General features: G+C 44.2%; 1 long non-coding RNA gene across 1 annotated transcript; it reads left to right on the forward strand.

Moving 5' to 3' along the window:
- Window positions 1-26,500: 26,500 nt before the first annotated feature.
- Window positions 26,501-34,281, forward strand: LOC142564546 (uncharacterized). The gene is made up of 4 exons (XR_012824599.1): window positions 26,501-26,617; window positions 28,888-29,066; window positions 33,669-33,751; window positions 34,200-34,281. It is a non-coding gene; the product is annotated as an uncharacterized LOC142564546 (long non-coding RNA).
- The last annotated feature ends 37,808 nt before the right edge of the window (window positions 34,282-72,089 follow it).

The following is a 72,089-nucleotide window of genomic DNA, read 5'->3' on the forward strand; positions in this document are numbered from 1 at the left end:
GAGTTCAGGGTGAGGCGCTCCCCCGTATTTCCTCTCACAGGGTGCGGGAGATGGGTCTGTTCCGAAGCACTTGTTATATAATTCTTCTTTGAGTTCTTGTTCTGTCCCTGGGTACGTATGGATTAGCCGTTCCACCGCTTTACAGCCCTCGTTCTTGGTTTTGGTTGGTTCCATAATTGCTCTTAGTATGCGCCAAGTTTTTGCGGTACTCAGTGTGCCATTAAGGGAGTCACAGAAGCGTTCCCAATTGGACGTAGCTAGTTGCGTTGCGTACTCCTTCGCTTTGCGGGTGATTTCTGCAATGCGTACTTTTAGCTTCCGGTTCTGTGACTGTCGCTTCATTCTTTTTGTTAGTCCTCTGCGTGCCTCCCAGAGATGCAGTAAGTGAGGGTCTATCTCAGGTATATCACATGTGCGGGCTAGTTTTTTTGTGACTTTATCCTTTTGTGTTCTTAAATTTTCACACCACTTACTTAAATCATCGATTGTGGTGCTTTGTTGGCTTTGCATCCGGCGGTATTTCACCCAGTCGGTAATTTTGGCTATTCCTATCTGTCGTTTGATTTTCCCAGTCCGAATTGTGGTGCTGATGATGTAATGGTCGCTGCCTAAATCGTTTAGGGTGTTTATCCATTGCGCATCTTCACAATTCTGCACTATCGTGAGGTCAGGGCTGGTGTCCATGCTCACACTGTTGCCCTGTCTAGTGGGCACTGCAGGATCCGTTATAATTGTCATGTCGAGTTGTTCCGTTTGTTCTAGAATGTTTCTGCCCTGAGCGTCCTGTTTTGGGTATCCCCTACTAGGATCTTTGGCATTGAAATCACCTACTATTACGAGTGGTCTTCCCTTTACCAGGCGGGCAGTTTCCTGGAGGAGGCTGTCAAACTTTATATTTCTCTGGCTTGGTGGACTATAAATGTTTAGTATAAAGGCACTCTTTTTGTTCAGGCCTCTATATATGATTTCTATTAATAAATGCTTAATATCCGTGTCAGTAAAAGGATCATGTTTGATTGCGGTGATCGATTTCGCTACCAAAGTAGCTATTGCTTTCTCCGAATCCGGGTGTGTGTACACCTCGTATCCCTGAAGGTTTGGAGGGGATCCGACTTCCTGAAGGGCTATGACAGCTGGTGGCTCACTCTGTCAGCTTACCAGCTGTGTCAAAAGTCCCCTTTTCCGTCGGTATCCACGACAGTTCCACTGCCAGATTTCGCAATTTTCCGTAACAGTTGGTTGATGTTTAGGCATGGTTGCTTTCCTGTGCAATGGCTACTAGCCCTGGTCTGGCGTATGGCTTCTCGGCTCTCTCTCTAATGTTAGCTCCGGTAATTTGCTTACGCACCGTTTTCATGATTTCAATTTGCAGAGCCTGGAGTTTTTTGTCGGACTTCACTTCAAACTCAGACATTTGTTGCGTTAGTTGTTGTGTTATTTGGACTGCCACCTGTTCGGTTATCTGTTCTGCTAATGATGGTAACAGTTGCTGGAAAGTCTCTTGGATTCGTGTCTGGAGTGTTTCGACCGACCGTAATCTAGGGCGCTTTTGGGGTGCTGGTACAGCTTGCCCCGAAGCTTGCTCTGACTGGTCCGGTTTAGCCTGTGTGTTCTGTTGCTGCGACTGCATTTGCTTTAGTATCGCATTCTCACGCTCTAGGTCGCCTAAGCGAACTCTCATGAGTTCTAGCTCTCGTTCTAGGCGCGTTATCTCTGCAGTTGTTTGAGGTGTGGGTTGGGAGGCTATTGCTGACCAGCTCACCTTGTTTTTGTCGCCTTCATTCTTCGGACATTGTTTCTTGTTCTTCTGATGGTTGGTGCTTTGCTTCTCCTCTTGTTTTTCACCCTGAGAGTTGGATCGGCCTCGGGAGGTCGACCTGGTACGCGAGCGGGATCTCTCCCGCGAGTCAGAGTTCTCTCGATCCGAACTGAGCCACCTCTTCTTGGGGGTCCCTGTCCCGTGGTTACGTTGTCTCATGCGCTGTCTTCCCCTTTGCGGGACGCGCTTCAGTTTTTTGGTGCACTCTTGTGCCGCTGTAGGATGAGCTCCCCCGCACAGGGCACACTTGGGCTCACACTCATGGTCCGCTGGTGGGTCGCGGAGGCCACATTTCGCACAAGCCTTGACAGTTGGTGTTGGACAGACATCCGTCCTATGTCCTTGATTTTGGCATATCTTGCAGTATTGTCGAGTGGGTTGGTAGGGTATACATGGCGTCTCGCCACCGTAGTACTATACGTAGCGTGGCACGATGGGGCCATCGACCGTCAGCACTGCCGTCCTCGATTTGCCAAGCATACGGGCGTAGAGTATTCGTACCCCTTGCGTCCGCACTCTTAGGTTGTGTATGAGTTCGTCTTCTGTAGTGCCAGGCTCCAGTCCATGTATGACTCCCTTAAGGAGGTAGTCGGGAGTGCAGATGTATGTGTTCACAGAATGTCGGTTGCCTCGCAGCTCCAGCTCCTTGATCCTCAGGATCCGTTCCGCTGTTCGTTCTTCGGGTGCGCTTGCTATGACGATGTTAGAGCCCGGCCGTATCCGCAGCAAGAAATCGTCTCCTGTGATGTTTGCAAGTCCGCCACACGCCTGGACTATGGCTCTGGCTACCTCATGCGTCCGCAATTCCCGAATCGCCAATCCTGGCTTCGGTCTAATAATGATTTTCATGTCATTCTTGGGTAGAGGGGGTGCTTTTCGGCGTGGGTGGCCCCTTTCCGCCATGCGTCGCCTCATAGCTTGCTCTCCTGCAGGTGGTATTGCGTCACGGGCCCCGTCGCTTGCTCCTCCGGAGCTAGGGCGCCCCCGTTGTGCTTGTGCAAGCGCGACGCGCCGAGCGTCTCCGGCGCGTTGCTCCGCCCCTGCGGGTACGATAGCCGCATCACTACTTTAACCCTTTCACTTATGTCTCGTATATGTGCGCAGTTAATAACGCTGTAAGTAATCGCCGTCCCGGCGAAGATAAGCCCACTGTCCAAACACTGGCTCCTAGTTCTACCGCTGTAGATTATCGAAAAGAAAGAAGCTACTCACAGCCGTAATGTCCTTCTTCTTTACCCTGTGGAAAGACGGGCCGGACCAACCAACATCACTGCAGACGCTTTCTGCGCTCCCGCCGTCTTTGCAAGAGCAGCAGCAGCAAAAGCTTCTTTCTCGTGTGCTACATTGTGGGCAGCGAACGCTGAAGCCGGCGAAGCAAACGGCTCAGCAAAAGCTCGACTGCAGTGTCGTGCGAGGTCGCGCGCAGTTGTCAACTGCAGTCGTGGGCAAGCAGACGCTATCGCACATGATGTTGATCATTGATGTAGCTTTGCTTGCCATAAGGATGCGTAGATACATTACATATTTTATATATACATTATATAGTTTTTTGGAATATGTAGTACAGAATGTGCCCCATACCAGGTCAGATAGCGGAAACAAAATAAGCGCCAAGTTGTGCCTGTGGATGTCGATTTCGGCATGTTAAACTCTAATTCATGTCGCAAAGATATGGACCACTCTCCTACGCTGCTTCGACCACAGGAAGGAAGCAGCACTACCGTAAAGGCGGAGGGCGAGGGCCTTTGGACTGACATTGGTAAAGATTTCTTAATATCTTCTTTCTTTTTTTTTGAAATTTCGAGCCCAAGATGCAGCCCGCCTAATATTCAGAGTCGTTACTCTTAAAACATAATGTATTTCTTATCTTTTGGAGTCAGTAAATGTCCCTCTTCGATATATTTACGCGCTCGTATCCTAATAAAACCTAGCACGCCCCATACTATGCTCACTACAGGGAAATTTTCACAGTTTATTTTGAGACCAGGCATCTGCTGTTCTCACACAGTATAACTATACGCTGTTTTCGAACACTGTCTTTGTTTAATAATAGTAAATTAGGGCGCAGAATAAAATAATCTTGACAAGCTTTGGTCCATCATTTTTTCGAAGCGATTGGTCATAACACGCAACCGCAACGTGTATTACAAGGACCAGCGGCAGCTTTATTGGACATCCACAATTACTAGTCCATGCATGAGCCACGTTTTATTAGGAACAGTTCATACGAAGGGTCAAGCTGTCACAGGAATTGCAAGCACACGAGCCTTGTAGTGCTACCAAGTCTAAGCAGAATCATGGCGGACACCATGATGGGACGACAGGTCCCAATGTGGCGAGGGTGTTACGTTAAAGATCCGATGTCATCGCACGCTCGCCCAGACACATGTTCTAACTTGAGCCGCCATGGCGTCATCGAGCGGTGATAATATGAATTCAATTACAATTGTACAAGCTAGTAGTATAACGGTGCAAGATTGGGCGAAAGAATGCAGGAAATGTCACATTCCTTCTTTTTTAGGACCATTCCACTGTTAGTGATCAGGTGGACTGTTTGGGAAACTTCCTTGCTGACTTCTGATTTCCGCTGTACCAGTCAGTGGGTATGCACTGCTCATTTAAATGATTTTCGAGTATGCTGATGAGCAACTGTCGGCCGGTTTTCTTGCGGCCATCAAGAAGGCTCACGAGAAACATTGATAGCTCATAAACAAATAATTACGAACTTTTCCCCCACCGGGAAATGGGTGGTAAACGAAGCTTATCTCGTCTGCAAATTGCCATCGTCATGGATAAGTAACCCACAGGTAACGGTAACGGACTGCTTCGGCCTACCGCTCCCTCAGCTCGGGAACTTCTCGTTCCTGTCCGATTGACTGGGCTCGGTAAGCTCAAAATACACGCCTAGAGTCCGACGTGTTCAGCACGCGGGCGAGCGTCGTTAGACGCGGGGTGCGTTGGAGCGCGTTGGCCGCGTCCCTTTATGTTGGCCGCGCCAGTGCGCCGAACCATCGGTAAAACTATAGCTTGTTCTCGCCAACGTGACGTGATGTTTGTGCGCGTTCATGGTACGTGGGTGTGTATTTAGGCCTCAAGGGCTGGATGAGCGCGCCGACGGTGAGCCTTATGACGAACTCGTCGAACGCTGTCCTTTCCTTGCGGGAACGCAAAAGGCGTGGACGTACCATCTGTTTTCAGACCGTGAGTTGAGCGGAAACGAAGCCGGCACAGCGCGCGAGATACCCTTTACTGCCCTTTCCCTTCACGATGGAAGCGAAACAGCAGCTCTGATTGGTTGTGGAATCCTCGCTAACGACTCATGCTCCGGCGCAGCGGTCATCTCATCAAAGCAAGCTTTCGCGCACCTGCTCTACTCGGGAAGCAACTCAGCTTTTGGGTGACCACTACAACGCGACTTGTAAGGCAATACAAGCTTCGCGTGAAAACAAATATCAAAAACGCCCGAAGTTAGAAATCAGGTAATTGCGCAAGCACCCACAAACCATGCATGATTCTGAACACAACAGCTTCGACATGGAATGAAGGCAAGGCTTATACGCTGCTATTTTGTGCCATACAACGTCTTCTGACGAATCTGATTATTCCTACTGCATAGACGTTGTCGGCGCAGCAACAACATTCTAAGAACGCAGCACAGTCCTTCACGTCTGCCATGTTGTCGTTTCCAAGCAATCGTTCGTACTTCAGGGAACTCTACAGCAGTAGTGATGGAAAGAGACTCTGCTGAACTTCTCGAACAACCCTTTATTTTATTAGGTTTTGTTTTCTTGTGTGCTCGCATGATTCTAACATCTGTTGACACTTTTGTTTACAGCTTTCGGAAAGCCTCGATGCGTTGCTCTTGCGGCGTTATTTTCTTATGACGTTTCTCCTGGCAGGCAAGGATGCGCCTAAATGATGACAATTTAATAGCGTGGAACATGATTTTTATATAGCGTGTAACATAATTTTTGAATGTCATCGTTTTTTCGGTATAGCCGCTGTCATTTTAGTTTGTCGCCTTTTTCAAAGTCGTCTGTTCTATATTTTGTTGTTTACTTTCGCACCCCAGGACCACCTGGAAGATTCGATGAAGCCAGTTACAAGCAGCTAGATGCGAGTGGCTGTCGTTGGAGTTTACGATTGCCAGCAGCCGAGCTTCAGTTTACATAGAAGAATGCTATATTTTATGTGGAAATATATATATATGTATAAGAATTCTACATATATATATTTAGCCCTCTATTGCATGAGTTTTGAAAAGTCATTCTAAAAATTTTTTTCAGCTTTTCTTATTGATTGAATGAACAAACACATATACAAAAATTTCAGAGTTATAACGACTGTATTAATAAAGATACAGCTTTGCGGCAAATATGGCGCACCATGAAGATGGCCGAGTGGTCTTGCTGCCATGGGAGGAAAACAAAGCTTCACGGACGGCGGTCTTTCTAGCGCGATGTGTGCAATAACATGAAACAGTTGTTTGCTGTGTTCAGCCACAGATGAATGCTGCCCTTCCTCTATTTTACCGACGACTTGTTTGTGCAAGATGGCCATTTACGTCTTTGTTTCTTCTCATCAAATTCTGGGCAAAGGCCGACTTTGGTCAGATTGGACGTCTTTGGGTGGCATGGCGGCCGCGGGTCCCTGTGCATATTTTTACTTGAACCTGGAATTCGATGTTTTGACTAGAAGGCCTTCCTGGTCACTTGTTGGGTAGGCACTTCTTATGCGAGGTAAGGCATTCTGCAATTTCTGCTTTTAGTTGAGCCAGCGGTAGTACTTGTTTCTTCCCAAGTTGCTCCTGCACCCTCCTGTACAATAGCTATGCTGCTACAACTGATAAGTCTAGCATATGCATAAAAATTCAAAAGTGCCATTTCATCGACCTGATATGTATGCGGTAAAGTCCAAGCAGTGAGTCCAGCAGGTCTACCCTGCCCAGGTTCCTGTTGTGGACCTTTACTTCGCTGGGGCAATAAATTTCGCGAAACTCTTTGGCGGAGGTAAACCAGCGCTTAGTCTTTTGGACTAGAGCTCTCCCAACAAAGCTCGAGAGAAATGTCACAGCGCGGTTATCGTACTACTGCCCACACGATAGCTCCACGTCATCTATCGCGCTTGTGAGTTCCTCTCAAACAACACGTCCATTACATTTCAGTTCCTTTTCGCTTTTCAGGCGACAGTTTGGTAGACGATTCGCCCTCACCGTAACGACTTAATAAATTCCATCTTGTGATAAAGTTGCCTGCAGCTTCGCGCTGTTGAACGGATGGCAGCACGTCACCATATTTTGTCTTTCAAGTGCATACTGTGCCAAATTTCGTATTCTCCGCTGTAGTTGCAGACAAAAGTGAGAAAACTAATAACTGGCTTGAATTGGTGCGACCATAAAATAAGCCAAAATTATATATATATATATATATATATATATATATATATATATATATATATATATATATATATACCGGTTCATGCGGTTTCATGCTTCATGGTGGTGCCATAATGTACTATGAACATAGTCACAAAGAAAAGAAATATTATTTACATTTCTGTGAACCTTTAGACTACCGACTGCTGATATTAGAAACATGACACAAGTGCATCGAAAACAACCACATTTTGTTTGGCAGTTCTAAAATGTTTACGTTCCGAGATATTTCGAATAGCATTAGTGCACCAAAAAAACAAGTTTTTCAGATTCTACAGTGTTAAACAACTCTCCCGCGTGCCCCCAGCCCTATATGAGGTAGCTGGTTTCCTGTAGTACGCCAACGTAGAAGACAGGCCAAGCTTTCAAAAGTGGCACCCCTGCAGTTGGCTACACGAAAGAGACTGGCATCCTCCATTCCTCAGCAATCAGGATGAAGAAAAAGTAGTCTCGCCCTTACATCAAAACTAGCGTCCTTGAATGCGAAAGCAGTACGATTAGCGTAAAATTTGACCATGATTACCTCGAAATACAAATGTTTCGGAAGTACCACGCAAAATGTGGCCGATTTCGAGTGCCCTTGGCACGAGGACTCTGATATCAGCATATACCGTCGTCCATGTGCCAAAACATATCACATCGCAACGTTATAACCAAGAGGAAGATAATTAATTCATTTTTTTAATTGTGCGTTCGTGGATTTTACATGGTGGGAAGAATTGTGTCCAATAGAGCGCAATAACCTCCTCGAAAAAAATTGCTTTCCTAGAAACACCTCATTCTATTATTACCTAATCTAAGCACGTGGTTTCGTCGGAGCTGTTTAATTTCCTTGTGCGTTTGATCAAGGCGTGTTTGTTCAAGTAAAATTTCAACTGCACGTGATTGGTTGGCTAAACGTCTTAGGGCGAAATGTTCGTCATCGTGGATTTTCACGCTGCTGCATCGGTCACGCCATGTTCGGCCGTGACGATGAATAACCATCGCAACTCGAGGAAACGCCGCCGCCGTTGTCTTCCTTCTCTCCCAGAGGCGCTCAGTGCTACTGGGATTCACAGGCCGCAAAACAAGCAGCTTCCAATGATATGATGCAACGCAGTCTTCTCTGATAACTAATAATTATGTGGGAAGGTTTCACATATATCCTTATTGTTTGACTGTGTGTTGCCTATGCAACTTTGCTTCAATCAAAATTTTTGTTTGTTTGTCGATGGCCACTGGGCACAAATGTGAAGCGCCTTTTCAAACCACTCAGGCACTGTCATGCATTTCCTTCAAATTCTCTTATGTTCTTCAAGGAAAAAAGATAGTCAAGTGCCATCGAAAACAGTCTAATTATGCTCACATTAAGACACAGGCCACTCGCATAGCTTAATGACACGTTGGCGAGGGCATCAGCTGAGATGATTTGCGAGCTACGAAATAAAAAAAGAAATTGCGGGCATTGCTATCGAAACACTGGTGCTTGGTCGGCCCATCAAAAAATTCAATTCACACATTCGCACCAAAACAGCGCTAGATATCGACATCCCTTTCACTTTCAGGTGTGGCGTCATCTTTTCTTCCTTATTTTATTTGAGAAGTTGTCACCAGGACGCGCTGATGGTGACGGTCACAACACGGCACGACATAAAAAGCATGTGTAATTCCACTTCACGTACACCTTGCTAGCGATACGAGCGTGTTATAACCGCGCTCCCAGTAAAAATATTGTAAACTTACGCAAACAAACGCAAACTTCACGCGCCCTTTTCGCATCCAAGCACCAAAGATGCCCTTATCTCAACAACTGTCAACTGGCATAATACTCGTAAATTTCTATCGCTTGTCCATTTCTTTGTGCCAGCAACCAATTAATTCATCGGCGGCAGCCGAAATTCCGGTGTTTGCGCGTCGAGCTAGCGTTGTCAAACTGCCATCATCGTGAGGTGCCAACGCAACATGTCGGGTTTCCACCAACGCGAACGCCGCATCTTTTCGCTGCCCCGGAGATGTGCGGGCGCCTCGAAAGTAACTTACGTTTCAGCGGCTTTGGTCGTGGCGAGCGCTTAATATAAAAATGTTTTCTTTACCTAAAAGAACATGTTCTCAGACTGTAGTATCAGAAAGGGATCTCTTTGTATAAACCATGACTTCAAGAATGACGTCGAACATGAATAGCGTCAGCAGAAATCTTTCCTTGAAGTGCATCACCAATATATAGGTAATTCTACCCGACACAGCTGGAAAGTTCTTTTTCTGTTAACCCATATTCCGATTCAAAACTACTCTTTCGCCTTCTTCAATGCTATTTGACTTATTGATCGCCAACAATCCAAGTCAAACGATGCAGTTGTGATGGCTAAGATTCATATTTGTCTTAAAGTAAAGTCAATTTTTCCACATTCTTCACGGTGTGTTACACCAACATACATCGCGAGGCCAACTAGCTGCCGCCAACTACAATGAATAATCACCCCATACGCCTAATTATTTTTGTAGCAATTAGAACATGTTTAAGGCACGCGTGTGATATTGTGTTCTTCCATAGTTTTTTCAGCAATATAGTTTACAACAGCACTACATTTTTGAAACACTAAGATTCAAAATGATGCTACTTGAAGAATCCTTTACGAGTACTGATAATGTAGCAAAGTATCTGCCCGAAATGTTTTAGAATGTTTTAGAATGTAATCGATTGAGCGCTGTGTCAGGGAAATGATGCGTGTAATCGCCTGTTTGACATGTGACCTTTGTTAGAGAGCACAAAAAATTTAATTTGACGCGTCTGAAGGGTATGATTTAAGTATCGCTATATATAAATCTGATCAAGTCACCATATCACTCTATTTGCAGGCTTCATTCCTCGGTGTTCAATGTCCCGCCATGCCTTCGTTTCTCGGCTACATAACTGATGCAGCGGTTATATGTAATTTACGATATGGCTGTTAACACGCTCAGCCCGCTATTCTCTAACGTAGCCACTTTTCGGTAAACATCCAGTAGCTGTGTATCACTCTAGCGTCTTTCGTACTTGCCCAAGTTCACAACTCACACATCAAAGTGAACCTTTATGAGAAACATTCCGGCATGAATTTGACACATACAGTCGCACGAGGGACGTCCAAATAAATCCTGCTGCGGTGAGAACATCTATTTGAGCTCATTTTTTACTTAACTCTCACATAGGTAACAGGAATTCATTATCGCCAGTCTCCCTCTGGATTCTATGCATGAGTGCGTTCATCTAGATCAATTATAGCGGACCCTCATCGTGAGAACGAAAATAGCAGATGAAAAAAAAGGGATGGAACACGTTGGGCAGGCGTCACCAAATGCTGACTAGGAGTTGACTAATGTCGTTGAATAAAAAAGAGTTCGTAAAAGTCATTCTACTTGTTCTAACACGTGGAACTGAAACTTGGAGCTTAACTAATAAGCTCGAGAACACGCATCGCGCGAAGAGCGACATAGCGAAAGATATTTGACATCTCGTTAGGATACGAAGCGAATGGCGTGCGTCAGAGTGCGACCGGGGATAGTCCATATTCTGGGTGACATTAAGGAAAGGATTTCGTTGGTCAGGCCCTCTAATGCATACCACATTAAACGGTGGTCCTTTAGAAATTCAGAGAAGCTGCTAGGGCAAAGAAGGTGCTCTGGAAGACGGTAGAAAATTAGGTGGGTAGGTAAAATAGGAAACTTGGCGGCGCAACCTGGAATCCGCTAGGCCCCGACAGGGCTGATAGGAGACCTCTGAAATAGGCCTTTATCGTGCCAGTGCACCTAAAAAAAGGCCGATGATGATTAGAATAATGATGATCATGTATAGGGAGCTTTTATTTAGCGGCACCACTTTTTCATTAATCACCTGTGGCGAATAGCAAATTTCCAACCCTTGAGTAAAATTACTCAATGAGGCCGCCATTACATCTACGAGAAAGAGAAAGGCTTAATTGAAAAAGTCGCCCTTTCGCTCGAAAGACAACCATTGGATTGCAACAGGAAATTTGTATGCAGCTGTAAGAAGTGGAATATTACATTTATCAGGTGCAAACTTGTTCACTTTCACTTACTAACTAGGAAAACAAGCACAGTGTCACTCGAGCCCCGCTAAACGCGAAAGCATTTCACTCGATGACCATGTAAAGTCGCTTTCAAAATGCTGTAGCAGGGAAGCAGCAGCGAGGGAATTGACTTTCGTGCTCGGTCACGCTTTAGCGCGAAGTAAGCGCGAAAGCACAGCCCATACAAGGCCACCAGCACTCTACGCACTTCGTACACGTCGAAGGTCGCTTTGAATATATTGGTGTCCGCGCGCCGCACGTAGCCGTCGCCGGGGTATAAAAAATACGTTATACTCCCCCGCCGTACGCCCTTGCCCGGTTTCTCGGGCGCAGTGGAAGACCGTGCGCTTCACTTTCTTCTTTCGCGCGTGCGAAGTTCAGCCGCGACTATCGACTGATTCTCGCAAACTTTCACTCCCACATGCAGCATAAGGCGCGCGGCGATCGTGTTAACGGCCCTGGTCTTTATGTGGAACATCACGGCTAGGCGGACGCCAACGGCAAAAATCGATTGGTGTATCCACGTAATTTATAACGCAAAAAATAATTACTATAAGTAGACCACTTGGCGGCACAGACTAAGTCTAATACATTTAGTGGGAATACCACACTGTGATGGTACGCAATAAAGTGATCTCTCACAATATAAAAGGCGTTGCCTTAATGTTACCACAAAAGTTGTCATTATTCAATCGGAGCCCTGTGAAATTTAGCATGCCGGAGTACCACTTGGTTAAACAATAGCGATGCAATGTGTATGTGTAGAAGTATTACCCACGCATTTCTGCAATTGTCCAAAAGAAATAAATTTTTCCCTCTTTGTCTGCCTCATACAAGGGTATACCTGAAGCACCGATTTCATATAATCACCATAACAGCCACACCTCATTTAAACTTCACGGCAAATAGACCTTAGTTTATGCCAGCTTCCTACAATGTGTAACCTTGCTTCTTGCTTTACTGAGAAATTGTAATGGTATCCCATAATTCTAAAGCTATTCAGGACTGCAGCATTGTAGAACACATATAAAAATGTCCGATTTCATGTGTAACAGCTTCATTGATTTGCTTGTACAACTTGACAAGCGCAAATAATATTAGTTCTCCTTATTTAACATTTCTGACTGCTCGACCACAATCGAATGACATCAATATATTAACGTGTTGACTCAGAGAACCTAACTTGGCTTATATATTAACCCCTTCGCATACTTCCACAGCTCCACTCTGCCATATGTGTTGCAGTAATGAAAGGGGGGTGCTAATCCAGCAGCACGCCAATGTCTCTAACAGTGATTGCCTACACAGCTAAGTAGATGGTCATGATTCAGGTCACAAAATGCTGAGGCAAAAAATCCACTCACTTTGAGAGCAACAATGCTGCAATTCCTTGAGAAAGATGGACCCATTGCAGGCAGCAGACCTCTTCTTAGATCCAGCAGGAGAACAGCAAGTAGTCTTTAAGTAAAAAAAATCATTCATTAGTTATGATAAGTCACCTTTTTCCGGCTGAGCATCAATGCAATCTGATTCTCATGCATATTTGCTGTCCCATTTAGTAATACAACGGAATTATGCGCAAACTATGATGATTGCATCCGCTTCTCTTGTTTGCCGATTTTTTGGCAACTGATAAAACATTTACAGCTTGCTTACAGTAACAAATGCCTTGATTGCCCAGACATCTTTCGAAACAAAACATCTTGCTGCCCTGGAAGCAGATGCACCAAAGAAACGCACAGCAGAGCAGCCAGATCAAAAAACTTTTTGGTCGCTACAATAAAAAAAGCGCCTGAAAGCAGGAAAGTCATGGTCCCATGAAGTGAGCCGCTGCTATTATCACGAACGTTTAGTTGCTTATCCTAACAGAAGTTCTTTGCGTATCGAATAAAGTACGATCTCAAGCCGGTAAGGGCGCCAGTAAATTGGAGGGAACTGAATGCAGTTTTATTATACGCTTTTAACTCAAGTGACGAAAAAGTTAGAGGTGTAACGAAAATTGCGATATCGCTACCATTGAAATCGATCTGAAAAGATAGGTGTTCGGTTTTGTTCTATTGATGTGTTAGTTTTGCCGTAAGGCGGTGCTTAGTGGCCTTCTGAAAGAATATTCTGTGCGTGACGACGGCTTACCACACATTATTTTAACACCCAGGTTATGCAAACCAAATAAAATTACACTGGGCTTACTTTATGAGCAGGTTACGAGCGCGCGTAGATTGTTGAACCTCATTTCAGAGCAGGCTATCGCATGCCCAAGCGGATGCGTGGTACCCGAACACAAGACAACTTCTTTGATGCGCGCAGTTCTCTAGATGGCGTCAAACATATTAAGCGCAAATATCCCCGCGCTATGACGGCACATTACGAGCACACAAGCGGGAACCACACAGCGACAAATCGGGAACTTTGCCAATTCGGACATGTCCAGACTCAAGCAGCGTAACCATCAAACGCTTCTGTCATTCGCTCCCGATGCGCCATTATCTCTTCCTTGAGGCCTTGCTCCACTGTTCAGTACAAATCAAGACATAGCTACAGTAAACTAACAATCTTTACAACACGAAACAATAAAAGCCGGCTCACTACACATGGGCAGCTTTGTCTACCGCTCCATAGAACGGAAGCGCTTGCAAGCTGGCCCCTGGTGCCGCATCTGAGCCCACAAAAACAAAACAGAATTGGTTTGATTTTCCCATTTGTGCGCGAGTTGCTGGAACAGCAATATAATTGCTTGACGAAGAATAGAATTCCTAAAGAGGCGAGCGCTTTGTCTCCCACAAGGTAGTGCATTTTATACAGAGAGATAAAGAATGCAAGAAGAAGAAGGGTAGGGAGGTCAATCAGACAGTTTGCTACTGGGGATAGCAAACCCCACTGTTGCAATGCAGTGCAAAGCAGTGCACTGCGATGCGTCAATAACATCTATTATAGTATAATTTTGGCTGGTTTCTGCATGTAATTAACGGGTAAATAATGAGTTGTGTCATAATATTTACTTAAGGATAAAGCACATGAAACTAATGGTGCATCATGCTGGGTCAAAATGAAATAAAGCTCGAATCATTACGGAAACTCGGAACTGGGGGTTTCCTTTCTCTTTTTTTCTTTTTGACAGTAGACACAGTACTAGAATGGTACCAAGTCCCTTATCTTCAATCACCTTCTCCTAGTTTGAACGCACGTCGGTGCACTTTCCCGATCTTTATTCTGCCGTACAAAAACGTGCGCGCTCACCAGTTTTGTTTCAAGATAAAGCGCGAAGGCACCGTGTTCACGAAAGAAGAAGACTGGGTGGACGCCCTGCAAAGCGACGGCCAGCAGACCCAGCTCCGGGCCGTCCAGAGGGTTAACGAAAGGGCGGAGGCTCACGGGCTTCCCGTCCCAATGTGGGTGCGGCCCGCGACCCCTGCCGGCCACTAAACCAAGAGTGGGTGGGGAGGGGTTGCTCAGGACACAATAAAGTTATTTCCTCCTCCTTTCGATTACATCATACCGCAAAAAGTGACAGCACAAGAAGAGTAAAGATTATGAGTGATCGTTGCTTGTCAATACATTGACAGTTATTGACAGAGACCAGATATTCTGGAATTGTTCTGGGAAGGATATAATGGACCTGCATTACAGTTCAGCAAAGCCCTTTCCCTGTTTGGTCAATTGGTTCCCGCATTCGAACATTTTATCCAGCCGTAGTACTTGGATGTGTAGGCCGCCTGTTCCATTCGAGACAATTTTTTGTTTAATGTAAATGCAGTTGCGCAAAGGACGCAAAAGGCGGGAAGGGTTTCTAGTTGTTCATTGCGCGCAATGCGGCTGAATCGCCGTTTTTGATGAAACCACTATCTTAGCCAGGCATTATAATCAATGCACCAGACTTATCATTGAAGCAGCAGTGATTGCTGTAGGTGGCTCAGTTAGTAAGCCGTCGATTGCATTAACAGATAAAGAAGTGGTTTTCCTGAGGCCACACATGCGCACTCGTTCATCTTAGGCGGCGGTCGTGGTTCCTTTGAATTTTAATGCATGCTCATGTTGGGTTAACAAGTTGTAGGGGGCGCTTTTGTCTTGGTGTCTCTATATATATGTGTTTCACACAAAATAAAAAACAGTTGGAAGTCAGCGCTTATCTTCGTCCTTCTTTTGGGTCCTTGCCCCTGTATGCGCTGTAAATGATGTTTGAAACAAGAGTTACAAGGTCCGTATGCGTGGAAAACTGCGGCTGGTATAGAGAAGGCGTATGTCTATTTATACGACCTGTTATTGACCTCTTCCTAGAAGGCTATAGCTGTCAGATTTTGTACATATCTTCGTAATGCGTACAGTTTGCGTTTTCAATAGAATATTGTTATGTGAAACTTTGCGAGTACAACCGCTCATTCAGACAGCGTGTATAGTTTTCCTCTCAAAAAACAGATGTTCGCATAACAAAAATACGGAATTCTGCCTGTTTCGCGCAAGACAGAGTACCCATTGTATTATTACACTGAAATGTCCGTAAAACTTAAAACATGGCGCATTTTCGTATGATAACGGCAGCGGTTGACGTATTTTTGAAATAAGACCTACGTTCTGTATTTTTACCTGTAATTACACTGTATAATGATGGAAATCCTCCATATAGTGACGCAGGTTTTTCACAGCGTATGACATTTAGCAATTGTCATCGACAGCAACAGGGATAAACCTAAGTGGATTCGCCATCAATGCTCCACTCATTCCTCTTGATTGTGGAGTCGGGCCTGCATTCTGCCTTCTCCTGCTTGCATGAGCCCTGAATTGAGCGCAGTTGTATGAGCGCTGCATTAATGGTAAAGGGATATCAATTACATTAAGGAGTTCTACGTGCACACCACGATTTCGTTATGAAGGCCAATGCAATGAGGCACTCCGCATTTATTCTTACTGCCAGTGGATCTTTCATTTTCCCCCGATGCACGGAAGACGGGCGGTTTTTGTATTTCACCATGGAAACGCGACAGCCTCAGCTGGAATTTTTTTCCCGCGAACTCGTCCTTTGTAGCGCAACTTTGCAACAAAGTGAAATAACTAAAGGAAACGTAAGCAATTTTCTTGCCTACTGTAGTGGCTTCCACCATGCAAGCAGCAGTGTTTGCCTGAACATGCGATTATTAATGCTTCGGGATTGGATGTTTTTTTTTTTATTTTTCAATAGAAGGTCGCACACCTTATTGACAATACAACACTGGCACGTAAGGTTTGTGCAATGTTTTGCACTGAGCGATCATCGAATCAATAAAACAGATCGCGAAATATATTCTCAGTGGTGGCAGTGCTTCACTTCGGCCAGAAGAGAGAACATTTAACAAAAGTCCTGAAAAGGTTTTTCTGTGGTCCTCGGCATCACCTACGAGTTACGTTTGTCACCTATGCATCACCTACGAGTCAGACCGTTGTCCAAGTCTCTTATACTCCAGAAGAGCTGTGGAGTCCTGCTACTTTAATATGAGCTTCAAACGCAGTAACTAATCATTTTTAAAGCTTTTGTCGTGCAAACCAGAAAACGAAGGTTGTCATGAAAATTTCTCAATTGATCATTTGTAAGGTATAATGCACGCGTTTTCAAAACTGGTGGTTTCTTTTTTGAGGCAAATATACTTCTGCTACCACATGTCGTGACCAGAGCATCACGTATATCCCCAAATATGTAAGCTGCAGGTTGTCTAACATAGACGAGTGGATCAAAGCAGGACTCAATGGAGAGGGTAACTATATTCTTAGTGGTGGCAGTACTTTACTAGGGCCAGAAAAGAAGCTGTCTAACAAATGTTCTGAAAACGTTTTCTGTGGTCCTCGAATTTATTCATGCGTCACCTACGATTCGGACCATTGTCCAAGTCTCTTATACTCCAGAAGGGCTCTAGAGTCCGGTTACTTCATTATGAGCTTCAAACGGAGTCACTAGTCATTTTTAAACCTTTGTCGTGAAAACAAGAAAACGAAGGTTGTCGTGAAAGTTTCTCAATTGATCATTCGTAAGGTATTACGCACGCATTTTCAAAACTGGCGGTTTTACTTTGAGGTAAAGATACTTCTGCTACCTGAGGTCGAGACCAGGGCACAACGTATATTCCCAAGCATGTTAGCTGACGTAGACTAACATACAGACGATTGGATTAAAGCAGGACTCACTGGAGGCGTTCATTCTCAAAGCATTCATTATCGTAAATGACATTTTTTAACGTCTCTTTGCTATGTCACCAGACAAAATTAAACGTGCAATAGATGGTTTTAACTTTTTTTGAGAGAAGCTAATTATTTCGCATGGAGTTTCGCCAAATCATTACATACCTAGCGTGTGTTCAGGGGTTCGACATGACAAGACCACGATTTCCTTATGAGGCTCAGCGCATTGAGGCGCTCCGCATTTATTTTTACTACCTGTGCACCCGTGTACGGTGCAACATTGCCCTGTTGCACCGGACACAGGTGTTCCGTGCAACCTACACACTATGACGCTACCGATTATGCGCATCCTTACATGGCAGCCGACACATCATAAGAACGTCACGCAGTAACAGCAACGCATCGAGTCTTTCCGAAATTTTTAAACAAAATGGTTCAACAGATGTTGTTTTCGGATGGCTCTTATTATTCTGGTACACAGGAACACAATGGTTTTCATCACAGATGGCTCTCAAAAACAGTGGCAACAACTACCTTTGAAACCACTGTATTTAATTTTGATTGTACATTCGCGGTATGTAATTATAGGGTACCCAAACCTCAACTCAGGTATTTTTAGATTTTATTTTAAATTGCCGCTAACATACGGTTTCCACTACGCAAATAAGGCGTGTTCTGTACACCTAAAAGGTCTCTATCATAATCCAAGAGGCGCTTTTCAAAGTGTGAAATTGCGTTTCCACGGCATGTATAAAGATAGTTGAAAAACGTAGAATAAGCAATACACTCCAAGCACATCTAGATTAATTTGGGAAACTTAAGTGAAATCAAGAATTAGACGGAAACTCTTCTGGTCCGGAATATACATAACAATAGTTAAAAGCGGATGCTGATCGCGAAAGTTTATAAAATGAAGGACAAGGCTCCAATGCGATACCGGGAAGGTCTACCATTTTATGAAATAGCGCCACGCTGAAAAAATATTCGTGCGTCACTGGTCAACATTTCTTTTCAAAAGAATGTAGCTCTGCTTACGAGAACACTTTATCCTTTAAACTAGCTGAGTCAGAATGTGTTGACATAAACGCTATCAAAATGCAGGCTCGTGATCCTTTCCTAATGGCGAAGAGAGGACATTGTTCGGGGAAATATAAGTGCGAGATGCGAAGGGAATTGAACTTCTTTTTCGCTTCTATGCCATTTGCACTATCAAATGCCGTCACTAAAGGGCAAGAATGAGGCTGACGTATGTACGTGGAAATACAGGAATAGCTGGTGATGCAGTTTATACCTGCAAATGACAGGTAAACTCCCTGCATTCACACAATATACGCGGCGGCATCAGTAAAACAAAGAAACAATTGCTAGTCTTTCTGGCTAAATATCAGTCCTTGGTTCTCGCAACAGTTTTTATCTTAGTTCCGAGGATTAACACGCTCTGTATGTCAGTAAATTCGAACGACTTCGCGAAGTTCTTTTTTCACACGTCACCGGGCTCAAAGCAGCACGTTGTTTGATTATTTAAGATTTTTTATTGTTTTATCATTTTAGGTGAGAAACTTCGACGGCCCCACATAGAGAACATTTTTGTAGAAGCTCCACAGAATTCTAGTACAGAACAATGGAGATGAAATACCTTTTTTGAGCATATTAGTTAAAAAATCGAATAGTAAACTCGAATATATATACGTGTTTTCAAGCAATTTACTTCCAGGTAGACCTGGGATGCGAAAATGACCAACCATAGCACAGACATCTGTGAGCGCACCTACAAACTAAGACGGCCCCGACTATGCAGTAAAGCGATGTTGTTTAAAAAACGTCTGCCCCACTATACCGCAAGCGCATCCTTACATGCCAGCAGAAACGCCATAAGAACGTCACGCAGCGACAGCAACGCATCGAGGCTTTCCGTAAGTTCTAAACCAAAAGTGTCAACCGAGTACTAGAATTATGCGAGCACGCAATTGATTGGAGCACACAAGAAGACAAAGCCTGATAAAATAAAAGCGTTGTTCGAGAAGTTCATCAGAGTTCCTTTCCGTCACTACTGCTTTACTCTACAAATCATGCATGACTTGGGAAGGAAGGAAGGAAAAGTGAAGAGGGAAAGGCAGGGAGGTTAACCAGTGTAGCCTAAGAAACAAACTGCGAAGCCACTGGCAATGATTGTGGGACACTGAAGCGAATATTAGGCTTCACTTAATTAAGCCGAAGTTAGGTTTCTGGCACCCAACTACGAGAACACGAAGAACAGATGTCCTATTTACTAGGCTAAGAATAAGACACACATTTGGTACTCATAAATTTCTCTTGGGCGGTAATGAGCCTCCACCCTGTGGTAGATGTGGCGACCGGCTGACCATCCTCCACATCTTCATGGAGTGCCGGGAAGCCGAAACAGACAGGAGAAAACATTTTCCTTTTGCAATACCGCCATTGCGTCCCTCAGCACCCGGCTATGTTTTTTGGTGAACAACCCCTCTTTAAGACCAAAGCAGTCGTCGCTTTCTTGAAAGATCTTGTGCTAAATGTTACAAGCCGTTACATTTCGTAGCGCGTCTTCATTCCAGAGGATGCCGCAACGGTAGTTTTTTTATATAGCACATCCCTCTAGGTCCTTGGGTTTAGAGGGCCCCGGTGAGGCAGTAGTGCTCTAGATAATTTTATATCTCTCGACTATCACATATTTTATACATTGCATCATTCTTTGTCAATGTATTTTAATCTTCATCGTACATGTCAACAGTGCTTCCCATAATTTTATTACACATAGATTTCATTTTTTTACGTGAACCTTTTTAGGCCCCTTTGCAGCCACGTCACATTACCTTTGCGGAACCCATCAGGCCGCTGCGAACTCATTAACACTAGCATGGTGCTCTTTGGTCGTACTAATCCTTGCGCCATTAAACATCAGACATTCGATTCATAACCAGTTAAGCTTAACCGGTTTTCTACCCTACACATAGGAGCGCGATTGGGGGATAATTTGTGGGAGCTTTACGTAATTACATGATTTCTGACTTCGGGCGTTTGGGATTCCTTTTGAAGAAAAGCTTGTATTGCCTCACCAATGGCGTGAGAAGTGCCTCACAAGTGCCTCACAATTGCCTCACAAGTGCCTCAGAAGTATTGCCTCACATTTGCCTCCAATTGCCTCACTTTGGCACAATTGTAACAGCCCCCCTATGGGGAGGGAGCCAGTTACAATTGTGCCAAAGCGCCCTAATGGGTATTTAGGGTATATGGATAAATAAAATAAAAAATAAATAAATAAGAACCCGGCCACGGAGGCCGCATTTCGAAGGTGGCGCCATGGTCACAATCACAGTTATCGAGGGGACAGAGCATATGGAGTAATATGCGCTCATTTCGCACCGCTTAGTGCGCGTTGAAGAGAGATGCAGCACGAAGGTCAATTCACTCTCTCCTGCAATCAGTATCTTAAAACCTCTTGCGTGACGGACGCACGGATTTCCCTGTTGGGTAGGCATATGAATGCTTACGTATTTAAAAAGAAAACAACACTATTGGTATAAAAGGTGCGATCATCGAGATTTCAAAGCGTAAGTCAATTATTTGCAACGAACTCAACCTGAGGCAGAAACAAGCGAGGTCTGACACTAAATATTTAACCACGTGGCAACTGTACCAGTATAGTGTGGAATCGACTTCACCCTGACTCTTCTGCATTAGACAACTACACTTTAACCCTATATAGAGGGTTCTAGCACCTATTCACATAGTCTTACTTCTTAAATAAACAATACGTTTGTACGTGTTTTTTTGCTTCAGCAATACTCTTTCGGATTTTTCCGAAGCAAGGAATCATCTATGAACTGTTGAAATATTCTTTAGTGACGCCAACGCGATTTCCAAGCGTTTCTAACAAGCGTGAGAACTGCAGCAGGTTGTTTACTTTCAGTTTATAGTGGCGTAAATGCTGACTATAAGGTCGCTGTCTGAACAGTAGGATGACGGCGTTGGCTTCACGGGAAGCAAAGACGTTTTGAAGGCTTTAAATAGTACATCTATAGAAATGACTGACGAACGCAGCCCGAACCTGAAAAGTAATTTTTGTTTCCTGTTCAACAGATTAGTCTGCGACGTTTACCTTGAACGCGAAAAGTGTGTTGACGTCTCCTCGGTCAATAAAGACTCGAAATAGCGTAAATTGCGTCATGTCTTGACCCAGCCTATATCAGGGTAATGTGACACTATGAACGTTGATAAATAAGTTCTTCGCAGCGCGTTGGCGGACATTTTAAACGTGCACGAGAGGAATGGCTAGACATTTCACGTGGCTATTTTTGATAAAATTACGTCGCCTTGTGGTGGCTTGTAATCCCCGAACCTAGGCGATTTACTCCGAAAGGTACCGAACGGAATGCTATTAGCAGCAGTGTACGTGACAATGGAAAATACATTATCTCGTCTACCCTTGTTTCTTCGAATACTCTTTTTCTCTAAAGGCGTAGATGGCGTCTATGTGAAATATAATATGCGTAGAGAGCTCTTAATTAAGGTGAAGAAACGACTCGGGGGAGAAAATAAACCGTTTAGGTAAGAATTTGCAAAAAAACAAGATACGTATTAAGACATTAAAATATTTTCTATTTGTGTAAAATAGGCAAACAGTGGTTCAGATAATTAAGTCCTGGCTTTACTTCCTTTATTATTTCCACTGACTTCTGTAAGACACGCCAATTCATTTTACTGAATAATAATGAAGCGGACCAAATTTAACACGCTCACTTCTCACGTCGGAGTAGGTTAGAATTATTGAAAGCAAATGTATATCTTTATGTGACCATGTATTCCCAGGAATTCGGTCGAATGAATACACTATCTTCCACTTTTATTAGACATGGTTCTAATTCATTATTTCAAGATATTCTACTCACATTCTCTTTATAATCTTGTTATTTGTTTTCCGTTTCTAATTATGGTTCGATAACCTTGGAGGAGGAAAGAACTTTATTGGGTCCTGAGGAACCCCTTCCCACCCACTCTTGGTTTAGTGGTCGGCAGGGGTCGCGGGCCGCACCCACGTTGGGACGGGAAGCCCGTGAGCCTCCGCCCTTTCGTGAGCCCTCTGGACGGCCCGGAGCTGGGTCTGCTGGTCGTCGCTTCGCAGGGCGTCCATCCAGTCTTCTTCTTTGCTGAACACGGTGCCGCTTAACGCGGAGCATTGCCAAAGCATGTGCGATAGCGAGCAGTACGATTCGCCTCAATCCGGACATTGCGGCTCTACGTCCGATGAATAAAGGCTCATTCTGCCTCTCGAGGGGAACGACCTTGTTTGCAACATTCTGAATATAGATGACTGTGGTCTAGTAAGTTTAGCGTGGGGAAGCGGGAAGGTCCTCCTCGACAGCTGATAATGCGTGGTTATTTCGTTGAAGGTGAGCAGCGGGTCTCGGTGCTCCCCTCCCTCCCCGCCACTTCGCTCGCCACGATCGCCGCGGTGCGTGAGTCCTCGCGCGCAACCTTGGGGTCGCAGGATAATCTTCAGGGTGAGAAATTTCTTTGTCACAATATTTAGGTTTACTATTGAACAAATTGATCAAGTGTCATGCCCTTAATGAATAAAACTGTATCAATTTTATATAACCAAATATTAGCAAAGGTGAGCTCATATACGTAATTGCTGTGTGCAAGGGGAAACTTAAGAGCAAAGGAATATACTTTTACCCACCTTGGTAGTTCCGTCGATACGGCCTTTGACTGTGAAAGAATAGCGTGTATTCCACCAATCGTGTGTGCCCCAACTACGAGATACGACGTTGAGACTAAGCGGGTTTTATTATCAGCCACCTTGCGCACACTGGTGAGTTTTTTGTGTTATCAGTGATCAAGTAATTATTCTTAAATATTTGCCGAAATAATAATGATTTCATTATTGTGTAAGCTAGAATGTCGAATTGTGTGACACATTTGAAACATCATATTCAGCTGCTTCCAGGTCGCAAATTTTTGCAGTTATTTTTTCCACGTCTTATTATTGCGGTGCAAAACGCAAAAATAAATGTGAGGGGAATACAAGCCAGCACGTGTCGCACATGCCATTGCGGTGGTCACCTTAAAAGGCCTCAAAAGGTTATCACCAATGCTCGACATGATGAGCGCGAAAATGCCTTAAGGCCATGGCGCAGCTGCTCGCTGCCGTTCGCAGAACAAGCGGCCACGTCATGCTGTTTGCTAGGACATATCTCAAAGCCTTTGGATGTTGACGATGAATAGGACTGCAGTTAACTGAAAAAAGAAAATCACAGATTCTCCCGAAAGCCAAAGCATCTGATTGCGATAGCAAATTAGTGGACAGCGAGCAAACGAAGTGTACCAGATTTATGGGCCAAAAATTTGTGAACATACGCATGTTTACCAAATTAACAAGTATGGTGTCAGGCGCCCACAAGCAAATATGAACATAGCTCACTGTGTGACCGCGGAACTTCGCTGTATATATGTTGGAGTGCGGAAACGCGGCAGCAGCAGCGAGCGAATTGACCTGGGAGCTGCGTCTCGCGTCAACGTAAAGTGGAAGGCGGCGAGCTTCCTTCCCACTTCGCTCTTTTGCGTAAGCGAGATGCAGCCGTCATCGCCTGCTCAACCTCGCACGGTTTCACTCGAACATACAGCATACGCAGCGTGGTGACGATTTTATCGCCGTTGGAATTAATACGAAACCTCCATGTGCTGTCAACGCGACGGCAAAAATGCGCGTGAAGTATCCATACAAATACGATCGCAATAGAAAGAAACAAATACCGCTGTGACGCAGCTGTTTCCCAGTAGGAATAGCAAAAGGGTAGGTACTCTTTGATGGTGCCCACATAAGCAATTGAGTATCTTCATTTTTATTGTGATAGAAAGTACATGGACAATCCAGGCTCATTTCTACAGTCGCCATTGGCGTCGCCGCAAGGTTCCGTATAATGTCCAGGGTCGATGAAATCGTCACCGAGGGCCCTATGCTGTATGTGTGAGGGAAAGTGTGCTAGGGTGAGCTGGCTAACGTGGCTCAATCTTGCGTGTGCTAGGAGGAAAGGCGGGGAGGAACGCACCTTCTACTTTCGCGAACGATACACGGGGTGACAATAGGTAGTGGGGGCGGGGGAGGGGGGCGTTGTTCTCAGGCGGCTACTGGTTACGGCGAGGCCGCAAAAGCACCGTATCTTGAAACTGATCTGCGACGTGGCCAAAGTGCCCGCCCGCGAGGGCCTTATCTTCAAAGCGATCTGCGGTGTTTGCAGAGTGCACATAGTGACGGTACTTTGGCATGCACTTTGTTGCAGACGTTATGTTCGCTTCGAAGGGAGAAATGTACGAACTTGAGTTCGGTGGCTGCTGCTGCCACGGTTCCTCACTCAGAGTTTTGACATCGAGTTTCCGTGGTCATCAAGTGAGATGTGCTTATGTTTACTTGTGCGTGCGTGACAGTGTGTTTGTTAATTTATATAGTAGGTTAATGTTTACAAGTACGTACGGCTAATAAAACTACTACCCCTTCCTTCGCATAGCTATCTGCTAATTTGCTATAGCAATCGGTGCTTAACCTTTCGGGCAAAAATAAGACCTTTTGAAACACGTTTTAAGCTCTACACTCGCTTCCTCGAAACTGGTGGTTACGTGTTCAGTTGGCCTTTATGCTTTAAACATTTTCCCCATAGCGTTCACATGTTGAACAAATAAGTGAGGAAAATGTAGTGAGCTGGAAATTCTTAAGTATATTGTTGTGAAATGCGATGAAAACTTTTATAGTGAAGCTCAAAAATTTATGCAAATAATTACAAATGGATGAAATTAGTTTTGAACTGCTAGCTAATCAATTACTATTGAAAGAAAAATTGACCAGTAAGCACAAAGCTCCTCCTAAAGGCTCACTGACATAGGCCGCCCCTACACTAATTTCGGTCTACCGACTATCGGCGAGAGCGTTTTTTACCTTTGTGTCGGCGTCTCTGTGACACTGCACCGAAGCTGAGTTCTCCACCGACCATCGGCAGAATATCGGCGTTGGCATAATGTCACAGACGCGTCGACGCGAAGGAAAAAAAATGCTGTTGTCGACAGTCAGCAGACCGAAATTGGTGTCGGGTCTGCTAGTGTGAGTGAGAATTATCAAAACACCGTTGGTTTAATCATTGTTTCCCGTAGCCCTTCTTTAAGCAGCTCGACCCGCGTTAGCAACACAAGCTTTTATATGGAAATCATGCGTTTATTTAGATGGCTCGGACAAACAACAAATATTTCTTCTGTTTTAAATAAGAAAGGCAAACGACTTTGAACTTAAAACACACTCCGATTATTTAATCATGGTCCCGTCTAGACAAGCCAGTTTCTTCACATTTTCGAAAAAGATTAATATCTTTAATTCTTTGGCAAGTCTGACCAAATCATGTTTCTCGGATTCTAGTTACAATGCCACACACGCCGTATGGTTGCAGCGGTTGCAGCGTAGGCTCTCAGATATTTTAGGCCACTTCAGTCTGTGACCCTGCATCTCGGCCGACATGCATGCCCACTCTCGCGTATTTGTCTTTCTCTTTTGCCAACATCGCAATGCGCTCCCTGCACTGGGAGCAGGCACCAGGATTTCGTTCTCAACATGTAGGCGCCCCAGCCAGTGAATCACTAGGGTTGGCAAAAAGCTTGCACGTTGAAAAACACGGTAAGGTATAAAAACTAAGATAGCTTTTGTTGTAAACGTGATGGAATGTGCCAAGGGAAAAATGCACCGACTAATGCGCTGTGCCCTATGTCACTTGTTTTCCCAGTAATGGGCGTCGAAAGAAATGAGAGCTGCATGTGCGTAATTCAGAACGATTTCTAAATAGCAACTCCTGTGCTTGAAACTTCCTAGATCTCTGAACTTTTATTCTAAGGCTACAGCTGGTATGAATTATAAGTAAATCTTTGTTGACACATGCAGTGACGCCGTTAATGGCTGCTGAAGCTCTTTGTCGTTCAAGCACCTCACATATAAATTGGAGGCAGGATTGCCTGGTTCACTACATCTGCCTTCGCAGCCACTTCATGATGCAGGTAGCACTCTTGCTTTCTCTCTTTTGCGCAGCTGTCGCTTCAAGTGACATCGGCAAATCAACGGAGAGCAAGCCTCTTTGGTTGAATGAAACATTGCTTGGAAGCTATCAAGATGCCTGGAAAGTAAGTGGTTTCAATTTATTCGAGAAAACATAAAAAAATTGTCTAATTGGAGATTTGTTATGCTAAAGGCGACTACATTTTTGGTATCAGCATGCGGATAAGAACAATGCATTCCAGATAATATACCCTAGTTCTTCCTATTACAATATTTGAACACCTTTCTTCAGCGTCCTTCTGGGTTTTCAGTGCCCGTTTGTTATGTCACTAGCAAATCGATAAATGATGCTTTCAAATTGTTTGTTGAAAACGTTACGTAAACGTTGTCACAGTGCTATCAGTTTAAATATTGGGGCCCTCCAACGTACAACTATTCCAGGATGTTTTTCTTCCAACATCCTGACATCAAATTTGGGTAACCGCCGACGCAAGCATCGGGCGGTCGCCCGCAGGGTTATCTGAACAGACCAATCAAATGCTCTCCTCGTTTATAGGCGGTCACTTTTGCTTGCTTTAAAACGAATACCATTGTCTAAACTGAGCGGACTGTCTTAACCAATTGGCTGAAAGGAGGCGAGGAGCAGGCTGAAGTTGAGGGGGATTCAATGGGGCCGAGCCAATGCATTGAAAATTGACAATCGGATGAAGAGGGTGGTGCTGGCGCCTGCGATTGGTCCACTTTCCCTTACTTAGCTTGAGGTGGCTGGTCGAAAATTGCGGCGGCATGCAACGGAATGTTAAGAATGCCGCTAAAACGGATCCTTAGCAATGAAGAATTGGCAGAGCGAGGTCGTCAACGTGTCGAAAGTTCTAGAAAACGTCACACGGCCACGCAAAAAAGTTTATTGTACGTAAATATACTCAATACCTCCTGCAGATTCGAGTAGCGAGTACCTCAGTGATCGGCGGCAGACATGTTGTTTTCCTTTCGGTACGGGGTCCCCTGCGGGTACTCAGGAGAATATTCTGTTTTTTCGGAATATTATTATTATAGCACAAGACACTTTGAACAGACACTTTGCACAAGACACATTATAGCACAAGACACTTTGAAGACTGGACAGTACCGACACCATGGTCAAACTATGGGAAACAGTGTCTGAGGTATACATTACCCACACTCCTAAACTATTACAATTCGGTTGGTTTCAATCTCTTCTCTTCGTCTCTCAATGAGCTCCGGCTGATGTATGTGATTAATTTGTAATACTTCTATGACCATTATATGTGTATTTTTCCTTGATGATCTTCGTGACTTCTTGAGTTATGTATATGATGTGCAATAATATGTATGTACGGTATACATGCGTATATTCGAATGAAAGAATCTGATGCTGCTTCTGTCCAAATGAGGGATGGGGGACTTGTCAAGCTGTTCAATGGACAGCTTTTTTTCCTCCACCTCTCCATCTGTATCTTACAAGATCTGTACCTTAAAAGATGGAAATAAACTTTCATTTCATATTGCACCTTTAACGCGTACACGTCACGTTGATGCGGTGATTTTTCGCGGTTTTGTAACGTCGCAGGACAGGGACGTGAAGTGGGTGCAGCCCGAGAGCATTTCACCAATTGCCCTTGACTAATGGCTGAATCGCGTCGAATCAAGAATAACTATTTTTCTTTTGTTATGTCCAGTCATGCGTAATCAGTGTGTACACGTCATATCACATGCGAGCGATAGCTGTTTTCGTGACGTCATTTGACAGACAGGCGAAGGGGGGGGGGGCAAAAGCGTTTTTAACCAATCGCGCAAGGCTGAATCTAGAATTGGAATAGAAAAGTTCGGAATGGGTTTACGTTATGGCGCTCCTCATGTTGTAACTCTATTGTTAACACTTCTCAGGAAAAATACGTGCATTTTAGTTGAGAGTCGTTCAACACGTTTTAACGCTCAAATTTTTCGCTTAGCTAGAGCATACTGATAAATGAAATGTTATCAAAGCTTATTTACCAAGGCAGTTAACATAATAGCAATTTGAGCATCAAGGAATATTTGTTATATTTTGAAATTGGCCATGTTTCAGCTCTCTATGCGAGAATGCCGAGAAGTGCTTATTTTTTATGAAGCCTCTATTTCCACGCTGAGTAATCGCTACTTGATATGCAGAAAGTGAAATAAATGTTGTAGACCAGCAATAAAGTATAGGTGCCTGATAATTAGTCAAAATCTCCCAGAAGAAAATATAGATATGCGGAGACATACCAGAGCATGAACTAGTTTCTAAGTAATGCAAAATGTTTCAGTAGTCGGCAGTAAATGTTTTTGAGAAATCTTAAGATAGAAGCCTATCGTTTCAACGGCCCTTTTGTGCTGTTACTACATTTTTCAGAGCATTGCACAAGGAGACAACGTGACGTACGTACTCGCAAAAGCAACATACGAAAATGACACAGGATCCTGGGGTCAACAATTCAAGTGCCTGAGAGTGACAGAAACAAGCAAGAATGAGACAGCTCACACAGTTACATCTGTTTTCACGTTCAAAAATGCCTCTGGGGAGAGTGAATAGTGAGTATCTAATCGTTTTACTCGAGTAGCCGAAATCCCTGAAGAGTAACTTTTTAGTTTTAGTCTAATTTAAACAGTTTTTGCCGTCATCTTCCATGCTAACTACATACCTGGATACAGATGTTTACAATTATATTTTCTCTCCAATGCTTATTGCTCAATGTCACTTAGCAAGGTGCTTGTGCACAAATTGTTCTGTGTGGAGTAAATTTCCTAAAGTATGTCTTCAAAGTCAAAATTTCCCACCTTAAAACACTTCATTTTCCATGCTGCTCAGAAGTTATCAAAACAGCAGATATGTTCCCTTTTAGTAGACTTCTTTTGGGAATGTTCAGCATATTACTTATCTGGCACTGCAGCAATGAAAGCTTATCTCAACGATTTATTTTTCTTTTACTAATACGACGCTCATAGACTTTAAGATCAAAAAACACGGCTCCATTGCAGTCTGTCAACTATAGATACCACTCAATGTCGTTCAAAGATCACTGGACTTTCCGTATTGCTGCTATGGCTACGTTTTAACGTAGTGCAAACTTAACAGTTGTGAAGTTCCGGAGATGACCAAGGCTCTTAACAGGTGCTACGTTTAATGACGATGGAAGACGAGAAATGCTCTGGGAAACTCTGGCACGCCTTAAGCCCTGTATATCTTATGTCTTAATGTGAACCAAATATTCTAGTAATTCATATATACCAATTATTGTATCAGAGCAGTACCGTAATGACAGATAACCTTTCTCCCTTTCAAGAGAGAGTTTTATTGCATTCTCACCGAAACACTCTTACAGCTGCAAATTATGAGCTGCGTTCTGTGCGGAATTGAGGTGCTTGTGTTCCTGATAGTAACAGTTAGGCAACAAAACCAGCAATGAAAATAAATACACTACAATAAATATTGCTGTGTTTATATATCAAATATCGAGGAATCAGCTAAAACTAAAAGAAACCAATAACATTTAGGCAACCGCGGCGCCATGATTCCCTCCAATACATTATATACTCTTGCATTATAAATGCGCGAACAGTTTTGACTACCTAAAAAGTTTAGCCCCTCAGATCCTCTTAATATACCTACACATATCATATCAGGGACTTGACTATAGTCTTTAAACCATAAAGGTGCATAAAAGATTGTCCGTTCCAAAGCTATCGTACAGCGTCATAACTGTAGCTGAAGTCTTGTTTCTCATCGTAGGCCTTCTCCGTGAGTGGCGCTATTTCAAATGTCAGAGATAATTTTCTGCACATAGCAATACAGGAGAAAGTCCACAGTAGTATGACGCCACAGTAGCTTCAATGGTGAAGTACCGCATTTGTCCTGCTGAGAAAGTTGATTCTGCATCAACCTGGCAGCAACTTCTCCACAATCACTTCCCTTTACCATTATTGTTTTGCATTTCAAAACATGTTACCTACTCCCTCTACACTTTGTAAGGCGTTATTGGGTATGTCGTGGTATGACCTCAGCTATAATGTGGTTTTTGAAACTGAAAGAGAAATATTTTTAATGTGTGATACGTTAAAAAGGGCTACAATATCGGATAGCGACACGCAATTGAACCATTGTGCAGTATAGGAAGCGCCCACAATAAGCAGTAAGAAGTAAACACACACAAAAAAGGTGCTGCTAAAGCTAGAAAAATATTATATCAGCGAAATATTCCGCACAAGCCTTGAATGAACGAAACCATATGTTTATTGCATCTCGTATGAACTTTGAAGTAACATGTTCTCAAAAGCCAGCGCTTGATAAGGCTGGACGTATTAAATATCAAGCGCGAACCCTAATATACATTTCATTCGTCTTACTCATTTGCTGTAAACAGCAGTTATCAGCACCCCCTCGCTGCAAACACCTCAAGCAACCCATAAGAGCACGCAATATTATGCATGGAAATATAAATTCCCCACTCCCCCTCCCCTTATTTATTGTGCGAGCTGAAGTAGTTTGGCAGAGTTCTATATCCCGAAGTGTTCCTCCCAAATCTAAAGAACGCTGCTTATGGTCTGTCGGCTAGATGGATGAATGGATGTTATGAGCCTCGCCTTTGGAACGGGGTGGTAGGTTGCGCCACCAAGCTATTGCTATTTTATTGCCTAATGTCCTAGTTATGTTAAAAAAATAAAAAATAAAAGAAAGAAGAAATCGATGAGGAATTCCCAAAACCAAGGTTTCTGAACCCCTATTGCGAACTTTGTTGATCTACGGCTCTATTTTTTGTCGTTTCCGTACTTTTCTCCCTCCAATCTTACGATCACCTCGTACTAGTCTCTACTGCGGACAATTTTACTTTCCCCCTGCTCTACCTGAAACCAGGGGCTTCAAAGACGCCAGTGATTCCTAAAACGACGATTGTCCGCAGAGCCCTCTCTTGAAAGCAATACATACGAAACACCCTATGGCGGGCATAGTCTGCAGCAGGAGGCCCTAATTACTGCCATTCTAATCCCTACCAGTTTCCCGCAGAAGCTAGGTGGTGCCGGAACATGTAGAAATAAAGATGAAATCCCTTTGTCTTGCTTCGACAAAAAACAGAGCTTTTTCGTATAGTGCGCGTGCTGAGCAATACATAGGGATTACATTCAATGCGGAATTCCATTATCAGTTTCACTGCGGGATACCGTTTGTAAATAGGAATAAGGTGCCTCAGAAAGGTTGGCCAGCCTTACTCAGGCACCTTATCCCTCTTTGCAAACTTTATACCACAGTGTGCTATTTCATCCATCAGCCTCTTTCCTGATTTTGATCCTCAGTTTCGCCATTTTTCAGCAAAACATCAATTTCAACTAGGAAATACTATTCGATTTTCACTTGCGGGATTAGTTTATCCCTAACGATGCCACTCACGTAAGCCTAACACTATCATAAGGAAACGATTGGCCAATTTCTTACACATTACCTTGTACTTGTTCCAAACGTAAACATAAAGACCGCTATAATGAAAAAAAAAACGATAAGAATATACTTTGAGACAAACTATTTGAACTATTTCATTTATGCAGCAGGCTTTGTTGTCAAAGATGGTAGGACCGACAAATAAAATATAGAAACGCAACTTGCAGTAGACATGCGCATTACCCTTGGAAGCAGAGTAGAAATCGAGAGGTTCATTCACAGGGCAATCAATTATTTTTTGTTGGAGACACGCCACACAACCACTCCACCGCATTAAGCAAGTAGACCTGCGGACAAGGCAAAGCTCTCATGTGAGAGCACGTGCAACTCAGGAGTTTAATGGGAGCGCTGTGATGTAACGTGCCACTTTACATAAGAAAGTTACAACGAACTGAAAAGTTAGGTATGTGATTTGACCGTCCAAAAGACCCAAATGTTATATCTGGCCTATCTATAAAATATTGCAATGAAATGCGTATATTTCTCACAGTGCAGCCGTCGAGTCGGCATTTCTTGTGACGTCGAGGATTTCCTTGGGAAACAGAGCCAGCGATCTTCACAAATGCAGGAGTGGTTTGAGTACATATGAGAATACATATACACCGATAATGTGTGCTTGGGTGCATGGAGCCAAATGTGGCATAGAAGTAAACTTCGTGGAACCGATATTAGCGGGATACCTCAGAAAAAGGCGCTTGTGCGATAAAAATTTTGATTTGGCACGTGGTGAATTTGAAACTGAATAGGAATCTGCTCAGAGTAAGTTTCTCCTCTTTGACTGCGTATCTTCTTTTACACCCTTACGTAAGGAGTGCGTCAACTACTTGCCCAGCACCCCAGTGCTAGGAATGAAATCTTGTAAAACTCAACATCTGTGAACCTGTCAACATGATGAACGCCTACAGTTAACATACAAGGTTTCACCTTCTTTTATACAGTGCAATTTCGTGCGAGTTCGCAACCGCTTTCACGAAATGTCACCATTTCTATATAATGGCGGAGCAATGATTGCGATAGCAACGTGTTAGAAAAGAAGTCTAAAACTCGTAACTGTATTGGCAGTGTAAAGGAAACGTGAGCTAAGTAAGAGCGGGCTGTTGTGCTAGGAGTCCTCTGCTTGAATCATGCCTTCGAACAAATGGATTTACGTTTATTAATAACAGCCTTCACCTTTCTTGAAGTGAATTTACCATCACTATTCTCCATGGAGTATGTTTGAAAGCTCAGTCGTGGGCAGATCCCGGAGGTAGCAAACAACCGCGCCTGTAAATCTGCATAATTTGATTCTTTCAATGCAGTTTTATTGCACACTCTAAACATACTCTGAAAAGATTTTCAATAAACGGCATGCGCTGTCATGGTTTTATTCGATATCATTTCGGTGTGGGCTGCCATTCTGAAAATACTGAGGAATAGTGTCGACTGAAATGCAATAACTGGTGTGAGCATCTTCAGTGATAGAATGGCGTGGCTATATAACCCGCATACACTGCTTCTAACATAACAGGGAAGGGCATGTCGCATACATATACCTAGATATATGCGGAATCTTACGCGGACGCTGACGAGGCAAAAAATTACGCTTACGCTGTCCATATATTTGCTATTACAAATACGTGCCTATGTAGTGTTTTTGAGCCATGCCCTATTTAGCCGCTCTTCTACCGTCATACAAGCATCTGCATTATATTTCCTATTTGCAGTTGCACTGTCTCAGAAACTGTGCAGGCCACATACTCCTACGGCTACAACCAGACAAGAAATGCAATTCATTACAAAGTTGGAGGTAAGTATATGCAACTTTTCCAAGGACAGCACCGGAACTACCTCTTACCTATCACCCATAAAGAATGAATTCAGAGTGCTAGCTCTTGAGTCTGTTTTAATGAACTAATTGGAAACAATTTGTATATGTATAATTCGCACAATGAGAACATGGCTTGTTTCTCAAGACGTGTCAAAATTGATATGGCCAGGACTAGATGTTCTTCCTTGTCTGCGATAGTATCCGTATATGACTTTTTAGGAAGGAAAATGAGACTTTAACAAGAAAGAACAGAAAATTACTCCTACATAGCACTCTATGTGCTTTCAACGTTTTCATGCATAAAAACCTCAACTAGTATTGTCCCTATCAGAATGAATCAAGTAAAAATATTTTCTTTTTATTTCGCATGCTTTTGAGTTATACATCATATTGCTTAAAATTATATTGTGCTTTCGTATATTTTCAGACCCAAAAGATCTAATAGACACACTCATTTTTTCTGATGGAAAAACGTGCGATGTGTTCTACGTGCCTTATCAAGACAATGGTATGCAGCTATAAGACGTTTACTTTTTCTAAAAACGGGCAAATATCTTTTACATAATCCCTGTCCTTTTCTATCTGTCCCTGTCCTGTCCTATCTCCGGTAATTTCGATCACCTGGGGTTCTTTAACGTGTACCTAAATCTGTGTACACGGGTATTCGTGCCCCCATGGAAATGGGGTCGCCGTTGCGGGGATTCGATCCCGTGACCTCATGCTCAGCAGCCCAACACTATAGACACTGAGAAACCACAGTGGTTAGCAAAAAAATAAAAGAAAAAATGGGACATTTACGTTATTTCTCTCTTGATACATATATGGTAACATATATAGATGAATACCCGTATTTGTTGCGTAGATGACGTAGAAGCTCAGTTGCAGGAAATTCGAGAGAAAATTTATTTGTGTTAAAATTCGTGGCTAATAATGACCATCATTTGTTGACTCCTGTATTTCTTTCAGGATGCGAGCTCTGGGTCGAACAAAGTTACGCGAGAAATATCCCGGATTGCTGCATGTTTGTATTCACTGTATTCTGTGCGAAGGGAAAAACAATCTACGACAAATACCCTGAAGAATGCAACGGCAGTGCGACCTCGTGACTTCTCTGGCCAATATTTAAAAATATCACTTGTTGTAGCATATTCATTGACATTATGTGTAATAAAAAAGTATTAGAACGCAGTTGTATTTACGTTGCATTATTTTGCAAAGGGGAATCAAGCTGGTGCTGTAGGTTGATATAATGCCCTTGAGGAAGACTTGAAGACTTTGAATAATGAGACGACGCAGTCACTAATAAAGGAATGCGTGCCACAAATATTTTGAAGACTTTCCGAAATCAGTGTACGATGTCGTCCGGTGGTTTTCGACCCCCTAAATCTAGCAATCGCTTGCCGTTGGTGGAGAGCATTTTGTGATAACTTTTGTAGTATGTATTAAAGCGGTTGAGGTGTTGGCTACTTCTACCTGATGTTCCAAACACCTGTTGGTGGCAGAAACAAAAGCCCAATACCAATGACAACGGTTCACCGGGCCAGCACAAATAGCCAAGGTTTGCTCTCCCAGCTTAGAGCTTCCGAGGCTGCGTCGGCATCTACAAAAAGTGCTATGGAAGGTGCAGCATCAACATATTACGCATTGCAGAATCCACGAATTTTGAATGTGTTCCATTCTTCCACTTTCTAGCAAATAAACAACTGGGTGGTTCTCATGGAACGCGTTGCCACGCTCGATAAGTGGACAGACGCAACCAAGCTAAACAATGTGCATTTCACCCTAAAGGATGGTGCATGTACCTGGTATGAGAACTTGGAAGAGCTGCTTGTATTGGTGAGCGAGTTCTGTCGTCACCTGAGCGAAAGCTACCCCACGCTAATGGCCATGAACGAGACGAGTGCACCATTCATTCGCGGATCCGAATGGCGAAATAAAGGGTTACAGCGTACCTTGAGAGCATGGCGCACCTATTTCTTCGAACTCACCACAACATGGAAAAGGATTAGAAGCTCCGCCACCTAATGCGAGGAGTTAAGGAACATCAATTTGCATGCCTCGTCCGAAGTCCCTCCAGGGAAGGTGGCCGAGTATGGCCAGACTTGATGATGCAAATAAACACTACAGGAGCGGTCGGTTATGTAAGATTCAGTATCGCTGCAATGATGGACCCCATTGGAGCTGGTAGGAAGCAACATGGACTCTCTTAGTGACCACGTCCGCTCAGTGGTTCGCGAAGAGCTGTAAGGGCACCACGGAAACCTTCAGCCTCATCTGGAACGAAACACAGCAAGCTCTGCAAGTCCAGCTTTCTGGTGACATGAACCCTACCCGGCCACTACAGCTAGAGCCGGTATCATGCATGGAACCTGTACTGCATTCCGTTTCCACTACAGCACGATTAGCTCTCACTACGCGTCGCGCCATGCTGTTATGACCGCAGCCAATCAAGCACAAGGAGGTTTAGCGCACTCTGTAGAAGTTGGACGTCGAACAATAAAATAAATTTTTGGTTATTACATGTCAAAACCGACATATTGGTTATGAGGCACGCCATAGTGAGATTACAAAGGTTAATTGTTCTGACCCGCGGATTCTTCGCCATGCATCCAATGCACAGTACACGATCCTTCTTCCTTTTTGCACGTTTCTTTTTGCATTTTGACCGCGTTGAAATGGGGCCGCTGCCGCTGGGAATTCATCCGCTTCCCCATGTTTCGCAATGCAAAGTCAAAACCACTAGACATCGACGGCTGGTAGACGTCTGGCGTACACGTGACAGGTGGCCCATCTGCCATCACTGCCCTTAAGTCACACATGTATACTGTGAATGTTAATACTGCTATTTTGGACCCGCCGTGGTTGCTCAGTGGCTATGGTGTTAGGCTGCTGAGCACGAGGTCGCGGGATCGAATCCCGGCCACGGCGGCCGCATTTCGATGGGGGCGAAATGCGAAAACACCAGTGTGCTTAGATTTAGGTGCACGTTAAAGAACCCCAGGTGGTCAAAATTTCCGGAGTCCTCCACTACGGCGTGCCTCATAATCAGAAAGTGGTTTTGGCACGTAAAACCCCAAATATTATTATTATAACAGCTATTTTGGACTGCAGGTTTCGTCATTGTCTTACCAATGCCGAGGTCTGGCGAAAGACAGAGTGATAGAATAATACATATCGGTGCACTTGATGTCTCTGTCCCTGGGACGGCAGTCTCAGTGATTTTCTGCAACTCCTTGAAGCTTTACAGTGGCAGCACAGCGTCACTCGCAAAGCCGTTGCCAGGAAAACTAAGAACCGCAACCTTCGCGGGTGAGCCGATGGGTCAGGCGTACATTCCTGAATGCATATTTCCCAGTAACTGCCTTTTGCTTTGGGAATGTTCCCGAGATTTCCTCCTAGAATTACGCTACAACTAAAGGCCTCCGATAGCACACCGTCACCTTATTGTAATAAAGACCTGCAGACACCTTGATGAAATGCGACCATGCTTCATGATCCTGCCTTCCACATAATGCCACCCTTCGTGAGGAATGTTCTGCACTCGTTGTGACGAATACAAACAGCTTTTTTACCGCTCTGATATTGGATTCCCCGACACCGCAGAAGATGTTGCTGAATGCTTCGCATCTTTAGCAATAAACAATGAACACCAAGCAATGGGTTTGGATGCAGCTTCGTCACTCAGCGACGTATACATTAATTTCATCCTCTCGGAGCAACAAGAGATGGCGCTGCACGAACTGCTACGATTGAAGGAGTGCTTCGTGTACTCATCTAAGGTTTGCCAATGTCCATTCTCAAACAGCCCACGATCATGTCTCACGACGCCTCGCCTATAAAACAACAGCCTGAGCAAGCTCAGGACAACGAACTCTTTTAACATTCATTACCACAAATTTGGGGTGCCAGTGGCCGCAGCTAGATTTAAGGTGCCGGACGTTTGGGGAGGACCAGCACGTGAGGGGAAACCCCACCTCATGTCAGCCCTTGCTGTCCAGCACTGGCGTCCCCAAGACGTTATTTGTAGGCGAACTTTCTTGGGGGAAAGGTATTGTGTCTTTGCAATACTTATCTTTTATAGCAGTGGCCGACCTCAACAAACTACATCATAAGGAGCAACACAATGGTAGTCAAAAACAGTACGGGAGAAAAGAAAAAAATTATTAAACCACAAAAGAAAACAAGAAACGTTTACGAACGCGTCACAAATCTATAAGGAACATTTACACTCTTTTTCTGAACCTATTGAGACAAATTAAGCTAGCGCGAAGGACGCAGGCACACAACCAATCCAGATCCGAACGAGATAGACCCAAGGTCTTCCCTAACTCCAAAGTTTCCCGACAGGTCATGCTTCTAGCTCCGAAAACCAAACCATGAGAGGAGAATTTCGTCCGTGGATCGAAGCAGCTCCGCAAAGGAGCATACTTTGCTACCTTCTCACGTGCTTTGTCTATGAGCATCCCTACATTGGCGTCCCATACAACAGCCAAGTCGACCACCAACACTTCGTCCACAGTCTCTATGACTATACCAGGCTTCAGCCTTGTGCCCTCCCGAGTCTTTAAACGAGGTTCTTCTTGAACCGTAACGCTCGGGCTCTTTTCCTGCACAAGACGGGCAACCTGTTTAGCCACGAAGTTGTGTCGCCCAGTACGCGCAAAGTGCACAGTCACCCTCCTGCAATATGTGGAATGTAGTTTCCGGCTTTTCATGACAATGACCGCATAGCCGTGACGTCGGATCACTGCTTTGTTTGTTAGTGAGAGACCCGCTTGGATACAGATTAGTCCTAAGGCGCAAAGCCGCAAGCCGATCCCCTTCCTTCAACAAATTGGAATCATCATTGAACGAAGTGTTAGCCACGATCTGGTCTTGGTGTGCCAAGAGGTCCTTGTTGGTGTATTTTAACTTTAGATCACACCACCATTTTTTGGATTCTCTATTTAATGCTGAATGAACGAAACCACGTTTATTCCACATTAAAATGCGCCTAAGACGCTCCGGTGGAAAGAGGAGGGGTGTTATTGCAAAAGGGGAAAGGTAAGGGTTGAGTTGAGTTGGGTTTAGTGGCACATAAGCAGCTTAGGCTATCATGCGCCAAACACCAGGTATAGATTCTTTTTAAAAATTGGGACACCTCAGTGAGTCCTTGTCTCGGCAAGAGCCCGGAGAGTCCCAACAATTTAACTAAAGACCTCGGCCTTCTTCTCAAGGATGAGAAGGTGGATGAGGTGTTCTGTAATATGTAGTTAAGCACTTTGCGCAAGTTTTAAAGTTTTATGAGAACTCCTGCTTCTTTTAAAAATCTAAAAACACATGATATATCAATAAGCGCTTCTTCTCCTAAAATCAAAGCTGGGTGAAAAGGGATGTGTTCTTTGTAAAATATGGTAAAGACGTCTTCCTCAGTGGTTCAAGTTTTCTGCATGAAAATAGGATATGGTTTACTGTTAGTTCATCTCCACATAGTTCTCATTGGGGTTTGTCTTGCTTTGTTAGAATGAAGTTGTGTGTTAGGTGTGTGTGTCCTATGCGAAGACGGCACAGAATCACTTCTTTGAAACGTTCCTGGTGTGCGCAAGATTTCCATTCCCCTAACACGGGTTTTAACAGGTGTAATTTGTTGTTTACTTCATTGTTCCAAGCAGACTGCCATTTCTTTCTTAGTTTATAATGTATTAACTTCATGCAGTCGCTAGGAGGTATCCTTACTTTTGTGATTTCTTTGTGCCGGGCTTGTGCCGCGCATGCATCTGCTCTCTCATTGCCACTAATTCCGACGTGGCTCGGAACCCAGCATAATTTAATGTTCACTCCTTGTGTGGTGGCTTTTATTAAATTGTGTATAATGTCTCCTAATAATGCTGTGACTGAATTTCTTGCATGAAGAGCTGTGAGTGCACTTAGGGAGTCTGTGTATATGATACTATTTGCGAGGTTCTCCTTTAATATTTTGTCTATGGCTATAGAAATGGCGTAACATTCAGCAGTGAAAATGTATGTGCACTGCGGAAGTCTTACCGGTTGCGGGGGCGGATTGGCAGTTGTCTCCATGGCCTCTCCTGAGGCGCTGGAGCTCCGCGACACCGCGGGTGTGTGTGTTTCAGGCCTCTCCCGTTGGGAAGAAACCTCTTGGGTGGCCGACTTGAGGGCCGGCGGGCCCTGATTAGTAGGTGGCAGGGCAGCTTGCGCTGTCTCTGCCAGGGGCGTGGGTGGCTCCGCTGAAGGCCCGGTAACCATTGCCTCAACAGCCGCCGAAAGTTGGTGTGGCGCTACGCCCCGTCGCACCACATCGGCAAAGTTATTTCTTCCATTGAAGGAGAATGTGTTTGTTAGTGCGATGCGCCTTCTGGCTTCTTTGAATGAAATGTTTTCTTTTGTTTTCTGCGTGATGATTTCTTTTTCTTTTTTCCAGGACGGACACGCCCTGGAGTACGCGGCATGTTCTCCTTCGCAGTTTACGCAGCGCGCTGCAGCGTTACAGTTTTCTGTAGCATGTTCTTTCGAAGCACATTTTGCGCAAGTTTTGTGGCCCCGTCAACTCTGTGAGCCGTGGCCGAAACTCTGACAATTGAAACATCTGCGGGGGTTGGGAATGTTGGGCCTTACACTTATCTTTAAGTAGCCGACTTCTATTTGCTCAGGGAGTGTGTTGTTGTTGAAGGTAAGGATTAGGTGTTTCGTGTCGATTTCCTTGTTGTCCTTCCGGATTTTTATCCGCTGAACGTCTATAACATCTTGGTCGGTGAGCCCTTCAAGCATTTCTTGTTCTGTTAAGTGTACGAAGTCGATTTCTGATATTACACCGCGGACAGTGTTGAGGGATCGGTTGGATGTAAAGGAGACAGCGATGTCCCCAATGCACGCAAGGTTTGAAAGTTTGGTGTATTGCACATTGTCTCGAAGTTCGAGCAGCAAATCGCCACTAGATATTTTTGACAGCTTGTAGCCAGAGCCGAGGGCTTCTGTCAAGGACTTTGATACTGTGAATGGGGACAAAATTCTTGCTGGCTTTTCTTTTACTTCACTGTGTATAACATGGTATTTTGGGAAAGTAACTTTTCTTTTCTGGAAAAATTCACTTGCTTCGGTCCGCCCTCTTTTAGAAGAGGGGCGATGATTTTGGGGGAAAGGTGGAGCCATAGAAAAAAATTGTATTGTTCAGCCATGGTGCCAGCCGCCCACCATGGAGCCCAACGAGGGGACGCGACAGGAACATGCGAACAAGTCCTGCACACGCCAGCTGTACATCGAGACTATAACCTAATACGACGTAACCAAGGTAGGTTAGCCACACAAGGTTAACCCTTGCCACCTAGGAAAAACTGAAGTAAATAGAAGATACAAGAAGACAGGACAGGTGTGAAAGAAGAGGGTAAAGAAAAAGTGTGTGGAGGAAGAAGACAGGAAAAGGTGACTGCCGATTTCCCCCGGGAGGGTCAGTCCGGAGGTGCCGTCTACGTGAAGCGGAGGCCAAAGAGGTGTGTTGCCGCCACCGGGGGGCCGTAAAGGTCCAAACACCCGGCATTGGCTCAGCCCCCAGGATCCCCTTTTCCCCGGACACGGCTAAGCCGCGCACGGCTACACGCGGGAGGGTCCGACCCTCGTGTGCTCGGGTACGTGGTGTCGCAACACACCGAACGCCTGCTGACGCAGACGCCCCTGCGGGGGGGAAGGGTAAGGCTGCCTCCGTTTTATTAGTGAACGTCCTGGAGGCAGATAAGTGGGGGCCGCATGACGCTTGTGGCTGTCGCGGAGCCGATCGCCGACGGGTGGTGCTGCAGGGTCCTGAAGGAACAGCAGCAGTGCTCGCCAGAGCTCGATGGCATGGTCCGGAGACGTGGTATCCGGGCAAGCCCTAGCCCGGAGAGAAGGCCAGGGTCCCTGCTTTATGGTGGCCAGGGCACGAAGCCTTGGTGGGATGTAGAGGGGGCACTCCCAAGAAAGGTGGTTTAGATCAGCAACACATGTGCACATGGAGCAGAACCCACTTACGGGTGGTCGTGTGCCACCTTTGTGGAAACGGTTCAACAAGTGAGGAGTAAATAGGGTGCATGTATGGATTCTCCGAAGCAAGACTGACTCTCGCCGTGAGAATACCTTCGGTGGTAGTGACGGCATAGAGAGTGGATTGCCCACTGCTGCAAGCTGGGCGGCACGTCGTTGTTTGGTCGCATGCTTGTCTGCCATTGGGTCTGCTACCTCAGGTGTGGTAGCTAGGAGAGAATAAAGATTATCGGAGGCTCTGGCTGGCGCGGTAGAGAGATGAGCGCACGCCAGTCTATGAGCCTTCTCGTTTTCTGGGATACCGCAGTGCGCATCGACCCAGTGAATGGGAACATCGCGACCGCATTCGCGGAGCAGGCGTGCCTGGTGCCGGATCTTCTGCAGTACGGAATCTGTGTAAATAACATTAGCACATGCCCGATGGGCAGCCTGGTAATCTGTGTACACGTGATAGTGTGTACCACGTAGTGCCATACGTGGTACAGTGCCGTACAGTACTGTGCCATACGAACCATACGAACCATACGAGCACTGGCGTCGTGAACAACTTCGACTTGGTAGTTTCGCTCTTCAAGGAAACCCCCTATGAAGTTGTACATGTTCCCTCTGATGCCAAGGGCACGTGCTTTGATCATGATAGTGTTATGTGGGACGGAATCAAATGCCTTCCGTATATTCACTGCGACAACAACTCGTGGGTGCACCGAATTAGAGTCGAGGACATCCTGTTTAAGGCGGGCTAGCACATCCTGCGTTGATAGCCCACGGCGAAATCCATGCAGTGTAGGAACCAAAAGGTCGCGGTCTTTGAGGTACCACATCAAGCGTGTGTTGACCATGCTCTCCATTACTTTACAGACACACACACGCACGATCTCTTTACAGGTCAAAGAGATCGGACTGGGCTTGGATAAGGTATGTGGTGGTTTACCAGGCTTCAGAATGGGCTTGACCACCGAAAACTTCCAAGTGTCCAAGTATCCCGCTATCCCAGACTCGATTAAATTCTTCAAGAAGAGCGTGCTTGCGCTCAAGGGGCAGATTGCGTACATGAGCCACGCCCTCCTCGTCGACCCCTGGAGCACTACGTACGTTAGCACGCTGCAAGGCGGGCTCCAGCTCGATCATGGTGAAGGGGCTGTTAAGTGGTTCATTATCTTCAGAATGTACATCCTTCTGGTATGTGGTGTCTGTCGAGTGAGACGTCTGCGGCAAAAACAGTTCAGCGGCCTGTTCGGCAAGTTCCTGAGCGCTGATGCCTTCGCGGAGGGCCACTCCACTGTCTCTATCACCTTAGTAGAGGTTATTCGAGAAGGGGTTTGGAAAAGTTCAGCAATTACTTGAAAATTTGTATGCAGGATGCTATCACAAAGCTTATTTACGAATGTTTCCCTAATCTAAGTAACCGCGCGATGCATGTGCAATCCGAAGAGATGTTTAATGATGCTGTAATCAAACCTACCAAAAGTCGGTGGTCGGCGCCCGCCGTAACGCTGGGCTTCTGCGCTAACAGCAGCGAGTTCTACAGTTTCAACCTCAAGAGCCATTCATCACCTGCTACGCATCGATGATCCACTTGACAGATTCTACAGCGCCAAGCATTTTCCGTCTGTACATTTGAAAAGTGGGCATTCGTAACTTTAATATGATGAAACGGATTGCGAGAAAACTTGTTTGCTCACCGCTTACGGCATGTGGGAACTCGAAGCGCTGCGATTGCCTCGGCCGCCACGTTTCAATGCCGGCTAAGTAAAGAAAGCAGCCGTGTGCTTAGGTTTTAGTGTACGTTAAAAAACCCCAGGTTGTCAAAATGATTCCGGAGTTCCCCGCTACTGCGTGCCGTACAATGAATTAGTGATTTTGGAACGTAAGACCCTTTAATCTAATAAATATGCATTTCTCCCTATTTCCTGCACCAGCTCACATCCAGAGAATGAAAGGCATTGCTCTTTTCACTCTGAAGTTCCACAGTTTTCTCGTTTATCTGGATAACGTCGTTGTAATTTCCACGACCTTTGAAGTACATTTGATGGCTCTGCAGACTGCTGGGAGCACTTCGTTCAGCTAACTTGCCGCTTAGACTCGGAAAGCGCCACTTTAGCTACAAAGAGCAGAAATTTCCTGACCATGTGAGCGATGAGGGTGTTCGGTCGCAACCTAACAAGACGACTGCCGTAGCCACGATGCGTTTCCCGGTGACAAGTGAGCAGTGCGCTGCTTTGTAGGGCTCTGCGCGTATTATCACACTAGCTCTCGTTCTTCACGCAAAGCACAAGGTCTAGTGCCATCTATAACAGTGTAATTATGCTTAGCTTAAGACACAGGCCACTATTTAAGAAATGGCCATTTACCATTTGCTACTTGGTGAAAATCAGTCACGGGTGAACGATAAACAAGCACACGTGTCAATATACATAAATGACCTATGTTATAAACACGGACTGGAACTGCAAGCGCGATTACAATGACCACGAAGGGATAGTAACAACAAAACTTATGAAACAACACTAATCCGGCTACCTAATTTATACATTAATAATTTTCTGTGGTTCTGTTGTACAGAATGTGCCTGAGGCCTGGTCAGATAGCGAAAAGAAAATATGAGCCAAGTTTTGCCTGTGGATGTCAATATTGGCATTTTAACTCTAACTCATGCGGCAAACATATGGACTATTCCCCTAAGCTGTTTCTACCACAGCACTACCACAAGCAACAGCACTACCACAAGAAATATACCGCATTTGCACGGTCATAGCGCAACTTTTCCTATATTTTTATGAATTTTCCAGCCATATATGCACCCTGCCTAATATTTAGATTCGTTATTCTTACAAACAGTTTTTTATCCTTTCCTGTGAGTGAATGTCCTTCCTCGGAATATTTACGCGCTCATATGCTAATATACCGGGCACGCGCCATATTAAGCACACGACAGTGAAATTCTCAGTTTATTTTGAGTCCAGGTATCGTTTGGTGTTACATAGCATAACTATACGCTATTTTTGAACCCTGTCCTTTTTCATAAATTGTCGATTACGCCGCAGAATGAAATAATTTCTTAAAACCCTTGTTTATTCATTCTTTCGAAGAAATTGGTCCTAACGAGAAAGTGCAACGAGTATTACAAGAACCAGCTGCAGCTTTGTTGGACATTCACAATTACTAGTCCATGTATGAGTCGCCTATTATAATGTACAGTTTCCCTCGAAGGGTCATGCAGTCACAGCAATAGCAAGCACGCGAGGCCCACGGCGCTGCCACGTGTAAGCAGAATCACGGAGAACATCAAGAGCGACAGGTATGCATCTGACATGATGGCCGGTCATGAAGGCGAGGGAACTTTGTTACAGCTCCGGTGTCATAGTACGCTCCCTCACACACATGTTCTAACTTCTACACCCGCTGCGTCATCGAGCGGTGATAATATGAATTCAGTTGCTTTTGTACAAGCTAGTATGATCAAAGGAGCATAAAACGCAGAATAGTATGACCATATAATAAATGCATTTTCACTTCTCTCATTAGGCGCAGCGAGGACGGAGAAAGAGGAATGAAGAATAAGGAGAAAAAGGAGTAAAACAAGGCCTTCCTTGAGACGGCCACTTATGTTTTTATCGTTACAGGGCAGTCGTAAACACACTCATACAAGTATATAGCATACATATATACATCAATGCGTATGTGTGTGGCTGGCATAAACTTTCCGAGCCTTTTTAATTTCGCTCGTCTCATTTCTGAGGATCTTCGAGATGTGTACTTCTATTGAAAAGCGCCGGTGGGAAGAGGAGCCATAACGGAGCAAGATTGTGTGAAAGTATGCACGAAAGTATGCACATTCCTCTCTTTTTACCACCATTCAAATGTTGGCGATCAGGCTGAGTATTTGAGAAACGTTCTTTGCGATTTGTAATTTCTGCTGCACAATTCTGCGGATATGCACCGCTCATTCAAAAGCACTTTGAATATACGGAAGAACAACTTTCGGTAGGTTTTCATGTGGTCGTCGGGAAGGCTTGCGAATACACTGATTGCTCATCAACAAATAATTACGAACCCTTGACCTACCAGAAAATGGGGGTTAAACGAAGCTTATACCGGCTGTACCTGACCTTCGTCATGGGTAAGTAACCCACAGGTAACGGTACCGGACTACTTCGGCCTGTCGCTCCCTCAGCTTGGCATCTTCTCGTTCCGGTCGGATTGCCTGGGCTCGGCCAGCTCTTAAAGTGCGTTTGCAGTCCGAAGCGCTCAGCGAGCGGGGCGAGCGTCGTTAGACGCAGGGCGCGTCGGAGCGCGTTGGCCACGTCCATTTACGTTGGCGGCGCCAGTGTGCCGAACCATCGGTAAAACTGTAGGGTGTTCTCGCCAACGTAACGTAACGTGATGATTTAGGCCTCAACGGCTGGATGAGCCCGTCGACGGTGAGCCCCATGACGAGCGAGTTCTCACAGCCGCTCGTCGAACGCTGCCCGTTCCTTGGGGGAACGCAAAATGCGTGGACGTCCCATCTGTTTTCAGAGCATGAATTGAGTGAAAACGAATCCAGCACATCGCGTGAGATACCCTTTACTGCGCTTTCCCTTCACGATGAAAGCGAAGCAGCAGCTCTGACTGGTTGTGGAATCCTTGCTAAGGACTCAAGCTCCGGCGCAGTGGTCATCTCATCAAAGCAAGCTTTTTCGCACCTGCTCTACTCGGGGAGCAACTTAGTTTTTGTGTGACCACTGCAACGCGACTTGTAAGGCCATACAAGCTTCGCTTAAAAAGAAATCACAAACGCCCGAAGTTAGAAGTCAGGTAATTGCGCAAGCACCCACAAACCATGCATGATTCTGAACAGAACAGCTTGGACATGGAATGAAGGCGAGGCTTATACGCTGCTATTTTGTGCCATACAACTTCGTCTGACGAATCTGATAATTCCTACTGCATAGCCGTTGTCGGCGCAGGAAGAATATTCTAATAACGCAGCACAGTCATTCATGTTTGCCTTGTTGTCCTTTCCAAGCAATCGTTCGCACGTCAGGGAACCCTAGAGCAGTAGTGACGGAAAGAGACTCTGCTGAACTTCTAGAACAACCCTTTATTTTATTAGGTTTTGTTTTCTTGTGTGCTCGCATGATTATAACATCTGTTGACACTTTTTGTTTATAGCTTTCGGAAAGCCTCGATGCATTGCTCTTGCAGCGTAATTTTCTTGAGACGTTTCTCCTGGCAGGCAAAGATGGGCCTAAATGATGACAATTTAATAGCGTGGAACATGATTTTTATATAGCGTATAACATGATTTTTAAACGTCATCGTTTTTTCGGTATAGCCGCTGTCGTTTAAGTTTGTTGGTTTGTTCAAAGGTGTCTGTTCTATGTTTTGCTATTTACTTTCGTACCCCAGGACCACCTGGAAGATTCAATGAAGCTAGTTACAAGCAGCTAGATGCGAGTGGCTGTCATTAGACTTTACGATCGCCAGTAGCTGAGCTTCACGTTACATAGAAGAATTCTATATTATATAATACCTTTATCATGTTAAAATACTGTTATTATTATTATTATTATTATTATTATTATTATTATTATTATTATTATTATTATTATTATTATTATTATTATTATTATTATTATTATTATTATTATTATTATTATTATTATTATTATTATTTGTTATATTATATCAAATCTCATTTCATATCTTTCAGCCTTTTGTGCACCACCGACACTGAACGCCATGACATCACCGGATATCTTCCGGGCAGCACATAAGGTATTAAAATGTAGGGCGAAGAGAGCATTGTGGACATTGCTACGAAGTAGCACTTAGAAAAATATGGCTTTGTCTGCTGGACCAGTTGCTTGGCACATCCGAATCAGTCCATAATGTCGGCTCATTACTGATGCCTTTTTGACAATGCCCCCCAAAAATTTGACACAATATCTTAAAATATATCTAGATGTTTTGCATATTTGCTACGTTCCAATGACAGGCATATTTTCGAGTGTTGTAATCAAGAACATTGAAATATACTTCTATTGGTGCAACAATGCATTCAAGAAGGCCACCGGACTCAAGTTGCTAGCAATTTTACGCAGAACTCCAAGCACAGGGTACTTTTAATTACCTCCACTATAATAAAAACGTCATTGTTCACGAACATGAAATCAATGCATTTTAGGCAGAGTCAAATGTGATTATTTCTTCCATTTATATATGTAGCAGTTCATGACAAATACAACGTACAATTCGCCTGTAACCATATACGCTACATTTTATCTTATTTAACCGTCGTCGTCCCTAGAGTCACGGAAGGTCGTAATGGAAGTTTGACATCCAAATGTGTAAAATATTTCGCGTTATTTGTTTTCCTAATACAACAAAAATGAAAGAAAACGGGTGCCCCACTTACTTGAGCCTGGTTAGCGCTACTGTAACATTTAAAGCAATCGAAGCAAAGTGTGCCCCTAGCGCCTTCTAGGCGAAGGTACCAACCTCGCAACTAATGCAGTGACAACTTTCTATCCTAACTTCTAAGATACAACCTATAACTACAACTGCAACAATTCAACACCGGTTAGGATAGGTTGTGTTATGTTAGGTTTGGTTGGGTGACGTCGGTTTAGGTTAGGTTAACTAGATACCTTATGCATGAAGTTACGTATGCATGAAGTTATGCAAGAAAGTGGTAGCGTAGTCCCTACCGCTACCCTATGTTGTTATTTTACGCAGTGATGCTGTTTCCAGGACGCCACTACTTTAAAATTTGGCTGTGCTGCCAAGCTCGGTCACTGGAACAATTTGCTCCTGATGCAGAATTTTTCTGCAGAAACACGTGTAAAGGCGGAACCGCATGGCGCGATTTCAGGCGCAATTTCAGGCGCGATTGACGCACGGATGGTGGAACGCGCGCGTCAGTCTGACGCGTGCCCAGCATGTTCCGTCATGAAATCGCGCCGCCGCATGCTGCTGCTCGGAGTAGAAAAAAACGCGTCGCGCGGCGCGTCCACCAATCAGAGTTCAGGTAAGTCACGTGGCGTTTTGGTTCTTTTTTTTGGCACCAGATGGCCCTGCTCTCTGCGCATCTCGACGGAACCTCCTTGGTGGAATTTTTTTTTCTCGGCAGAATTTGCGCGCGCGTCAAGGAAAACGTGTGCTACCGTGATTTCGTTCGCGCATCGTGTTGGTTCGCGCATCGTGTTCACCTAAAATGAACAAAGCAGCCTTCAACGAGGCCCTAATAACTAATGTGGAGAAGCGTCGCGTCTCATCGCTAATACTGGCAAGACAATTTGCTAATAATATTACCAGTGTATGGTGCTCGCTCTCTTCTCAACCAGGCAGGCCGCACCCACATGTACCTCCTGACACGCATTTTTTCTTGCTTCAGTATCAGCATCCCCCTTAATAGTAGCAATCGCCTCTTATGCTCGGTAGTAAGCGGCCGACCCTCCTTTTTATATGTGAAGTTGTAAGCAAGCAGCGGCTTCTCAGCATGCGGAAGGTACATAGTCGCAGTTTCGCACACAATATTGCTGCTTGAAATTAAGCTTGATAAATACACTTCGGAAAGTATTGCCGCTGTCTAATTACACTCAGATTATTTTTATTGCAGTGTTCTGTAAGCTTAAGGGCATATTATATATGCGCTAACAGAGACAATACATGTTGTTGAGAGTTATGTTGTCTGGCAACCCGGAAAACGCGGCGCTTTCGCGCCGCTCCTTTTTTTCGTACGGGTGCTCGCGCGTCGGCGGCAACGCGAGCGTTTGCCGCCCGTCGCGTTTTTCGCTCGCGAAAAACGCGCCATGCGGTTCCAGCTTAACAACTTCTCGGAGAACACTGCTGAACCATGTTGTTTCTGTGTGGCCTAGAAACCAGGCATGAAAACTGAACCCTAAGCGCACCTTCAGAGCCTATATGTCCAGGGTCGATGACCATGAGCAAATTCAGGAGACACACACACACACACACACACAAGCATATATATATATATATATATATATATATATATATATATATATATATATATATTTATATATATATATATATATATATATATATATATATATATATATATATATATATATATATATATATATATATATATATATATATAGAGGCGCTTTGATGCGTTGATGCAGTGGGCTCTTCAAGATTCCCGAAAGCGAGCTCTAGTTAGCAAATGGCTCCCAAACAGGTCAGAGTTACATTTTTGAATGCTTGCTTCGGATAATGCTGTATAAGAATACATGAGGATTAGGATCCTTGCCCAATACATGCCATAGAGTGAAAGCAATGGAGACCTAAAGGGATGTGGGATGCACATTTCTTGGTTAATACGTATCCTGGTTAAAATCGTTCCTGGTTAATGTTCGGCCTTCGCCGTAGTCGTCGTTTGGCTATTTGGGCGCCATTCCCGTGGCGCTCCTGTCAATTCAGACATCTAAAGGAAGAATACAAGAGTCCTTTACATTCTCCGAGGTTTTTTTGAAGGCCTTGGAGAACAAAGTTACTTGTAAAATTACCTTGTTCACTTGCTAGTTGTAAACAGAATTACACCATTAAAGATGCTCAAGGGTGTAAATCGGTTTAAGGTGTATCGTTTAAGCTCTCGTCCTTTTTAATTCGTTAGCATTCTCAGGGTAATTATCCCACTTTCTGGGGGATTGGTTAGTAAGTATGTATATATGTATGTCTTCATGTAACCGTTTTCCAGCACACCTGGGTTTCTGGGCAGTTTATGGCCAAATGGGTAGTGCATCAATCTGCTGTGCTGAGGCAACAAGGTTCCAAGCCATCCGCCGTTGTTGCTTAGTGGCTATAGTGCTGAGTTGCTAACCAGGAAGCCGCGGGATCGAATCCCGGCCACGACGGCCGCATTTAGATGGGGGCGAAATGCTAAAACACCCGTGTACTTAGATTTACGTACACGTTAATGAACCCCAGGTAGTCCAGAGTACCCCCTACGGTATGCCTCATAATCAGAAAGTGGTTTTGGCATGTAAAACCCCATAATTTACTTTTGAGAATTCGAAACCAACTTTCGGACCAACTTGAGCCCCTGAGTATTTAGCAATGTGTACAAAGCGTCGCCATTCAACGAACCTGTTTGAAGCCCGCACGGGTCGCGGGCAAAGGGCAGGATCCTGTACAAAGAAGCTCTTTGACGAAGTCTTGGAGCCCTTCAAGTATGCCGCTCGGTCTGTGGTAGTTCTCAAATTCCGTGTTTATAGCGAATATGCCTAACTTGGAAGGTGTGTGTCGGTGTTCAAGGAACGTATTTTTCGCCAACTTGGCTAAATATGAGCTACTGGAATACGGCCGCTCTTCGTTTGCGAAAGAGATGCTTTAAATTTACTCGATGCTAGGAAGAATCAAACGCACGTAACAACGTTTCTTCAAGGAAAGCAATCCGGTGCATTACCAGGCTGCGCCAGAAATGCGCTGTGTATGCGCTACTTCTCTATGAACGCCATTCACACGAACAATTTAGATATCTGTGCCATATGGAGCCGTTGTTCAGTGAATCTCTTGTCTTCAAGGTTCACTGAGCATGTGTCACTAAGTATGCCCCAAGCGAGGGAGCACTTTTTAGCGCTTGCATGCACTGGTGCACCCCGCTTATCATCTCGTAAGCAACGCGCGGACTTCTCGGCAGCACCGCAAGATCGCATAGCGTAGGGAGAAAGAAGCGCCAAAGAGGAGCCCAGCTACAGCGTGACGCATTTCTCGGCACCTGCGTACAATGCATTTCGGAGACATTGCACAGGCTGTGCGGTGGCGCTGCGAGATGGCGCCGAATGTTCTTAGGGAAACGCAAAAGAAGTGTCCGGATGCGGTGCACGCATCTTACTTAACCGGTAGCGACTGAGGCGGCAAGTTTTGCGGCTATGTCTTTCGATGCTGAATTCGTCGCCGTCCATATTCATCGTGAAATGCATTCTGACGAATTTTCTCATCATTAGATCTTAAGCTATGCGCAGGGGGCGGCAGAAAGTTGGGTGGGCGGATGGGATTAAGAAGTTTGCAGGCATGGCATGGCCACAATTAGTACATGACCGGGGTTGTTGAACAAGTATGGGAGAGGCCTTTTCCCTGCAGTGGGCGTAACCAGGCTGATGATGATGATGATATGCGCTTCGACAAATTCGTGCGCGCATGTTAGATAAGGTGTGTTTTCGTGTTACTACGCCTAAATAACAGCGAGCAAAGTGCACAAGCCACACTATGTGTCCGAAAGCCACGTCAATCCAATTCCTTCGCAAGTAGAACCACATGCTGCTGCCATAAGCTAGGCTTCCGTGACTCGTTATGGGGAGCGAATCTCAATACTACTGAGGCGACGGCCGAAATTGCCTGCCGACACGAGATTGAGAGCAACGCAAGCGTTCGGCACCAAGCCCTTTTCATTTAACGGTAAACAGTTTACAAATAGCTGCCCATTTGGCTTGATGGCCTCACCTAGTCATCACACAGCTTCAGTTCCATTCTAATACTGGAAGGTATGTCTCAGCATAGAAATATAATGACATGTATATTCGAAAGGAAACCCACTCATGAAAACATGTAAAAATAAGCACTGACAGAAAATTTAGGGCTATATCATGCGAATGTTTAGGCATTGGCAGTAGTGAGGGTTAGGGGTCTTTGCTCCCAATCTTGGCTTTGCCATGCCGCTTGTGGGTCTGTAGGTACTGCCTCCTGTAAGACAGCTCAGGGTAATGGATGCGTTATAGCGCTCTGCTTTATTGTACGATGCTCCTATTTATTATCTATGTGATTGCCTGCTTTATACGTCCATACAGGCAAGTCCGGATGCAAAGACCTGCTTTACACGACACGGATGAACCTATTCAATATCCGAACTTCCTTGTAGATAAATAACGAAGGTTTTTCACATGCCTAGTATTACGTGCCCAGTTCAGCATAGCCAATTCTCCACATGGTCTATGCGCGAGTTGTCTATTCGAGCCCAATCAGTGCCAAGTGGGCATGAAATAGTTTGCATTGAAATTGGCATACCAAGAATTGAAAGTAATTCCCCAAAAATTGTAATCACATTAAAGAAGAAATCCAAGGACTAAAGTGGGCTGTAGAGGCGTGAAGAAGCAACACTATATATTTTTGGGGCAGGCTTAGTTGTCTAAGTTTCTCGTGCGGAGATTTGGAACAAGCTTTAGCAGCCTAATTGAACTCTTTCACAATGTATATAATTGATATTCGTTAGTAGTACTAGGCTAATTACCTGAAAGAAAAATATTTTCTTTTGGGGATAACGGGCAGCATATATCTATGAAAACGTACCCAATTTATTATTGAGCCTTTTTTTAAATATATGCCAATCATCAATTTGAAAACACTATTATAAAGTTGACAGCATTGGTGCCGTATAAACCTTTATTAGGAAACAGGCAGATGTTGAGCCACACGTATCATTAGAGAAATTCAGCGCCTGTGTCACGTCAAAAAAGAAGCTTCTCCTTTTTGTATAATACAATATTTGAATTAAACCACCATTTCTATACATGCCATAAAAATTTTGAAACTACAATAAGTTTGCCTTTGGTGAAAGTAAATAACACCGCTTTCTTAGCAAGCCTTGTTTCCTCTACATCTTTTAAAAGATATTGGACTATATGTATCGTAGTTCTCATCTAACCGTATTCTTAGTCGAATCAGTTAACATTTTTTAGCACGCATTAGTTTCATGTTCACATAACTTGCGCTTAATTTTGTAGGTAATCATTTTGGGGCACATTCTTCTTTGTATTTTCTTTCTGGTTTGTTCCTTTTTATACCACTAGAAATAAATACGCCCTGTAGTGCAAAGCCACAAGTGAAGTTCTCTAAATTATTCATCGAGGTCCTTCGCAGAAAAATCTTCCCAACTTCGAAATCGACGTGAATGCAGAAATATTTGAGTAAAATTCAAAAGGAATTCGCAATATTGAGGGTTCATTATCCAGATCATTACATTAACAAGACGTCTTAACGAACGACCATCTATATCAGCTGAAACATTTTAATTTTAATGGAGTTAGTGAAATTGAAATAAAGCTGCACATAAATATACAAAACTATAAGCAGCTAGCACATAAGGAGAACGAGCCGCACCTTTAAGGTAGTGAAACAAAGCTTTTCCGAACATAAAGTGGAGCTAGCCACATCGCCTGCCCCAAAATATTATCACCATGAAGTGCGTACCAGTCATTACTGTTGCTGAAAGTTGAAAAAGTCGACCTGAAAGTAAAGAGTGGAACCACTGAAGAGTACGATGTCCTGTAATGCCTGTGGTTCAGATCAGCACGCCGACAATGCGAAAAGTTCTCGCGTTGTCACCATCCTACACCTTGATTGTAACACTACGCAAAGTTATGTTTTATTGATCCTTGTAACAGCCGATCAAAGAAAAATAATATTCCTCGCTCACTGCTATTGGTATTTCTTGCATGCTATTTCGACCTATTATATACAGAAAACTGGAAGACGTGGAACCTCTCCGCCGGACAACCGAACTCTTCACAAATACAGTCGTTCCCGTTGGAGACTACGATCCGATTACAGCGCAAATGCCGCTTTCTCATAGAGACATCGCATATTGCATGGATTTTCGCACAAATCAGCAATGCCTTCCTCGTAAAGGGTCCTGACACTCTGGCATACGCTATGCCAACTTTGGCCATCCGTTCGCCAGCCGGCGGCGTTCTCTTGTTTGTTTGCTATGCCTTAACCACAATACCAACGCATACCTCCCACGACAGTACTTCTTTACTAATAGTCTTGAATGCACCGCTGGTGAGGATCCAGATGTTAAGATTGTTTATGTATGAGGCGTTAAGATTAGGACATATAGTGGGGGGCCTACACAGTTAAGGCGTGTGTCAAAAAGCAGCACGTCGGATGACGACAGTTAGCAATTTCACAGGTAATGCAATATCTCGTGTGGACGCCTTCATCTTGCTATGTACATTAAAATAGGGAGTTGGTAAATTTATCATTAACTTGACAAGAAATACAGAAGTACTAACAAATACAAAACAGAAATTAAGAGCAGAAACATTATTCACTTTTCTACTAGATAGCCAAAATAATCTACATATCTAAGCCATTCACTTCACTTCTGCTCATTTCCTTTCTGTTTCTTCTTTTTCTTTATGTCCCATTTGTAGCTTTTATAAGTTTTCGGTCTGTTCTGTTGCGAAGGCCTTAACTACTGTTTTAATTCTACAACTAGCTATTGATTTATATTACCTTACCGTTTCTACTACATTTACTTTGTATAATCTTCCACATAGTGACTACTGTATTGCTGTTTTGTGCTTTCTATTTCCTCTAATGTATATACTTTCTCACAGAGGTCCCCCTTCAGCCACATGCTCTGGGATCTCCTTCTGTATGCTTGTGCAAACATATAGGTCTCCTCCTTAATAAAGTAATAAACTTAACAAAAAACTCAGAAGAAAATTGGTCAAGCTCACTATTCTAATTAGAGTAAATAATAGTGATAGGAGTCCTATAGGATAGCCTGGAACATCAAAACTTAGTAACATAAACAGAAAACGAAAGTAAACATTGTAGCATTGCAAATATCGATAAGTCAGTAAGAAATGAGGCAGCTTGAAATCAGAAAGAAATATAAAGACGTACGCACTATAATACAAGCAGGGAAGTGTCACTAGTGATGCTTTCGATATAGTGAATACATCTGAGAACTTCTTTTTTCCATACCGAGTGTTTCAGCAAATTTTTTCAAAATTTTTTAAAGGTCGCCTGTGGCAGCTAGCTCAATTTTAGTTGATGAGCCGTTCTACTAGAAGCGGCGGGCACTACTTGTACGAAAAATTTGAAATGCGAAATTAGCTAAATAACAAGAATTCACTAAATAACTTTTTCACTAATTATCGTTTGACTTATATTGCAATTTACAAATTCTAGTCATGGAGTTCACAAGGCGGATCCGCTTGAAACCAATTCTGAGGACGACACCAGTTTAGAGATATCAATTCCCGAAATTTGTGGAGAAGTTCAATCGCATTCCATTTACTGGTGTGCTTCACTGCATGAAACAAAGTTTCGTTAACAAATTAGGTGGAACGCCAGTGCATTTCTCCACGAAGTCCGTAAATTTATATCTCGAAACTGGTGTAATCTTGAAAATTTGTTACAAGGGCATCTGCCTTGCTAACTCCACGGCTGATTATGATTATAGGCTGATTATGATGGTCATTACTTTGATGATACGTAGAAGCTACTTTTCTTTAGCTACACCAAATTTTCCGTATTGACTCCAAGTAAGATTACTCAGTGCAGCAGCCACAACCTCCAGCGAAAGAAAATATGTTTGATTGAATATTTACCATAGGTAAACTAATTGTTTTTTTGTAAAATTTTTATTTCAATCTGCGAGCTGTAGCTAGTAGAACTGAGGTTAAACAGAGCGAAAAAGAGGACACAAGGAAACAAATACCACAGACAAGCGCTGACTGCCAACTGGAAGTTTATTTGAAATGCACCGGACATATATACCTTTTTCCGCACAGGCATGCTCAAACTTCAGCTTTAGCTCAAACCTAATATTTATATACAATAAAATTAAGAAAATGTTTTTCTTGGCAATCGCACCACGAAATTTGATTAGTTGTGTTGCCTTTAAAAGAACACTTTAGAACATAGTACGGTTGGTCTCGAATTTTTTATTGATGTCAACAACTTTCTAATAAAGTGTAGTAGAACTCACATATTTTCAGAAAACGAAGCTATTTGTAACTCGGCAATCAAAGAGGATATCACGATTTTGTCAATTGCAACTAAGTGTACATCTAAAGTGGACAAAATCTACATATTTCTTGTTTATTTATACATACTGCAACCCTAAGAGGTTATCGCAGGAGTGGGGTACAAAATTTAGGGTGCCACGCTGACAGCAAAAGGGGGTGCACAATTCAAAGGTACAAGGCACACAGCAAAACGCTAGTGACCAAAAAATGAAAAAGAAGAAAAAAGAGAAATATGGTCTCAATACATACGTACATGCATATATAATACATGGTTCCTAGTACCATGTATATAATACATGGTACTAGGAATCATGGGCATGAACCCGTGATTACTTTAACAAAATTATCCGGTGTCAGTTTTCGTATGTTAGGGGGAAGCTGGTTCCACAATTCAATGGATCGGGGAAAAAATCGATTTTAGAATTGTCAGTGCGGGCGTACAGGGGTGTTATATTTAGTAGGTGAAAATTCCGTGTGTTTGAAGGTTTTGCAAACTTAATGTATTCCAAGGATGGAGCAACGTTCAGAGGTAACGGTGGTGTAAAACAGTTTAAGACTTTCTACAACACACCGCTCTACTAGCGAAGAGATCTTCAAGCAGGGAAGGTTAGAAGTGGAGAAGAAGGCGTTGTAACGCCGGTATATTATTCGAATAGCTTTCTTTTAACAGATTCGAGTTTTTTTATGTCGGATTTAAAGTATGCATTCTAAATTGCACACCCCTAATCCACGATGGGCCACACCAGTGTTTTTTTAAGTGAGCAATTTTATTTCTTTGGGGGCTGAGCACAGAGAGCGCTTTAGGTAGCCTAGACGTGCTAGAGCTTTAGAAGAGGTTGCTTTAATATGTTTGGACCAGGATAAATCATGTGTGAATATAGTGCCAAGATACTTATATTCGGAAATCTTTTCTAGAGGAATGCCATTGAAACGGTAAGGAAGACGCAGTTGTGTGGTACGCGTCGAGAAGGGCATACAGAAAGTTCTGCGAATATTGATGTTCTTCTGGCACATGTTGCACGAAGTTGAAGTGTTGAAAAATGCTCTCTTCAGAATGGCGTGATTTTCATGACTGGTAATTGTGTGATAGATAACGCAGTCATCGGCGTAAAGAGGGATTTGAGTTTTGTAGCAGGTTCCTAGGTAGGCCCTTTACGTACAGGAGGAAGAGAAGCGGGCCTAATACCCTGCGCAACACCAGAGGTAACGATCAACTTATGTGGTTTTGCAGAATCGAAACATAAATATTGTGACCTATCTGAGAAAAAAACTACAGATTCAGATAACTAGGCTTGGATTATTTAAAATGATATTTAGTTTATTCAGAAGCTTGGAATGTACTGCTGTATCAAAGGCTTTGGAAAAGTCTATGAATATGGCATCTATTCGAAGGCCTAGGTCAAGCACGTGGCAGATGTCACGAGCAAATTCAGATGTCTGCGTAATCGTGCTGAGGCCACCGCGAAATCCACGCTGGAGGACTGTTGAAATATTGTTGGCCTTAAAAAACTGATTAATATGTTTGTAGACGACATTTTCGGAAAGTTTACTGCAACTAGAGGCTCAGGAAATCGGTCTGTAGTTGGATAGGTCTTGTTTACTCCCTGACTTGTGCAAAAGAATCTCTTTCGGAACTTTCCATGTTGATGAAACGGTGCTAGTTAGCACCAATTTATTAAATATCACTGTAAGAAACCTACTACACCATATTAAAAATAATTGTGAATGTCATAATAACCGCAACCCTTTTTAGAATCTAAGTTTAAAACTAAGTTTAAGACACCTGACGTAGATACACTAGGTTAATGACAGGAAGCCGTGATTCTGAACAGAAAGGAGGAATTTCTAAGTTGTCTGCAGATAAGACTGACTGAAAATACGAATTGAATGCAGCAGCAATTAGATAAGGATTATTATTGGAAACACCGTTTGTTATGAAGGATTGAGATGTTATACATGACTCTCACAAATACCCCTAATTTGTGAATATAACTCTTGCGAGACCCTTGTTAACATTGTAACACATTCGCGTAAAATATAAATCGATGTATCAAATTTGTCTGCACCAGCTGCTCCGATGGGTACAGTTTACAGAACTGCAATATCTATACTAGGTGTAGAGCTGCGAATTTGTAAGCTTCGCGTGTTCACTTTTTTCAAGCTTACCAATATTTGAAAATTTCTCTTAAAACATCAAAGCTTATTCGAATTTCTGGTTCTCACATTCCCTTTAAACTAACAGCCTGTTTCAAATGCACCAAATTTCATTGGGAACGGCCCAGTGGTTATCTCAGGAAGGTGCTTCTGCGTTTCGCATGTATTTGAATAGGCGAGATCGGAGTTATGCCCAAGCTACAGCTGCCACGTAGTGCTTCCTACGATTATCCTAGCCCATTGACTTCGCAGCATTAAAAAAAAGATGAAGACAAAGAAAAAAATACCGTTACAGCTTTTCGGGAAGCCTCTGAAAAGCCCAGAATCAATCACCGCTGCGTTTGCGTCGTCGCGTCAGACCGTTCTCAGGAAGACAAGTAATTTCCAGCCGACCAGGGGGGCATTCTGTAAGAGTCCACCTAGTGGACTGTCCATTTCGGCCGGTACAAATTGGCTAAGGATGCTCGTCTCCCCCCCTCTCGTACAGTTGCATCCAATCAGCAGCGGCCGAAATGTACAGTCCACTAGGTGGACTCTTACAGAATACCCCCCCGTGGCCCCTCTTTATCAAAAACACTGATAACCACCGGTAGGGCAAGCTTTGTCGTGAAGTAGAGTGCACTGGGAAAACTTTATTTCTTCTATTTTTCTTTCGTTGACGTCACCATACGTCACCGCGGAAAAATTGAAAAGTTTAACGTCCCTACTCCACGTGGTGGCACTCCCGCGAACTAAACCCTGGTGTCCAGAAAGGCTGGGCACGTTGAAAAGGTGCAGTCATTGGCGCCACCACTCCTCGCAATGGGAACAGCAGATCAATTGACCTGATCAAGCCTAAAAGGCAGGAGTTATGTACTCAGCAAAATGCTTGTTTAGGACCGCAGAAATGTCAATCTTCATGACACAGACCATTCGCTTCCTTCGCCTTTATTGGCTAACGTCAAATGCGTTCGCTGCAGCTGTGCACATATTTCTGCGGTGGATGGGGTGTTTGCACATGTCGCCCCCATCACCTGCTTATTTACTAGTGCATGACGTCGCCAACGCGCGCTGCTGATCTAGATAATGCGCCGGTAAGGAGGCGCCACTCGCAGCTGGACCGCCCACCCCACACGCTCCTCTGATAGTGCGCGAAACCACCCGGGCGGGCACCAACCAATCAGCCGTGTTGTTGCGCGTTGGGCTTCACTGTAGCCAAATGAAGAACAAAAACATCAGCCAAATTTTCAAAGAAAACTGTCAATTGCATCGAGATAACACAAGCATATAGAATATACTCGGTAGCGTTTGCAGTAAATTCAGCGACACCTTTATTGTTGCATGTTCGTGGCAAACTGTGGCACAATATATTCCAAGTACTGCATTTCACATGGTGGCTGCTCCCTCGGGGCTGTTCGTTTTCTTGAAGTTTAGCCTTCTGCAGAATTTAAAAAAAATTCAAGTCAAAATTTCAACACATTTCAAGTCAAAATATCAATCTGCAGGGTGTTCTAGCTAACTTTACCCAGACATTAAATATATGCGAATGACACGTATCTCGACAGAACAAATGTAACGTTGTTTGCCGGCGCTCGGAGATGTTCAAACTTCTTTTTCATTCCGACTAATTAGATAATTATTCCTGATTATTCAATTAACTTCTTCAATAATATAGTTTGATGAAAAGTGTCAATGAAGAACTTGTAGCGCGGCATGAAAAACTCCCGACAGAGCCTTCCGTTGCTGTATACGTGCAATATAAAAGCATTTTTCCGAGCGAGAATGAAAGCCCGCGAATGCGCGAAAAGTTCCTTGAGCGGCCGCTCGCGCGGTAAATTTTCGTGTATTCGCGTACTTCTTTCACGCTCAGAAAAAAACATTTTTGTGTAGCAACTGCTTAGCAGCACAAAGCCGTATCGGCAGTTTTTCATGTCGTTCTACAGTTTCCTGATTGACACTTTGCATTTATATATTATCTGAGAAGTTCTCAATATTTAGGACAAATTTTCTAACCCGGCGGAACGAAAAAACCTTCGCGAGTACCTATAAGCTACAGCAAACAGCACTCACTTGGTTCTGTCCAGCTACGTGGCATTCGAATATTTTTAAACTTTTGCTAAAGTTAGCTGGGACACCTTGCATATGTGAGTATAGCGTAAGGGCTAAACTATCGCTTTAAAAGAGCAAGCACTGCAGCTTTAGAGCAATGAGGCACACATGTCGTTTTTGGAAACTGGGTGTTTTCATAGAGGACTGGTAAAACTTATACCTTGCGAGATGAAAAACCACTGCAAAGGTTACATATAATTGTCTCGACAACAAACGTCAACGAAATATTTTAAAATATCTGTTATAAGAGAGGACGCATAACCATGCCTTGCCAATTTTTCCTAATCTATAGGACGCAAAAAACATTTAGGATTTTTCAGTTCGGGATATTGTTCTGAGACGGACCCTCAGCTTAAATATGTTTAAACTATTTACCATGTAAAGCATCTTCGTGACTGAAACGAGCAGTGACTTCTCCATCAACCTAAAATCTCTCACGCACAAACACTTAAGATTTACGCTTCGAAAGAGCACGACGCATATTGCAAATCACATTCTACTGCTAGAGCCCTCTGCAGCTTTTCTGAATACATACCTTGAACTCCACCACCCAGCATCTCGCCTAGAAACAGCGAAAATATTCATTTTTAGCTGTGTCATTGGTAGCTTCCTAGTTCATGCCATTTTATGTCATATGGTTGTGACCTGTTATGTTTCAGAAGTAAATGCTCGCCTACCAAGCTTTGGTTATCTTGGTGCCGAAAAACACTACACCAGTGATGACATTTCGAGACAGCTCATGGCATAAGTTTGGAATTCTGAGATGGATTTCGTGTTATGAAAGGTACGCCAAAATAGATGGTTTGTTTCTATTTCGCAGTTTTATAGGTATCCTAGCATAAATGGAGCGCATATTCGACTGCTAAGCCAACCATTCCTCAGTTAACCGGTTACCAGCCTGTGTGTAAAAGCACAGCACCATTTTTCAACGAAATAAAAAGAAACATGTTCTTTTTCTTAGTATGCCATTTTGCTAAGAAGGGTTTCTCAAAACAGCAGCGCTATAGCTTTGTGACGGCTGCATGATGCCATTGATCTACTTATCGTCAAACTTGGAAAAGTGCGGTACGTAGCAGGGATTGCTGTGTGAGCCGCCTAATTTTTTCCATCGTGTTTAGTACTTGCTTCGCGAAGCAAATTAGTAAGTTTAATTTTCATAAACCGTTGCCTTAGTTTATGCGTGAATTTCATTGCAAATACAATTCATATATATAAGGTCACATAATAATGAACCCAGGTGTACTTTACATAGTACGCTGGGCCTATCTGGTTTGCTAGAAGGGTATGCTTGTATTTAAAGCAGATATGATCCTTTTTTCTTCAAGTATTTTCGCTAAGTATTTTTGTCTGGAAAACAATGACAAATGGTTCCAAGAACTAGGCCAATAGAACGATTTCCCCAGAATTGGTAGTTTCATTCGTGCTTTTCTTTCATCAGCTCGTTGAGTGTGATGTAGAGAGCTTAGAACATTTCAGCAAGCTCACACGTGATCTGAGTTGGGCATAAATTTGTACTTCATTAATGTAAGACAGCAGGTGAAGTTTCTATAATAATTGGTTAGTTAGATCACTAACCCATTACAGTGGGTATGTGGGTATGTTATAGAGATAAAATGTATGTTTCCTTTGTAAATATTACTGGACAATCTTTAAAGCATACCTAATTTGCTCCTTAATGCCGGTGACACTGAAAAGAAACAACTGAATGATTATCTCTTTTTAGAAGCACATCGTCACTATGTTCACTGATATATCGAGATGAAAAGGCTGCCCTGTGATGCGTTGTAGCCTAAACGTGCCAGATGAACATAGTAATATTATGAAGTAAGGCATGTTGCTTGTGCGTCCGTACTTCTATTCATGTCCCGTCTTCTCCGCACAGTTTAAAATTTTGCTGAATACTGTAAAATTGCTGTAAATTCAAGACATAAGTTGAAAGAATCCACTGTGCAGAGAAATGTAAAAAAAAATATTTTCAATGCGGCATTGATTAGCGTCCAGCATAATATGTTTTTGTGTTTAAACACTTGACACATTTTCTCAGTTGTCATTCATATTTGGGTATAATCCGCTACCATAACATACCAAATGAAATTTCACTGTGTTTTTAAGGTGTACAATCTTGCATGTAAACATTGCGCATTAACTTTCTGTGACTGTGTGCTTCACTAATTTTGTTTCTGTGGTAATACTCTGTAGGATTATTGTTTATGTTCATTACGTTAAAAGAAGTAGTGTAGCAAGGGCACAGCCACATAGAACGACGTAACTATAGCCGTCAATTCCGGCTCAGTGCTTTCCTAATTAACCATAGAACGAAACTAAATGTCGCAGTTTCGCACGAAAGACAAGCATTGATTGCGATAGAAAATAAGTAGATAGTAATACGAAGTAAGGATAGCAGTTTTATCAGCAGTGCAAAATTGTGAACATTCGCTTACTAACTAAACTACAAAGCATGGTGTCACGCGCGCACACGTAAACATGAACACATGTTGCTCGAACACAGCGGAAACTCGCTATCAAAACACTGGAATTTGGGAATCGCGACAACAGCAGCAGCGAGCGAATTGATCTTCGTGCATGTCTCGCTCAAAGGCGAGCGAAACGTCGAAAGAACAGCCCATACGAAGTTACCGGCACTGCGTGCACTCTGCAAACAACGCGAATTGCCATGAATATGAGGCTCGTGCTGGCGCGCACTTTGGCCACGTCGCAGATCGCTTTCAAGATGCGGTGCCCACACGGCCGCGCCCTAACCAGCAGCCGCCGGAGGTGAACGCAACCCCTCCCTCGCCACACCCCCGTGCCTCAGGAGCTAGAGAAAAGGCGCCCTTGTGCCGCGCCTTCCTATAGCTCGCGCCTGCGAGATTGAGCCGCGTTCGCAGGATCACCCTCGCACGCTTTCACTTGCACACACAGCATACGGCATGCTGCGACAATTTTATCGCTTTTGGATTTTATACTGACAATCACGGCGGCGCCGACGACACAATTGTGCCTTGAGTATCTATATTATTGCTACGGCAACAAATTCTTGATTTTCCCTAATATGCACGTAGAGCACTTAAACTAACAGTACAAGAGAAGAATGAGTAAGTACTTAAAACTGCACTATCCGGTGGTACTACATATCGTTGAATCTGTTCAGTCTATACGTTACTGTATCCGCACGACGAAGAATAAAATGATCTATGGATGGATGGATGGATCTTATGAGCATCCCCTTTGCAACGGGGCGGTGGGTTGTGCCACCAAGCTTTTCCTAATATACTGCATAATGTCCTACCTAAGTTAAACAGTAAAAAAAAGGAAAACGCACTGTTAACTCCCACAACCAAATTTCTGATTCCCTATTGCGAAATGTGCTTTTGTACGTCACCGTTTTCTGTCGTTTCCCTACTTTTATTCCACCAATCCTCCAATGGCCTCTTTACGATCCATGTGAGACCACCAAGGCGCCCTCTGCTGGCTCCTGCTAGACATTCCGTTTCGTCTTTTCGGTGCCGACGAAGAGTAAAACAAACACGCATCTGGGAAACTTCATTTATTGAGATGTTTAAATATTATCTTGACGTCGCTATCTTCTTTCCATCTGGGCGAAAGTTGTCTTTCAGCTGCACGCAGAACGCTGCCTTCGTCCTTTACTCATAGGCTTTCAATTAGGCTATTTGGTTCAGTTTCAGTTTTATCTTAATTCACAAAACAATGAGTAAATAATAAATAGTAGGCAGACAAGGGTCCCAAAGTCAGTGACTACAACGGGACCCACGCTTCCAAAAAGAAAAATAAATACGTGTACAAAACGTGCAATACATTGGTAAGAGAAAAAAACCCAAAAAATACATATATCAAAAAGCATAATTATGCAGAGTACATATTATAGAACATGAAACTATTTACAAAAAGAAAGAAAACTTCTTAACTCATGTTTGAATACATTCAAAGATGACGTTAATTTAGGTGAATGGGGTAGGTCATTCTATATTTTTAATGTTCAACATTTGTCTCAACATTTGAAGACACAAATGTTGAGACAAAACCGAGTTCTGAAAAAAAGAAGAAAATTGCACCGGATCTTCGTTCTCTCCTCTTTTTTGCTGGTTGATGCCGAAAACGCCGTAATTCGAAATAGTCCTAGTAAGAATAATTAGGCGAATTGGAGAGGCGTCTATACACCTCCTTTCCGTTGGAAATCAGAGGAGCCAGAATATAGCTGTATAATTAAATCATTTATTTTTAACGCGGCCTATGTCACTTACACACACAGCAACAATTGAGGGCGAAGCAAGTTTAATAAATTCGAGTATGAGATGACCGCTCCGTCCATACAGTGTTGATCTCGACCGACAAGCTTATACTGATCGCACGCAAGAAGAGTTGTAAGTGCAGACGGTGTAAGTGTAACAGTACGGATCCAAAAATGTCGATATCAGGTAACGTTAGGCAGTTATGGTGATGGGCTGCCGAGCACGAGGTCGCGGTACCGAACATAGGCAGTGGCGGCCGCATTTAGATGGGGGCGAAATGCGAGAACACCCGTGCACCTAGATTTAGGTGCACGTTGAAGAACCTAAGGTGCTCGAGATTTGCGGAGTCCTGCACTACGCCCTGCCTCATAATCCGAAAGTGGTATCGGCACGTAAAACCCCATTTTTTTTTGGAAAAGAATGTTAGGTAGCACGACAGTTAACTGCTATTTAGAAAGCGAAAAAATTACGTATGCAAGATAATGGAAATTTTCAAACTTACATGTCACATATTGAGGTCCATGTTGCACTGCAAATATCACACAAAAATATGTGGAAATTTTCCTCAGCAAAATGTGTCACTCATCGTACCTTTCGTCGTTTTATAAGGAAGCGCTGTACTAGCAAACTAGATGAATTAGGTTTTACAGGCCATTAAAAACAACAAATAGATATAGAATTTTGTCGAATGCACTTAGTAAAGCGATCCCCAGAATTAAACACTCAGTCATATTAGCACAAGTATCAAGACTCAACATGGGGGTAGCGAGCTACAGTTATGTTCAACACTTCTTGACCAACCGCACGGTGTAACTGCACGCCGGAGACCTCAAGCTCCCCGAACACAAGCTGGGCAGTACGGGTACTCCGCACGATTCGGTCATCTTGTCGTTCTCTTTAACCTCCTCATGATCGGGGTAGCGAGGGCAGTAGCAGGGACCGGTGTCCGGCATACGATCTACGCCGACGACATTACCCTGTAGGCGGCCGGCGGCACCGACGCCAGCATCGAGCAACAGCTGCAAGCGGCGGTTACCGCCATCGAGCAGCACCTTGCTGGCACAGGCCTAACGTGCTCGCCCGCCAAATCCTAGCTGTTCGTCCTCACACCGCTTCGACGGGGACGGAAGCACGCTCCCCTTCGGGAGTGTGACCACATCAAGATTGTGACTGCATAGGGGCAACGCATCCCCGAAGTTCCCAAGATCAGGGTCCTGGGCCTGCGGCTCAACAAGAGCGGCCGCAACGACGAGACCATCAACAAGCTTACCACCAAGGCAATGGATGCCATCTGGCTCATACACCAAGTCTCTGCACGATGGGCGGGCATGCGTGAAGACAGTCTCGTGCGCCTTGTCCCGTCATTCGTTATCAGTCACATCGCCTAGGTTGCGGCTTACCTCAACTGGCAAGTCACTGACAGGACCAAGATCAACACGCTGATCAGAGGGGCTTACAAGACGGCGCTGGGCTTAATGGAGACCACGAGTACGGCTCGGCTTTTGCAGCGCGGCGTCCCTCCAACCCTAGAAGAAATAGCCGAGGCGCAGCTCACCGCGCAGATGGAGTGCCTCTCTACAACCAAGACGGGCCACAGTATACTGACGTCCCTGGGTTACAAGCTCCCAGCCGGCAACCGTGCGAGATCAAAGTGGAGGCGCGGGCCCACATTTACGTGTACGCCATACCGAAGAACATGCACCCAGAGTACAACCAAAAACGGCGGCAGGCGCGGGCCAAGGCCCTCACCGAAGAACACGCCCAAGACCCTCACGCCCTGTACGTGGACGCAGCGGAATACAAGTGGGAAGGCTCCGCGGCAGTGGTCGTTGCGGCGGCTACCGGCACCAAGACAACGGCAGCGAGCGTGCGGTGCACGAACGCCACAGACGCTGAGGAGGTTGCCATTGCTCTGGTGATCACCGAGGCCGAGTGTCGCGCCGTACTCAGCGACTCGAGGAACGCCGTGCACAACTTTGCGAAGGGGCGAATATGCGTCCCGGCGGCTCCATCATCGGCAAGCACCAACTTCAAGACCGCGGCAGCACCATCCGTATCAAGTGGTTCCCGGCGCACGCCGGCGAGTGTGCATCCTCACCGAACCCCAACGAGACGGCCCATTAGGTGGCTCGAGCGCTTACCTTCCACGCCCCCGAGAGTGACCATTCCGTGTGGTGGTTCGTACCGAGGACAGAGTGACCAGTTATGCCGAAGTAACCAAGTGTTACCGCTTAGCTCGACAGACAATGCCGCCTCCCCACCTGGCACTCAGTCGGGAGGAGGCCGTAATCCTAAGGCAAATACAGACCACGTCACTCCTGGCCATCGCAATACTGCACGTGCTTAATCCAGAGTTCTATCCGAGTGGGCTGTGCGGTGTTTGTGCAGCGAGTCCGGCGGACCAATGGCACATCATGCGGGACTGATCCAGGTTCCCGACGGCAGCTAAATCCAGGATTTACCCGCCCTAACTTCAAGGTGCACTGCAGCCTGCAGACAAGCACACACAACTATGGGCAGTCCTGCAGGCCCGGGGTGCGCTCGAAAAGCACAAGCCTCATGCCCCACTAAACGGGCCGAACTGGAGTAGTGCAGAGTAGGGCATAACCCCGGGTGGACGCTTGGCCAGCGTCACGACCCGTTAAACCGCCGGTTGCCGGCACTTATTAAAGTTATTCCTACCTACCTAGATATAGAATTCTAAAAGACGGAAGCTCACAGAAACACAGAGGCTTCCAGTGCTAACAGAGGTAAAAAAAAACTGTCGATGGAGCGAACAAGAGGCAATGAGGCCTGCTTCTTCTCATTAGCCGGAGCCTTCTACATAGCAGTGCACATATGCACAGCTCGATCTCCCCAACCTTAATGAGGAAAATGGTGTAAAATCAACTGGTGTGCCGGTAACCCTTAAGGTGCCGGTTATCTCGCTAATAGGGTGTTCGTGACGCATATTTGGCATTTATGCAAATTATTTATAGTGCAATACACATAGCCGAATAAATATTTTGTTTTTGTTTACCCAGTTTATGGCCCTAATAACTTCTCAAAGCAAAACAACTAACTACTGTATATTTGTTAGGGGATCATATTGCCACGCTGAAATACATGATACTGCAGAGCAAATGAGCTCGAAAAGATAGATTCACCGCTACACACAGAGGTCAAAGAAAGATGGCTTTACCCTCACTACGGTCTTTCTCTTTAGGTCCAATGCTCGCTACATATCTAGCCCGCACACACTCTCGACACGAGGGCGCGGGAAAGAGCAAATGACAAGCCATCTTGTTTGAGACAAACGCAGCACTTTGATTTGCGTATCATATAACGAAACAGATGTTTGACTCGCACAAGCTTGACCACTGATATGAATATGATAAAGTAGTTGCCGCGCGGTTTTATCTCTACTGCTACTCACAATCGTCACCTCAAAAAATATGGATCACAGCAGCAAGACCTGCAATGCGCAGAAGGATGTGCACTCATACCCCTTATTGTAAATTATTGGCGTGTTCCAACATTCTATAGTTCACACTACGGCCTCTCTGACCGGCGCATTATTAACCTGAATTAGTGGTACCTGGTAGGGCACTGCAATGGAAGTGTGCACGCAGCGTTTTGCGTACTTACAGTTACCTGTTGGCGCAGCACGTCCCATGATTCGAGGGCACAGGATAGATTGTTTGTTCGGGGCGGAAAACACAACAGGTAACCCATACCTTTTCGCCGCGTTCCTGCGGTTGTGGCTCATCTTGTGGTAACGTAGCACCACCTGTGACTTTTTGCGACAATGCTGCTTGTATGTCTTGCCAACCTCGACATTATGCTACTGAAGGTAGGTTTCAACCACAGGGGTGGAAGCCGAATGACATGTGAATCTTTCTTTTTGGGCGTTTTTGCGCTATATAGTCGTGTCGTTCAGCAAGTACCGACTTGCCCAAGAAAAAGCTATTGAGCAGTATATTGACACACTTGCCTGTTTTATGTTTCGACGGCGACCGCTTCCCACCCGCTAACGAACGTTAAACGTTATCGCTCAGCACAAGACGCGCCTGCATGGTTGGCAACCTACTCGAGTGTTATCGTTCATTCCGTCTTTTGTCTAAGCTCTCGCCGAACACTGAAAAACCATACTACATGTGCGACATGGATTACACAGTACGTTGTTGAAGGCGTTTGGTTACCAGCGATTATCCTACAACTTTCGAAGTGTAATGCATAAAAACTTAGGCGCTTGACCCACAGATCAAATTTTCTACGATCGTTGACTTAGCTCGCCGATATCAAGGGCCCGTGGGTTACTTGTCTTGCTGGGCACAAGTTCGCCAAACAAAGAGTTCAACGTGCAACACAGTTTTGACACTGCGTCATGCACCACTGTCACTAGAGCTTGAGTACTACACCAGCCAAACGTAAACCAAGCTTAGTTATCTGTATAGCTACTGCGCTGGTATTGGGGAAATTATGCTAGAAAAAAATTTTCAAAGTAGCACCCTAGCTACGTAAATCGTCCCACTTACACAACACGTACAAATGAATCGATACCTTTAGAAAGCGCCACTTTCGAAACGTTGGTCATGCAGTAGAAAGTGAATATACTATGTCTTTTTGTAAATGATATTCCTAAAACACTTACGTTGAATAGGAGAACTCAATGGAGGTTCTGAAAATGAAAGACAAGAAATACCCTTATTCGGTCATGAACAAGAAGAAAAGGGATTAACCGCCGGGCCCGATTTTCTTTAATAATATCTGAAGAAGGCAACAAAGGCACCAAGGAGAACACAGGATAAAATAATTGTGCTTAGTAACCGAATTAAGGAAAGGATAAATACTGGAAATGAAAGTGGATGAAAAAAGAACTTTCCGCAGGTGGGGAACAATCTCACGTCATGGCATTACGCGTGCGATGCTCTACCAATTGAGCTACCACGGCACCGCCTTACCGTACACTTTCTTGGGAATTTATGTTTCCTGCTAGAACCCTCAAAGTTTTAGCCAGCGCCACCACTCACAGACCTTGGCGGCGGATGTGGAACATTCTTTCTGCCGCAGGCGACACCAGTACGTGATCTTTTTTGGTAAAGGCAACTGCTCAATTAACGCACACGTGCTACCAGAAGGCATATTTTTGGCGGACTCGAGACCCTTGTTTGTAATGAACGCGAAAAAAGGGGGATTAACTGAGGAGCCCGATTTTTCGCGCCCATTCGCTAACCGTTTTTCTACGCAACACAAACGATAGCGTATGGAAGCTCTACATACGTGCAGCCCCACCGCTTCCCGGGATGCAGGACACCGAGAGCAGCAACCAACAAAGCATTGAAATTTGAGCGATGATCGCCATGGCTGCAGTGACATTCACTTGTTGCCGCATCTTTATATATGCTGTGCTATTTCTCCGCGTATATAACGGTTGTCAGATCAGATGGCTGAGGACATGTTTGTTTGAGGCTTGAAATACTCCTTAAATTCTAGTTAAATGAGTGGCTATGGCTTCAGCAAGAAATTGGCGACAATAGTGGGATGCCTGAATGCACTCGTCCCACGCCCCACACCTGCAACACTAAAAAATTCTCTTTGTTCTCTACACAGTAAAAAAAAAACGCGAAAATGTAAGTCAGGGGATGAAGCCGGGGTTGACATCAGCGACCTATTATTAAAAGTACATTCAGATGAGTGCTGTAAAGAACACCATTGTGCTCCTTCAGGCTCTAAAAAAACGCAGTAAAACGCAACTATGGTGTGTGTGTTAATAGCAGAACGTCTCATCCTTCCAGCATAACGGCGTGTTTAGAGGGACGATTTTCTCATTTCATTTCCTTTGCAATCCTTCAAGAGCTTGCATAATGTGTAAAATATTATGCGAGGTTTTGTACCAGTGCTTCATTAAGCGTGACAGGAACTTGTTTATATTTTTTTTCTCCACAGCTCTGGAGGGCAATGAAATATTCTACTGAATTTACTGTTTCACTAAAAGAAGCCCAAGTACTTCAGGGAAGAATCCACGTAGACAAACGGACGTGTATTTTTTATTGCTTCCAGCAAATTTTGACACAAACACTTCGTTTTATTTTCTCCGTATTAGTAGCCGTGCTGCAGAACGTCAGTAACGTTCCAACATCGGTTTGCTGATTATTCATACGACGTTTCAATGCAACTATAGCACCTGCTGCTTCGGAGGTGCTTTGGTACAAGTGTCAGTATGTGGCGTTAACAATCGCCAGAAAGTGGGCAATCAATAAAATTGACAGGTGCCACATGGTTTCTGCTGCATTACACGCCCCACTATCGGAAATTACAATGCAGAAGCAGTGTTGTACTTCATGCTACACACAAAGATTTCCAATTGCAACTCACTGATACTAACATCAGCATCAAATTTGCGGGCAATATTCTCAAAATTGCTCTGCAGAAAGATAACCCTAGGGGTTTTGGAGGCGTCCTCGAAATTCACTGTTACATTTCGTAAAAGATATGTACGATGAGCATCACGTTCTTGAATCACGGTACAGTTCTTTAGCCGAGTTTGTCCTGAGGGACTTCAATTTACCTGGTGTCACATGGAGCAAAGGGCCGTCTATTTTAACTATGCACCCCCACTTGCTTCCCACTTCTTGGTTGCGTGCGCTCTTTTTTTTTACGCTGTCGCAGCTTGCTGGAGAAGGCGATAAAGGTACGCAGTATATTTTCAACACCACTGACAACGTGTTTACAGGACATTCCGACCTTTATTCATGCCAGAGTATTACTTGGCTCATTGTGCGAACCGGCGTCATCCCAACGCCGTGGCAGAAATTCGTGAGAAAAATACCGCGCACAGATAACGTCACTTAATCCATGAAAGTGGCCACCGCGAGTACTCCATCCTCTGCCCCACCAACAGTGATACTTTTCCGTAGCTCAAGGCAATCACCACTGCACAACCGCTACAACACGCCGCTTTTTGCAACAGGTGACAGTGGCCAATATCCTTGAGCTCGTGCACGTAGCTGAGCTGATCGACTAGATGGCAGAGCGAGAGAATAAAGAATCACTAGATATGTGTGG

The sequence above is a fragment of the Dermacentor variabilis genome, chromosome 11 (genome assembly GCF_050947875.1).
Source record: "Dermacentor variabilis isolate Ectoservices chromosome 11, ASM5094787v1, whole genome shotgun sequence".
Lineage (NCBI taxonomy): Eukaryota > Metazoa > Arthropoda > Arachnida > Ixodida > Ixodidae > Dermacentor > Dermacentor variabilis.